Source organism: Marmota flaviventris, chromosome 14, assembly GCF_047511675.1.
Source record: "Marmota flaviventris isolate mMarFla1 chromosome 14, mMarFla1.hap1, whole genome shotgun sequence".
In the NCBI taxonomy this organism is placed as follows: domain Eukaryota; kingdom Metazoa; phylum Chordata; class Mammalia; order Rodentia; family Sciuridae; genus Marmota; species Marmota flaviventris.
The window spans coordinates 89,123,654-89,175,514 of record NC_092511.1 but is presented as its reverse complement, the minus strand read 5'-3'; the positions used below and the strand labels follow the sequence as shown (position 1 = coordinate 89,175,514).

Genomic DNA, 51,861 nt, shown 5'->3' with positions numbered 1-51,861 from the left:
CAAAATCGGTCTGGGGATGTGGCTCAGTGGTCGAGTGGCCCACATAATTTACAGAAGCACTAATTGTTACCAAAGGAGAAGAAAACCAATTTACTTCTAAGGCTGGCCTCGAACTTGCGATCCTCCTGCCTTGGCCTCCCGAGTCGCTGGGGTTACAGGCGAGCACCATCGCGCCTGATACCCAGTACCAAATTTTTTAAAAGTAATTTATAACACGATAAAGAGAGCTTCCATGTGACCGCTCCCAGGACCGACTGCAGGATTGCATCCCTAGGAACGTCTGCGAACGTCCCAACTGTGCAAAAAGTACTCTGCAATCCGTGCAAAGGAGTGGGACGCTGGCTCACGTTCTCACGCACCCGCTCACCCCTTTTGGGGAGGTCCGGAGCGTCTTGCAACCGGATCCGGATCTCTGCGAACCCCCAACTCGCTCGCGATGACTGACAAGTCCTGGCGGGGAGGAGGGGGGGCGGGGGGCCGGCCCCGCGGCGGAGCGCCTGCAGGTGGCGCGAAAAGCCGGAGGGAGGGTGAAGGTGGTGGGGACTGCGGGGACAGAGGTAGATCTGGGGCGAAGGGCCCAGAAAGCTAGTGGGAAGGAGCCCTTTCCCTCTGCGCGGACCGCTAAGGCGCCGCCCAGCACGAACCCTCACTGCGGTCCCGGGTAAACTTGCGGTTGAGGGCGCATCTGTTTTTTTGGAAAACACTTTTTTTGTGCTACAGCAGCGAAGTCGCTCGAGGGCTCTGGGTACATAGCCCATTCAGAAGCTGGACACTGAATGCTTATTTTTGTATGTGGAAAAAGGACCTACTGAGTGCTAAGCAGAAAGTTAAAAAAAAAAAAAAGACTAAAAACTTTAAAAGTCACTTGCAATCAACCCCACCCTCAGAATACCATTGAAACATTTTAGGGCCAACCCTTCAAAGCTTTTTTACCCAGGCATATAATGCGTGCACACAAATACACACACTAGATGAAGCATCTCCCTTCCTAACTTGCTTTCTTTCACACAGTAGGTTATGGTCTATATTCTAGGTTATGCCCTCTTTTCCCTGCCCTGTGCCTGAGGGCACCGACCCAGGAATTCTGCGTGGAGTGGCTCCACCTGGTTTTGACAACTGAGAGGCTCAGCAGGGCATAGGAGTCAGCTTGAGAGAACCCATTCTCTGCCTGTGGTCCTATGGGGTTGACCGGTGTTCTGGTCTTCCAACTGAAGACCACTTTTTCTTATTGCACACCCTGTCTAGGTAACTATGTTCTTCAAGTTCTGGTGATACATCACCCCCTCCCACTTACACCCCAGCCCAGGTGAGTCCCCCACTGGATGACGTCAAGACCTATGCCCACCCTGTTCAGTTTTCCCTAACCCTTGAAACTTTCATGTCTCTGATTAAACTCTCATCAATCACCTAGCTTGAGTATTCGTTCCAGGAGTCCTAACCCAAACCACTTGATTAAGGGTGATTTTTTTTGGGGGGGGGGTTACTGGAAATTGAACTCAGGGGCCCTCCACCACCCAGCCACATCCCCAGCCCTACTTTGTATTTTAATTAGAGTTAGGGTCTCACTGAGTTGCTGAGGGCCTTGCTAAGTAGCTAAGGCTGACTTTGAACTTGCAATCCTCCTGCCTCAGCCTCTGGAGTTTCTGGGATTACAGGCTTGCATCCCCGTGCCCAGTGCAAATTTCATTAAGTTCATTTGAACACTGGTGTTTCAATAGGGCACATTTCTGGAAATATGGCACAAAACACATCTAGAAGTTTTCCTCAAATTTCTAGTATGCATTTTTACAATACGTGTGTTTTTGCTGTTCTGGTGTGGTGGTGGCAGTAATCCTAGTGGCTCTGGAGGCTGAGGCAGGAGGATCACAAGTTCAACACCAGCCTCGGCAACCTGGCAGGTTGTAAGCAACTTACCAAGACCCTGTGTCAAAATAAAAAATAAAAAGGGCTGGGGATATAGCTCAGTGGTTAAGCAGCTTTGGATTTAATCTAAGTACCAAAAGTAAAAATAATTTTCTGGGACAAATGTGTACATTTTGATATTTAAAAAACCAAAGTAAGCTCACTTTTCCTATAAATGGCTGGAGAGTGAATGCTTTGGTGTTTATAAGTCTGGGAGAGAAGAGGGGTGACTCCTTTCTCCTCATTAAAGTTCAATGGCCTACGTGCCTCTAACAAAAGACAAGCTTACAAGAGAAAAGCATAAATTTATTTAGTTAATCATACCTTTACGAGATATGGGAGCCTTAGAATAAAGATCCAAAGACACAGGTGGAAAATGTCCACTTTATTTTTATGCCTAAATTCAATGAAGCAGTGCCTGATGTGTAGGCATTCCTACACATTCAACAAGAAGGATATAATTTAATAGTAACCAGCCAGGTGGGGAAACCTAGCAGAGCCTGTCTGTTCAGATTCTTCTTGGCTACTCAGTGGGAGACCTGCTATTGGACAAAGGTAGGTGAGGGAATTTTCTTATGGCCAGCTTGAGACAGAAAGACTAGAGAAAGTTAGAGTAAGCATTCCAGGTCTTATGGCTGACTTTAGAAACAGGCCTCTATAGTTTCTATGGCTCAAGTTGGAAAAGAGGAATTCTGGTTTCTATGACTTGCTTTAGGGGAGAGAATGACCGATGAGGGATGAGACAGGAGAGGTTATAGAGACCTTGGTTTTAAGGCTGCTTCAGAGGTCTTTCCATGTCCATTAGCTCAAACTACTCAGCATATCAAAGTTCCATATTTTGGGACATTTTTTTTCTGAGCCCCAATATAGACCAAGAGGCAGAATGAAGAATATTATGTAGGTATGTACCTAATGAGAAGAAAATTTGCACAATATTTTTATTATTAAAATTCAAAATACAATAATAAATTGAGCAATATTTTATCTGAGTCTCCAGATAAGAACAGAAATCTCTTTTTTGGAAATAACATGTCATTTAATTTAGGTTTGATGTGTGTGCTTCCTGTCATCCAAACTGATTGTAAATGTTCATCTGCTAATACTGATCTATAATGAGATTTGACTAAGCTTTGAAAATGTCTCTTCATACAGATAGGTACTGCCAAGAACTTATTTGTTTTTCACATACTGGGGATTAAACTCATGGCCTCACACATGCTAGGCAAGTACTCTACCTCGGAGCTACATCCTCAGCCCCCAAGTACTTACATTAATCCATAAGCATATGATTATGGTTTTCCACAAGCAATTAATTCAACATATTCATTGTTTGGATTTTTTTTTTTTTTTTTGGTACCAGGGAACTTAACCACTGAGTTACATACCCAGCCCCCACCCCGTCTTTTTAAAGATGAACACAATATCTTTATTTTATTTATTTTTATGTCGTGCTGAGGATCGAACCCAGTGCCTCCCCATGTGCAAGTCAAGCGCTCTACTGCTGAGCCATAACCCCAGCCCCCCAGCCCTTTTAAATTATATTTTGGGGGGTACAGGAGATTGAATTTAGGGGCACTCGGCCACTAAGCCACATCCCCAGCCCTATTTTGTATTTTATTTAGAGAGGAGACAGGGTCTCACTGAGTTGCTTAGCGCCTTGCTGTTGCTGAGACTGGCTTTGAACTCACGATCCTCCTGCCTCAGCCTTCTGAGCCTCTGGGATTACAGGCATGCACCACTGTGCCCAGATCCTTTTTTATTTTTTATTTTGAAACAGCATCTCTCTAAGTTGTTTAGAGCCTCCCTAAGTTGCTGAGGCTGGTTCTGAACTCACACTGTATGTCTCAGCCTCCAAAATCGCTAGGATTATAGGCATGTACCACTGTACTCAGCTTGGCAAACATTTTATCATTCGAGTTTCTCTCCATATTTGCCCTTTAGTATGTCTTTGCATTGTGGATTAAACATTTCTAATTGAAAGTTAGATGAAAGCTCCTCAAACACACAGAGATGAATTTTGAAATATGGAACTGTCCTTTCTACTTCTACTGATTTCTGATAAACTGTGCAATTTGAGCTCAGAAAATGTATCTGCTGCAGTTAACTGGGAATGGAGATCTCACTTCTTGTTTGCCAACATTGGAAGTGTTTTAAGTAGCTTGTCAGTTTGATGTTGCTTGTGCATAAAACATACTTAGTTGTTGAAGTGACTTCATCGTAGTATGCATTTCACACTTAAGCACCATTTTGCCTTGTAATCTTAGGTTGAATTCATTAAGAACCAGTAGCAGGTCTGCAAGAAAAACTAATTTCAAAGCCCTTTGGTGTTTGGTAACAGTGGTTGAGGGTAGTTCTTCTCATTTAGAAAACATTTAATCTCAGCCTAGAACTAAAAACACAAGACAAAACTAAATCAAAAAACAGGGCTGGGAGTACAACCCAGGAGTAGAGCGCTGGCTTAGCATGTGTGAGACCCTGCTTTAGTCCCCAGCGCCACCAGAAAATAAAACTTCAGGAATGCCAAACCAGGGAATTGATGTGGCATAGAGTAAGTCCAGATACTCTGTCTCACAGAACTGATGTGTTTCACCTCCTGAGTGTGAACAAAATTCACCACTGACACTAGTGCTTCACTGAACACATGGTGGATTCAGATAATTCCCACACAATGTCTGCTGATGAATAGCACAGGAAACCAGTAGGCTTTTGTTTGTTTTGTTTTGTTTTTCTTTGTACCAGGGATTGAACCCAGGGGCCTTAACCACTGAGCCACATCCCCGGCTAGTTTGGTCTTGCACACACACACACTCACACTTTCTCTCTCATATATATATATTTATATATATATATATATAATTTAAATTTAGAGACAGATGTCCCTAATATTTTAGGAGCTCATTAAGTTGCTGAGGCTGGCTTTGAACTTGTGATCCTCCTGCCTCAGCCTCATGAGCCTCGGAATTACAGTTTTGTGTGCCCAGCACACTGTAGGTTTTGAATGTCTTACATTTTCACAAGCTTTGTAAATTTGCCCATCTAATCCTTTTTCTGCTCCACATAAATTTTCAGTTGCATCACATGCAGTAGGTTCCACCTCAGGTCGTACTGAAGTGGTGTATTTTCAACCTCTTTGGAATATCCTAGCCTTAATCATTTCATCCACATTATTCGTGTCTAATTCTTTTTTCTTTTAAAAATGTGTCAAATTGTTTTCCAGTGTGATTATGTTACTCCCAGGGTTTTAGATCTCTAGTTTTCCACATCCTTTCAACACTTGGTGTGGTCAGTCTTTTTTTTTTTTTTAATTTTATTGTTTATTTTTTATTTGTTCTTATTAGTTATTATGAAAGTAGAAAGTATTTTGACATACTATACATATATGGAGTATAACTTCTCATTATTCTGGTTGTACATGACGTAGAATTACATTGATCGTTTAATCATATATGCACATAGGAAAGTTATGTCTGATTAATTCTACTGTTTTTCCTTCCACCCTTCCCTTCATTCTCCTTTGTCTAATCCACTGAACCTCTATTCTTCTCTACTCACCCCTATTGTGAGTCAGCATCTGCATTCTGCATACCAGAGAAAATATTAGGCCTTTGGTTTTTTGGGGGTTGGCTTATTTCACTTATCATGATAGTCTTTAGTTCCATCCATTTACCAGCAAATGCCATAATTTCTTTACAGCTGAGTAATATTTCATTGTGTAAATGTACCACATTTTCTTTATCCATTCATCTGGTGAAGGACACCCTAGGGTTCCCATAGTTCAACTATTGCAAATTGAGCTGTTATAAACATTGATGTGGCTACATCACTGTAGTATGCTGATTTTAAGTCCTTAGGTATAAGCTGAGGAGTGGGATAACTGGGCATGTCTGATTCTTCATTAACTGAAAACTCTGTACTGTCTCCTGGAATAAGTAGCAACAATTGAGCAGTATCTATAACATCTTTTCACTAATCAAGAGCTTAGGAAAATTATTAGCCCTCTGTTCTAAATTGATTTTTGATGTTCCAATATTATCTAGTATTTGAACAACTGTTCTTACTCAAAAAGACGTATAGTTTTCAAAAGTTTTAGATTTTGCAGGCAAATAGAAACAAGGCTATTACACAGGGACTTTCTGGGCACTCTTTAATGTTCTTACTTCTTTTTTGTAGTATTGGCTACTGAGCCCAGGATGCACACAAGGGAAGCACTCTACCATGAACTACACCTCAACTCTGCACTTACTTTTTAAAATGATGCAAATAAATTTATTTGGGGGAAAACTACCATATTTCCTTGCTTAACAAGGGTAGATAGCCACCACAGTGAGTGAAAGTGTTAGAATGACCATTGTCAAGGGTCACTCTCATGTGGCATGTGCATACAATCACCCATCAGCACACATGAGTCCAAATTATTCTATTATCTCACTGAGTAAGCCAACAGTTGCTTCACGTCAGGCTAAAGAAGAAAAAAACACCAAAGAACAAGATAAGAAATCTCTGTTGCTAGAGGGCTTTTTTTTTTTTAAATTTAAGTATGATATTTAAGTTAATTAGTTTTCTAGCTTAGAATCATTAATTCGGTATAGCAGCCAACTTATCTCTTCTCCCCTCCTCCCCTTTACCCCTGTATTGGGGATTGAACCCTGAGTGTTTTAACCATTGAGCTATATCCCCAGCCACTTTTTTTAATATTTATTTTTTGGTTGTAATTGGTCACAATATCTTTGTTTTATTTATTTTTATGTGGTGCTAAGGATCGAACCCAGGGCATCTCACATACTAGGCGAGCCCTCTACCACTGAGCCAAACCCCAGCCCTCCTCAGCCATTTTTATCTTTTCTTTCAAGAGGTCTTGCTAAGTTGCTGAGGCTGGCCTCAAACTTGTGATCGATCCTCTTGCCTCAGCTTCCCAAGTCACTGGAATTAAGGTGTGCACCAGTGTATCTGGCTGAACGCACATTTTTTATTTTTTTTTTGGATATTTTATTTTTTAGTTGTAGTTGGACATAATACCTTTATTTTATTTATTTTTCTGTGGTGCTGAGGATCGAACCCAGGGCCTCACATGTGCTAGGCAAGCGTGATACCGCTGAGCCACAACCCCAGCCCGAACACACATTTAAAAAAAAAATTTTTTTTAAATTGTCGATGTACTTTTACTTTATTAATTTATTTAAATGTGGTGCTGAGAATCGAACCCAGTGCCTCACACATGCTAGGCAAGCGCTCAACCACTGAGCCCCAGCCCCAGCCCACATTTTTAAACAATAATTTTAAAAATCATTGTTATTGACACTATGAAATGTGTCATCCCAACACTGTCATGTCATAATTGGAAATATAACAGAATTTCCACAGTACTGCTCAGTAATGACGTGTTAATCCATGCTTCATCATTCAAGTTTAGAAAAAAGTAAGCTTTGGAACTTCAGTCATGTCAAACATCAGGGTCTATCCTGATCCACAATTAGATAAGTCAGTAGTTCTGGAAATTCTATCCAAGTTGTGTGGAGGTTCCCTCTGCATTGCCCGGGATAACAAGACTTGGAACTTGACCTGTCTTTCAGCAGATTGGTTTCAGTTAGTATATAATGGTCATCATTTCCTTTGCTCCTCAGACAGCTGACAAAGGACAGGAAGACTGAGGGCTTTTTCTGATACTCTGCAAATCCATTTAAGGAAATTCATCATGGATCCCCCCTGCACACCCCTTTACTGGGTTTGCAAATCCAGGGCCTTGAGTATGCTGGGCAAGTGTTCTGTCACTACACAAGTCCCCAGCCCTGTTGCCCATGGGGGTTTCTTTTTTTCTTTCTTTCTGTATGTATGTATGTTTTTATGTATATATTTATTTTGGGTACCAGGGATTGAACCCAAGGGCATTTAACCACTGAGACACATCCTCCATCTTTAAAAAAAATTTTTTTTTAGTTGTGGATGGACACAGTACTTTCATTTTTATGTGGTGCTGAGGGTGGAACCTGGTGCCTTACTACTGCCAGGAAAGGGCTGTACCCCTAAGCCACAACCCCAGCCCCCACCCCTGCCTTTTTTGAGACATTCTCCTGCTTCAGCCTCCTGATCCATTGTGATTACAGGTGTGGGCCACCTGGAGCAGCCTGTTGGCATTTCTTAATGAGTGATACAGCGTGTCCAAGCCTCCATACTTTATTACATTCTTTTATATAATTGTGTCATCAGCAGAGCTGCCCCTAGGTTTAGGATTCTTTTTTCCTCTCTAGTGCTGGAGATTGAACCCAGGGCCTCACACATGCTAGGTAAATCCTCTGCAACTGAGCTACATCCCCTGTCCTTTTCATTTTTATTTTTTTTCCTTATTTTATTCGTGCATTTATAGTTATACATGATGGTGTAATTTGTACTACCTATTGTTACATGCGTACTATTTCTCTCTCCCTCCCCTCCCTCTCTCTCTCTTTCTTTCTTTCCTCCCCCAAGAGAGTGTCTCGCTAAGTTGCAGGCCTCAAACTTGTGATCTTCCTGCCTCAAATTTGTGATCCTCCTGCCTCAGCCTTCCAAGTATCTGGGATTACAGACGTGGGCCACTGCCCTGGCTTGGTTTAGGCTTCCTCCTCCAAGATGGCTAGAGTGGCAAGCTTCAAAGTGCCTCTCATGAAAGGACCAGACCAGGGCTCTCTAGTCCTTCCTTGAGAGTCACTTTGAAAGAGAAAGGGGCTGGGGAAAGACACCTGCGCCTGGGAGTGGGCTGGGAGTTGAAAACACCCCCCATCTCCCGTCCTGCTTTACTCAGAGCCTGGCCGGAGTGAGAATGGCTTTCCCCGTCAATCTGCAGCTTCGCCACCACCATCCTCACCCCTAACTCCCAGCGAGTTACACTCCACGAACTGAGCAGAGTGAGGCTGACTGCGGACCCGCCAGTGCCCGCTGGCCACCTAGGGAGGCCCAGCGGCAGCGGGCGGCGCTGCAGACCCTCTGCTGTCCCCGGAGCCGGCCGACTGAGCTCGTGTGCCGGCGGAGATCCCCGGGCACGGGCGCGGGCCTGGGCGGGGAGCAGCTCTCAGGGCTGGGCGGGGCGGAGCCGGCGGCGGGAGCGGCTGCGGCGGGCCGGCGCCCTCGGAGCCCGCTCGGCAGGGCTGGGGTGGCCCGCGCCCGCCGCGCGCAGACTCGCGGACGCTCGGACAGGCATGGTCAGTGCGCCGGGAGCGGGGAGCGGGACCTCTCCGGCATGTGGTCCGGGAGGTGAATCCGGAGCCCACACCCCGCCAGGAAGAAGGCAGGGGCGGTGGAGCCGCCCTGTCTCTTTAAGACTGTGTTCCTGCTGACACCGACGACGGTGAGCAACCTGGCCCCAGGTCCCGGCTGAAACCCAGGGAAGGGATGGGTCCTCGGTCTGATTCCGAGAGGTCGATCATACAATTCTCTGGGCGTGGATTTGGAGAAGTCATCAATGGTCGGAGGGCTCCACTTTGGGTCAGAGCCCCCAGATAACTTGTAAGTTTTTCAGGGTTCCTGGAGAGGGTGGTGAGAAAAGCGAGGCCAAGTGCCAAAGGGAAGAGGGCCCGCACCTGGCTTGTGCGTCCTAGGCACCTGGGAGGCACAGATCTTCATGAATCTGGTAAGTCCCTTAGCTCTTGGGCTTGGGCGTTGGGTGGGGAGGCAGGGGAACCTACCCTGGTTGGCTGTCAGGGCCTTGAGCCTGTTTCCTGGACTGAGCAGTGGAGCTGCACTGATGGGGCATCTGGCAGCCCCTCTGGGGACCTCAGAGGGCACAGCAGCAAAGAGCTGGTAGCATTGTGCCTCCAGGTGCCCAGTGGGTCAAAGGGTGAGGCTGAGTGGTCCGATGATACAGGGTGAGCAGCATGAGCATTGTGAAGTCACAGAGGAAGTGGGATGCTACAGCTGGGGCCTCAGGCTGCAGGAGGAAAGGTGTGGCCGGCCGACTCAGGGCCCTCTGTCTGTGGAAGGGAGCCTCTAGGATCAGCAGGGCATCTCTGGTGCCCAAGGTGGACTGATGAGTAGTTGGGTGAGGCCACCCCACCGCAAGGGTCCCCCTCCCCATCCTACATTGGAATGAAACAGTCCCTTGTCTGCCCACCGGAAGCCTAAATACCACCCACATCATGTGGAAGGAAAGCAGCAGAGAGACTGAATGGCACATCCTGCTGTCCTCCTTTCTCCCAAACCTCTTCCCAGGCAGGCCACCCTTGCTCTGTCCAAGCCTGGCTCTGTGAGCTTTCTGTTCCTCCTGAGTAGTTGACTTCCAGGATTTGGGGTTACCAGGGCTCTGGGGAGCATGCGCTGGAGAGAGATGCCTCTGGAAGATCATCACTGACTCCCATCCTCCCACTTCTCCAGATACAGAGGCCTCCATGGCTGTGATAAGCCTGCTGTTCTTGGCAGTGATGTATATTGTACACCACCCCCTGATGGTCAGTGACCGGATGGACCTGGACACACTTGCCAGGAGTCGGCAGATGGAAAAGCGAATGAGCGAGGAGATGCGGCAGTTAGAGACAGAGTTTGAAGACAGAAAGCGAGCGGCCGAGCAGAAGCAGAGGGCAGAGAGCTTTTGGAGAGGAGATACGTCCAGTGATCAGTTAGTGCTGGGGAAGAAAACAGCGGGGTGGCCATTCCAGGCCAATGGCCAGGAGGGTCCTTGGGGCTGGCTGCTGGGGAACCTGTGGAATGCTGGCCTCTTTTGCCTTTTTCTCATCTTTGAGTTCCTGCGACAGAACATGCAGCATGAACCGGCCTTTGAGTCCAGCAGCGATGAGGAGGAGGAAGTGCGTGTTGTGCCTGTCACTTCTTACAACTGGCTCACCGACTTCCCCTCCCAGGATACCCTGGAATCCTTTTACAAACACTATATCCAAAATGCTATCCGGGACCTGCCATCCACCTGCGAGTTCGTGGAGAGCTTTGTGGATGATCTCATTGAGGCCTGTCGGGCACTTAGCCGCCGGGAGGCTCACCCACAGTTGGAGGACTGCCTGGGCATTGGGGCTGCCTTTGAGAAGTGGGGAACCCTCCATGAAACCCAGAAATTTGATATACTTGTGCCCATCGTTCCCCCAGAGGGTACCATGTTTGTCCTGGAGATGAGGGATCCGGCGCTTGGCCGTCGCTGTGGCTGTGTATTGGTGGAATCCGAATGTGTGTGCAAGCGTGAGAAGCTCCTGGGAGACGTGCTGTGCCTTGTCCACCACCACAAGGATCACTCAGTGGCCTTGGGAAAGTGTAGCAGTTCCATCAAGGCAACTCTCTGCACCGGCAGGCACCTGGATGTGTGCAAGACTGTGCAGTGGTTCCGGAACATGGTGGGCAATGCCTGGGCCCTGGTGGCCCATAAGTATGACTTTAAACTCAGTCTGCCACCGTCTACCACCTCCTGTAAGATCAGGCTGGATTACCGCTCAGGCCGCTTTCTGTCAATCAGCTTGATCTTGGGGGTGCAGCGGGAAGATACCTTGGTCTACCTGGTGAGTCAAGCCTCTGAGCCGGAGCAGCTCACCAGTGTGGACTGGCCAGAGTCCTTTGCAGCCTGTGAGCACTTGTTCCTGAAGCTGGTAGGGCGCTTTGCCCCTGAGAACACCTGTCACCTCAAGTGCCTACAGATTATTTTGAGTCTCCAGGACCACCAGAGCTTGCCCCCTGGGGCATCCCACCCCATCCTAACCCCCTACCACTTCAAAACGGCACTCATGCACCTGTTGCTGCGGCTGCCCCTGACAGACTGGCAGCAGAGCATGCTTTCTCAGAGGCTGCAGGACCTCCTCTGGTTCTTGGGCCGTGGCCTCCAGCAAAGGTCCCTCAATCATTTCCTCATTGGTAACAACTTCCTGCCCCTGACCATCCCCATCCCGAAAACGTTTCGGAATGCTGAGCCTGTCAATCTCTTCCAGCACCTGGTGCTGAACCCCATGGCGCACAAGCAGGCGGTGGAAGAGTTCCACAACCTTCTGACCCAGGTGAAAACGCTGCCCTGTGCCCCATTGGCTGGGGCACCTTAATGTAAAGGCCATTAAAGAAAAAAAAAAACCCCACAAAAATGGAAGAAGGTATTTCTAATTCCTCAGGCTGCCAAAGAGTTTATCTTTCCACATATATCACTGGTGTATATGTATGTGACCTTCACCTTGCCAGTGGGGGCTGTGGATAGAGTAAGGCACCCTCCGAGAAGTGCCTGAGTCCCTGAGGATAGATGCAGCCTGCAGGGTCTAATCTAGGGGGGCTGAGGTCTTCTCCTGACTTAGCTTTCATCATGACCCAAAGAAGGTCCAGGGAACTGGATGTTATAGGAGGATCTTGTAGCTAAGGAGCTGAGATCCTGTGAAGTTGTGTTTCTATATCAACACTGGAAGCAAAAGAGAACCAGAGAATACCTCCATCCCAGCTTCCTCTTTTTGTGAATGGTTCCCACACGTTCCTTGTGAATTGGGTCCCTGTTGAACTGTTAGCTGGATTTCCCTCCCAGGGGACTCCACCTTATCCCAAATACTGTGATGGCAGCTTCTCATACTTTGCGATCTAATTTTTCAGACCTTTGCTGTGTTGAAAATATAATCAAAATGTTTTTTTCCATTTTCCTAATTAACCCTATTTTCATGACATTATATTTTGTTTTATGAACTGAGAGAAACTCTAGTACTGCCCAAATCATTTTAGCATTGACTCACAAATATTCAGTCAATGGTGATTTGTCCCATAACTGAGATAATGTATTTCCTATATTTAATTAAAGCGCCAACATTTTATGACCTCTCCTGGGCCTGGAAGCAACATTTTAAAACCCCTCAGGGACATTATAAAGGCTGAGGGCAATCTTTCTGGGGGCTCTGTAATTATCAATTTGTTTCTGAGGAGAAGCCACTTGTGTGTTATATGGAAAGGTTTAGCTACCATGTGTAGCTGGAATTTTCTGGTCATGCCTTTGTGTTTTCATCAAAGATGACAAAGGGATTACTTGAAGTATGTTTGTGGTTTTGAAAAGGGGGATATCACAATCCAGGCCCACTGCCAGGGCTAGACAGGAAGGGACTGTGAAGCAGTTCAACTCCAACAGAATCCTGATTCTAAGAGATATGGTTGGTGTATTTTCCCCTCCTTTCAAAACCTTGAGCACCCTGAGGAGGGGCGTTAAGAAGTAGTGGTGGGTGTGGTTGTTTTGGAAAGGTTAAACTGTTCCTACCCAGTACGGCCAGGGAAGATCTGTTGGGAAGAGGATCTGGCCCCACATTCAACTTGGCCTTGGTGGAGGTGAGATGCCGACTTTTAGGACTTGTGTTAAGACCTCCACACTTTCTTCCACTCCAGGAAAAATAAATTAAATATCCCAGAAACCAATATCAGTCAATATTTGGGACTCTTGCTGCATGAAGCTATTCTGCTCCCATGTCACCTGCTGGCATCTGCCAGGTACTGGTTTCAAGGTAAGAAGCAGTGATGGTTGATTCTGTCAGTGGGATCTTGGTATTTTTAAAACATCTGTATATTTTTTTGTTGAGAAAAATCTTTGTTGGTGTTTTAGTTCGAATCAATAAGGAAGCTATTTTCTGTATAAACTGGAATCTTCAATAATACATTCAGCAGATCAGCATCCTTACATGTCTGTTCCCAAGAAGTTCATGTTACTGACAGCTCCATCATACATCCTGGTATTTCTCAATGTACCTTAAACCAGTCTGCCCTGTGGTTTCTCAGTGGCATGGCCAGTAGCCAGGAAAGAGTAACTCAAACAGTAAGGAACATCTAGGTTATTAATTTTCATGGTGCCCAAACCAAAATATCAATGACATTAAAAGATCTTAGTGGCTACAAACAATGTAAGCACTAGAAGTCTACCTAGGTAGAAAGAAGGTGCGATCTTTAGGTCTACATGGCTGTTTCTAATCTAACAGGAGACAAGAAAATATGAATTTATGAGTGGGCAGGCAATTACAAAGGGATCAGTCAGCAAAACTTGGGTGGGGCAGAAGGTACAAGAAAGAGTACATGAAACAAAAAAAACAAAAAAACAAAAACAAGTAGTAATGAAAAGAACAGACCCGTAGTGCTCTGGGAATACTTTCACAATTAAAGGGGAAACCTCTGCAGATAGTTAGGAAGCTAAGCTTTATTCTAAAACAAAACCTGGCAAGCCCCAGGATACAACAGCATTTCTAGTTAATGGGACTGCTTGGCCCTGACCTAGTGGTCCGGGCACTGTTCTGCTTTACATCTGGTAATTCATTTAATCCTCACATTAGGACCCCACTAAGCAGGTCCTTTATCCCCTCTATTTTACATAGGATGAAACCGAGGCATGCAACTTTCCCATGGTCACATAGCTCAGGAGGTGGCAGAGTCTTGAAAGTACCTGTCCTCCCAAGCTTTCAGTGGTTTTGGAATGAAACAAGGTTTAGGGGTTAAAGTGATTTGAAAAGAAAAAAAAAAAGCGCCATGTTAACTTTAAGATAAAGAGAAGTATAGTTCTGTTTGGAAATTCTAGAAGACAGAAATTGTTGATTCTTAGCCCAGTCTTAGGAGGTCAGGAGTTTCATATGGCATACAAAAATTAAAGGCATTTGCATAGAGGCCAAAATGAATGCTAAGCCATTTCCACTATATGTATGTTCCAGTGCTTGATGGTTTAAATCAGGAACTACATTGTGATATAAGCAGCTACAGGATGGAAAGGCAGCACAAACTTCTTTTTAGTATGGGGGTATTGAACTCAGGGGCCCTCTACCCTGAATTACATCACTAGACCTTTTTACTTTTTTTTAATATTTATTTTTTAGGTGTAGAAGGACAAAACACAATGCCTTTATTTTTATGTGGTGCTGAGGATCAAACCCAGGTCCCGCCCGTGCTAGGCAAGCGCTCTACCGCTGAGCCACAATCCCAGCCCGACCTTTTTACTTTTTGAGACAGGGTCTCAGTAAGTTGCTGAGGCTGGCCTCAAACTTATGCTCCTCTTGCCTCAACCTCCCCAGTAGCTGGATTACAGGTCTGTGCCACAGGGCCCAGCTGGTTAGAGCAAATTTGAAGCCAAAAGGTAGCTTGTTCAGGTAGCCAGTTGATACTCCACTGTTCTTCACCTAAACTTAGGCTGCTGTCCATATATTTGGGGGAATCCCAGAGAGGAGCACAATGTGGGAGAGGGCTGGCGCCAGCATTGCTTTTCTGGCAGCTTGCGAGTGTGGGGAGGGGCCTGCCACTTTTATACAGAGGAACTGAGCTTTGCATACTGCTGATAAATCTTGCAATCTTTTGGCACCTTCAATAGCCCTAACTCCAAAACAAAGACAGCATTCAGAGCAGGAAGAAAGACCTGCTTGCATGGGGTGTGTCTGCCCCACAGAGACCTGGGATGAAGCTGGCTCTGCCCCCTGCACCCAGCCCCAAGCAGTCAGCTCCATTATCACCAAGAACAGCCTCAGCCTCACCTAGTGGGCTACCAAGAGCCTGCTCTGCCAGAACTCTAAGCTAGTTCCACAGTGCCTCCTATCACCCTCCCAACCCCACATCCTGAAGATCACAACTATTTCCTCAAGTGTGCTCAGCAGAGAGAACCAGTTAAGCAAAGGAGATAACAGGGACCCTAGTACATAATGAGCCCACATGCTCACAGAGTTGACTCTATTACCTAATTCTTCATAGTATCCAGTGAAGGGGAATCATCCCCATTTTGTAGACTGGGAAGAAAATGGTGTCCAGAGAGGTTCACATGCCCAACCCAGGATAGCACTCCATGCCCAGGGGGTAAACCCCAGGGCCTCAATCCAGGATTTAAACTTGTCCCACTAGGTTCATTCAATACCCATTTAAATACTTGCTGGGTTAGGTTAGCATCAAGCCCTGGGAAAACAATGGTGAACAAAGACTGATTTGTCCCCATGGAGTTGACAGTCTGGAGGGGACAGACAAGAAAGTCACCCAGCACATGGAAACTGCAATGTGGACTATTCTCTTGAAGCCTCCAGTAAGGAGATTTGAGTATTAGGGAAGGCCTCCATGAGAAAGTGACAGGAGCTGAAACCTAACAGCTAACTGGGTGAAGGTGAGGATGAGGTTCTTAAGTGGAGGAGAATGCACATACCGCGGCCCGAAGTGAGGCGGGCATGGGGAGGGCAAGTCTGAAAGAAGGCCCAGTTGGCTGGAGGGTAGGGACCAAGGAAGGCAAGGTTCAAGATGGGGCTGGGAGGCCACGGGGGCCAGACCCTGCAGGGCCTGGAGGCCCCTGCAGAAGTTCCCGGGACAATGGACCCTTTCAAGGGTTTTAGACTTCTGGAAGTGGTGGGGAATAAGTGGGAGTGACAGATCAGATTTATACTTGGCAAACACCACTCTGGGCCCAATGAGGAGGCCAGAGTAGGGCAGCAAGAAGGTCATGTGGATGAAAAGGAGAAAGGCCAATACTGAAAGAGATTTTTAGGAGACGAAAGCTGGATAATGGATTATGTGCAAAGAGGGCAACATCCAGGATGACTCTTGGGTGCTGACTCTGGCATCCACGAGGTGAAGAACACTGTCAACTTTTCTTTGCTTATCTCACACTGCCTAAATTTGAAAGTGGTCACTGGCATACAAAAACCAAATAGCTTTAAAAGTGACTTTTGACAAAGTGCAGCGTTTTTTGTTGTCGAAAGGATTGAGAGGCAAGATGGCATTTAGTGGGCAAATGGTGTCAGGGATGCTCAACAGTTCTACAATGAAGGCAAGGGGTGCCTGTGTCAAGAATTGTTGCACTCTGAATGCCACTAGCAGCCTTGAGGAGAAACATACTAAAAGACACCATATGTGTGATTCATAAGAAATTATAGTTTAGGTGTCCAGGTGTAATCCAGGGACTGAGGAGGTTGAGGCAGGAGGATGGCAAGTTCAAGTCCAGGTCAGCAACTTGGTAAAGCCCTGTGACTGGGGATGTAGCTTAGTGGTAAAGCACTCTTGGGTTCAATCCCCAGCACATTCCTCTCCCTGTTCCCCAAGAAAAGTTATAGGGTGTTCTATGGATATTTGAGGGAATTGTCCCATCTTTCCTCCTATAATACCATTCTTGGGTATTATTCTTGGGGTTCGATGAAACTCAATGGACACGTGGCATTTGTGGCATTTTATGCTAAGCTCCGTTAACTTTTCCAACTTTTTTTTCTTTCCCCGTTGCTGGGGATTGAACCCAGGGCCTTGATGCTAATTAAGCACAAGCTCTACCACTGAGCTACACTCCAGCTCTCCAACCTTTTTGTGTGTGTGTGGGGGGGGGGGGTAGAAGATGGTTTCCAGGAATTTTTTTCTTTTAAAATATTTTTTAGTTGTAGACGATACAATACCTTTTTATTTATTTATTTTTATGGGGTGCTGGGGATCGCACCCAGTGCCTCCTCACACGTGCTAGGCAAGCGCTCCACCACTGAGCCACAACCCCAGCCCTCCAGGAAGATTTAATCTGAATTAAAACGACGGCCTTCATTTTCTACACACACATTTTGCCTCCGTCCTTTCCCTGCTTGGAAAGCGCTTCATAGGGTCCCTCTCACTTCGGTCCCACAGCTGCTCTATCCCTTCTCTGCCTTTGCTGGTCTCAGCACAGGTCTCCAAGGAGACAGTCATCTCCCTCCCCATTACAAAGCCCTTGTCCGCCCTGCTCAACGCTGGCTCCTCGGTGCCCAGTTCGAACTAGCGCTGGGGAGGAGAAGGTTCTCATACAGACCGCCCGACGTCCACTCACAGGGCGCTGGCCACGGGCTGCCAACTCAGGTGGCCGTGATCGCGTATAGCCCGCGGACACCCTTTTTCGTGACGGACCAAAGCGGTGTGCGCAGGCGCAGGACAGGCCCCTCCCGTTGGTGACGTCATATGGCCGTTTGGGCGCTGGGCGTTTCTGCGCGCGCAATTTAAACCCAGTTCCGGAGACGCTGGAGGCGAGATGGGACCTCCAGGCCCAGGTGAGGCCTGGCGGACAAGGCCCGGCGCGGAGCGGCGGTTCGGGTGGGCAGGCGGCGGGCGGTTCCGAGAGGGAGTGTGGACCCGCTCAGCCCGGTTCTCGGTCCGCGGGCTCCGGGAGAGGCGGGCGCGGGGCGGGCGCGGGGCGGTGGGGAGGGGAAGGGAGGCCCGGGCGGGAGCGCTCAGCCAATCAGGACGCGAGTCGGCCGGCGTCGGAGGCGCGCGGGCCACCCAGCTGCTGGTTCCTGAGCTCCTGCACCACGCTCGGTGTGTTTCCTTTAAAAAGATTTCCTTGGATAGTTTCATGGAAGCGTTGGGAAGCTCTTGCTTAGCGCTAAGTTCATGCATTTGTTTTTGCATTCATTCAAAAGTATTGGTCGCTCCCTTTGCGCCAGACACAGCAGATCCCTGCCCTCTTGGATCTGTTTTCTAGTTTAGGAGACAAACAATACACTAAATAGTTAACAGATGAGGTTTAGTGCTGTGATTGAGACTAGAACAGTGTGGGGTTTCTGTAGATTAGGAAAATTTTGTTTTTGTTTTCTTCTATTTTGTGGTGCTGGGAATTGAACCTAGGACCTTATGGAAGCTAGGCAAGCAGGCAAGTACTATGCTACTGAGCTACATCCACAGCCCCTCAAGAAAGATTTTAAGTGTTCCAGGCAGAAGCATGTGCAAAATGAACAGGGAAGATTGATCCTGGCTTTCACTAGGACCTAACTAAAACATTGTGATTAAGCTTAGTGAATGAGGTTGGACAGGTGGGCAGGGCCTGGAAGGTCTTTGTAAGAAGATTGGGAATAAATTAATATTTTGGACATAGTAAGTGTGACTTACCCCAGAGACACTGAAGTCAAAGAATCCATAGTCACTTGGATAAGAATTTGGCATTCAGAGGTGAGACTGATGGACTGAGAAATAAATCCATACACGTATCATCATCACCGTCTAGATCATAAAACCATAGGGCAGGTGAGATCACTAGGAGAACCTTGTAGAGAGTACACCCAGTACCAGCATTCAGAAACTGCACAGGAGAAGTGCTGGAAAAACTCAAAAGGCAGTGGTATCATAGAAGCCAAGAGTGTTTAAAGAAAGGATCATCAGGTATTTCAAATGCTACTCAGTCTCAAGAGCCATGAGGCCTGAGAAGTGCCATAGTGTTTGACAGCATGGGTGTTGCAGCTGACCATGGCAAGACTGTTTTCATGAAGTGGTAAGGATGGAGTCTGACCAGGGGGGTTGAAAACAGATGAGGACGTAAACACAGGAAGTATGTGCACTTGGTAACGATGCGTTGAATGGATGGATGCATGTTAGAGGCAAAGAGAAATCAGGGAAAGAAGATTAGGAGAATTAAAGCATGTTTCTAATTTTCAAGTTTTCCTCTTTATTTCTGCTAAGATCTCTTCTCCCAAGGTCCAGTTCCCTTCCTTACTCTGCAGTGCCCACATGTAAACAGTCACAACTAAACAGTCACAAGAACTTTTTTTAAGTATTGGAGGTTGATCCCAGAGGCACTTAACCACTGAGCCACATCCCCAACCCTTTTAATTTTTAAATGGGAGACAGGGTCTCACTCAGTTGCTGAGGTTGGCTTTGAACTTGTAACACTCCTGCCTCAGTCTCCCAAGCCATGGGGATTATAGGCATGCACCACTGCTCCCAGCTCGTCACGAGTACTCTTGATTTTGTCCCTAAAAATGTTTCTTATCTCCTTTCTATTTTGACTTTTGTTTTGGACTCAGGTGATAGTTACATTAATTATACTCTCCAACTTGTGGGAAGCCATCAGGGGAGCATCTGAGATTCTTTTTTTTTTTTTTTTTAATATATTTTTTTTAGTTGTTGATGGGCCTTTATTTTATTTATACGTGGTGCTGAGAATCAAACCCAGGGCCTCACACATGCCAGGCAAGCACTCTACCACTGAGCCATGATCCCAGCCCAAGAGAATTTTTTTTTTCTTTTTTCTTTGTGGTGCTGGGGATTGAACCCAGGGTCTTGTGCATGCTAGGAAAGCACTCTCCCAACTGAGCTATATCCCCAGCCCGGGAGATTCTTGTATTTATTCCCTTTTATACCTACTCATCAATCCTATTCCCTCCCCCTCACATGGGCAGCCATTTCATGTTTATTGTATATCACTTTGGAATCACCAATTTTTAAAAATATTTTAAAAATATTTATTTTTCAGTTATAGGTGGATACAATATTTTATTTTCATGTAGTGCTGAGGATCGAATCCAATGCCTCACACATGCTAGGTGAGCACTTCACCTCTGAGCCACAACCCCAGCCCCGGAATCAGCAATTTTGAACCAGCTAAGATGGGTGTGTGTTGCTGGGGATGGAACCTTGGGCTTTTCACATGCTGGGCAAGTGTTCTATCCCTGAACTACACTCCCTGCCTGCTCTGTGTTCTTAGTCTTATTTGGGGAGGTGAACAAGCAAATTCTTGGAGCAATTGCTTGCTTAAAATTTCACCAACTAGTCAGTGATGAAGTGGGGATAAAGCAAGGCCTTCTGATTTTTAAATCTGGAAACTTCCCACCTAGAAACATCTTCTGAATTCCTTCATCTTTCTTTCATCCAGGGGTCATAAGCCTGCCCTAATACAGTAAGTCACAGCCACTCACTACCCTAGTCACACCCTAGATCTTGTCATTAACAATAACTTCACCAGCCCGTCACCTCAGTTTTAAGTACCTGGCTTTTTTTTTTTTGGCAGTACTGGGGGTTGAACTCAGGGACAGTCTATCACTAAACTGCATTCCCAGCCCTTTTTTGTTTTGAGACAGCATCTTTCCACCCTGGATCCAGGGTGGCCTTGAATTTGGCAATCCTCCTGCATCAGCTCCCCAGGTAGCTGGGATTACAGGCATGCCACTGTGTGGTACTGGGGTTTCAAACCCAGGGCTTTGTGTATCCTAAACAAAGGCTCCACTGCTGAGCTATGCCCACAGAAAGTACCCCACTTCTCAAGTACCACTCTGTCTTTTTAGCCTATGTTCTTTTATGCCCCTGACTCTAACCGTCTTTTAATCCAGTGGCCCTGTGTGCTTCTGCTGTTCACCATCCCTCAGCTTTGCCGCGCCATTGTTCCCCTCTTTTTTTTTTTAAATATTTATTTTTTAGTTTTCAGCGGACACAACATCTTTGTTTGTATGTGGTGCTGAGGATCGAACCCGGGCCGCAGACATGCCAGGCAAGCGCGCTACCGCTTGAGCCACATCCCCAGCCCCATTGTTCCCCTCTTTATCTTGGTTACCTCCCTGTCAGTCCATATAATCGGCACCTTCCCCTTGCCTTCCTCCTGCTTCTGTACACTGCTCTACAAGGTCACCCTGCTGATTAATTCAAGCTCGGCCTATTCTGCGCACCTGAGGATGGCACCAGCCTCCGCACACCAGGCAGTGGTGAGAGAACAGCAGGGCTATGACCTACTGAGTGGTCTCAAGGGGACCCTGAGCTGCCCAGCAGTCACGCTGTATTTCCTGGTTCATTCACTCTCCTACTCCTAGATGACTGACTACTCAGACCTTCCCTTCTCCTCAGATCTCCAGCACCCTGTTCCCGCCCTCCCCTTGGCTGCTAAATTTTTTGATTCCACTTATCCCTATTGTATAGGGAAGATAAGGGCGATCAAGATAGAATGAGGCAGGTCCACCACTGCTCCTGCTCTCCTGCATGCTCCTGCTCCCCTGCATGCTTCTGTGTACCCTGCATGCTCCTGTGTACCCTACATGCTCCTGTGTACCCTGCCATCCCTCCTATGATGGGGCTGGACTTGCTCTGCTCTTCACAAAGCCCACTCCTTTGTGTATTTGAGAATGTTGTTCAGTCATTTTGACCCTTCCTTTTGTGATATCCCTGTTGTAGGCTGTGTAATGCCCCCAAGGTTTCCAGACCCTGTGAATGTGTTATCGTCCACGTCTGTGGAAAGGAACTTTGAAGATGTGATGAAGTTAGAGGTCTTGAAGTGAGAGGACCCTGGGTCATCTAGGTGGACCTAGTGTAATCACACTGGTCCTTATAAGAGGAGGTAGAAGGGCCAGAGTCAGAGAAGATGTGATGATAGGAGCAAGGGATTGGAGTGATAAAAGGAAGGAACCAGGGACTGGGGTTGGGGCTCAGAGGTAAAGTGCTTGCCTAGCATGTGTGAGGCACTGGCTTTGATCCTCAGCACCACTTAAAAATAAAATAAGATATTGTGTCCACCTATAACTAAAAAATATTTTTTTAAAAAAGAAAGGGACCAGGAACCAAGGGATATAGGCAGATTCTAGAGGCTTCTTGAAAAATGAAAGAGAACAAATTCCTCATTAAAGCCTCCAGAAGGTGTGCCACCCTGCTAATACCTTGATTTTAGACTTCTGACCCCCAGACCTGAAGAATACATGGGCTTTTTTTTTGGGGGGGGGTGGTGCTAGGAGTTGAACTTACTGCACTTGACCATTGAGCCACATCCCCAGCCCTATTTTGTATTTTTCATTTAGAGACAGGGTCTCACTTAGTTGCTTAGTGCCTCGCTGTTGCTGAGGCTGGATTTAAACTCGTATCCTCCTGCCTCAGCCTCCTGAGCCGCTGGGATTACAGGTATGCACCACTGTGCCTGGCTATGTGTGGTGGTTTGTTCCAGGAGTGCTAGAAAACTGGTACTGTCTTTGCTTCATTCTTTCTACCTTGTTGAATTTGTTGGTGGTTTTTCATGTTGAAAATTGCTTTCTTGACCCCTTTTCTAACCTCCCTCCTTTGTTTTCCAGTCCTGAAAACCTCATCTGTTGGCTGCGTCAGGTTCCTCTTCTCTTACCCTCTCCTCTATCCACCCTAGCTTCTTCCCTTTTCTCTAGGAAAACTGCTCATGTCAAGATCTCTAGCCAGGTGTGATGGCGCATGCCTGTAATTCCAGTGGCTCAGGAGGCTGAGGCAGGAGGATCGCAAGTTCAAAGCCAGCCTCAGCAACTTAGCTAGGCCCTAAGCAACTTAGCAAGACCCTGTCTCAAAATTAAAAAAAGCACTGCTGGGTTCAGTCCAGTGACCTCTAGATTGCAGACACAGTGGCCATCTGAGTCCTCATCTAATCTGACCTGTCAGCCACAATCGACATAGCTCATAGCTCCTTCCTCTCCTTGACCTCTTCTCGCCTGGCGTTAGAAGGCTCCCTCCTCCTGCTCTCCTCCCTCCTCGTAGTTGCCCCTTCCCCGTCTCTTGCTGTTTTTTCTCAAGTCCATGCTGCCTTGGACGCTACTCGTCTTTCTCTTCTCTTACTTCTTCAGTGAGCATCTGGTTTCATGGCTTTGAATACCCTGTGTGTGCTCAGGACTCCCAAATTCACATATCTAACTGGGGACTTTTCCCTGGACTCTGGGTTAGTTGTCCAGCGTCTGGCCACTGGATGCCTCGTAAGCACGCCAGGCCTGGCGCCTCGGCCCCCCTCCCTGCCTGCAGTGTGCTTCTCTGTCTTCCCTCTCAGATCCTGGCAAGCTCCGTTTCATCAGTTGTTCAGAACAACATTGGAATTAGCCTTGGGTCTTCACGCCCCACACTTAATCCGTCAGGAAGTCATGCTGGCCCTGTCTGGACACGCTGTCCAGTGTCAGGACACTGCTTAGCTCACTGCCACCTCTGGTTGTTGGTAGTTGCCTCCTAGCTGGCCTTCCTTCCTGCTTGCCTGTTCTCACTCCCCGCTCAGTCTGTCCTCTGCATGGAGCCAGAATGCTCCCCTGGAAGCCCAGGTTAGGTCACTTTATTCTTCTCGTCGTCCCATCCCTTTCCACTTACTCCAGATGGCCTGTGAGTAATTGTCCTTCCCTTGTCCTGACTGGTGCTCCTGCTCCCCAGCCCTGGAGGGTCTGCCCCCGTTAACCTCTGGTGCTGCCCTGCGGCTCCCGCGACCACTGCTCCTCGCTGCTCACGCGGTGCCACCTTTGTGTTTGCTGTTCCCTCTGCTTTCATGAGCTTCCCCTAAATATCTGCATGGTCTTGGCTCAGCTTATTCCTCAACCTCTGTTTTCCTTATGAACTGGAAGTTAGATCTGAAATTTGGTTAGATTTAGGTTCAACAACTTTGGTTGGAGTGTTTCCCGAAGAGTCTCTGAATTTCATGTTGTACAGCATCAGGAGATGAATCAGCTTCAGAGTGTCAACGTGGTGACTGCTGATCGTTCACTGTAAAAGACTTCCTTTGCAGTTAGCAAGTGACCTGTGGGCCCTCCTTTGGAATGTTCTATTTGTTTTACATATTTGTGATATCCTCTGTCCCCCATCAGAACTTGGAGGAGCTGGGATTGGAACCCAGCCTGTCTGACAGTAGCCTGTATTTCAGCCTTGCTAGGCCCCTGTGTCTCCCTGAAGTCCTGCCTGTAGGCTGATCAGAAGCAGCAGCTTTGTCTTATCCACCTGCACCGGGCTGTGGACAGGCCTGGCAGCGCTCTGCCACCGTCCTGCCCCCAGTTCTGTCCCCTCTTTATTTGCTGTTCAGTACTTAGATTCACAATAGCTGCAGGGGATGTTTGTCCTCCCACCTCCATGCCCCACCTCTGAGGTCTGGCATCACAGACTGGAGGCAGAGTTCTTGGTGGGGTGTGGGGTGGGCCTCTGCCCTGAGCCAGATCAAGTCCCCCGAGGCCCAGACAGATTTTCGTTCCCTCACTGCCAACCACAGTGAACGGCTCTTCCTCAGAGACCCGTGGACACACCCACAGTGCCTCCTCACCTTTGGAACGGGCATGCCCCATGCCTCTGCCCAGGAAGGCTCCGCTCAGTACTCCTGTCACCCCGGTCCTTGAAGACTTCCCTCAGAATGATGATGAAAAGGAGCGGCTGCAGCGGAGGCGCTCCCGGGTCCTGGACCTGCAGTTCAGTACCGACTCGCCTCACCTGTTGGCCTCCCCCACCAGCAGGTGAGCAGTGCACATCTGAGCGGGCTCTCCTGGGTGGCCCTCGGCTTGTGGGTCCCAGCGTCTCCTTATGGGTTCTGGGTTGTGGGAACTCATGGTGTCATGAGTCCTTGCTAGAGTGTCTGGTTGTTTTCCCTTTAGGAGTGTTGATGCTTCCACTACAGTACCGAAATTCACAAACACACAGATCACAGAACATTACTCCACTTGTATCAAACTATCCACTGAGAACGTGAGTATTTTCTGGCTTATCATTGAACATTTTGCATTTTTTTTTTTTTTTTTTTTTTTTGTACTGGGGATTGAACTCGGGAGCATCAACCCCTAAGCCACATCCCCAGCCCTATTTTGTATTTTATTTAGAGACAGGGTCTCACTGAGTTGCTTAGCACCTCACTTTTACTGAGGCTGGCTTTGAACTTGGCAATCCTCCCGTCTCAGCCTCTCAAGCCACTGGGATTATAGGTGTGCCCCGTCATACTGGCAAGATTTTACATTTTGATCACAGCAGTCTAGCTCTCTTGATTGCATGGAGAATGCATGATAATTTAAAAAAAAAAAAATTTTTTTAGTTGTAGTTGGACACATACCTTTATTTTACTTATTTATTTTTTATGTGGTACTGAGGATTGCACCCTGTGCCCTGCACATACTAGGTAAATGCTCTGCCCCTGAGCCACAACACCAGCCAGTGATAATTCTTTTATTCTCCAGTGCTTTCCTAGTGCAGGCGTTTCTTGCTGTGGTTTTACTGTCTCCTGTGGGCCTTGGTGCTCTCTGGCAACTGGCCTGCTGCTGCAGTTCCTCTGGAGAGGCAGCTTGGCCTAAGGGTGAACGGGGAGCCCCCAGAGCTAACAGTGTGTCCTGGGGCCCCCACCACCCACTATTCATTGGAAATGAGGATGGTACCTGCCTCAGCTGAGTCCATCTGAGCATGACCTTGCCCCTTGTGTATAGGAGGAGGAGGGTATGTGTGGGCTTGGTTGTGTCATCAAATGTTTGTATAGTTGAGATCTGTGGCAAGATGTGGGTTTTCCTGTATGGAAACTTAGCTTCCTATGTTCAGAGTAGGATTATTTATATAAGCTAGTCTATGAATAACAAATCTTCCTACAATTTTCTGTTTTCAGAAAATCACTACCAAGAATGCTTTTGGCTTGCACTTGATTGATTTTATGTCAGAAATCCTTAAACAGAAAGACACGGAACCAACCAACTTTAAAGTAAGAAGGACATGTGCTTTTTCTCCTGTCTAGGTTAATGGTGGTCTTTTTTTTTTTTTTTTTTTTTTTTGGCACTCAACCACTGAGCCACATCCCCAGCCCATTTTTTATATTTAATTTAGAGACAAGATCTCCCTGAGTTGCTTAGTGCCTCACTAAGTTGCCTCCTGAGCTTCTGGGATTACAGGTGTGCGCCACCACGCCTGTGGTGGTCATTTCTAATGCTTATCATAACACAGTGTTTGCAGATACACAAGAGCCTCCTGATTAGACATGATAGTGGTTACTTTACCTTCTTTCCTCAACTGATGAAATGCAGAGAAGACAGATGTGTTTGGTCCTATCAGTGTTGGGGGCATCTCTGTCATTTTTTTTCCACAGCGCAAGTAAATATTTAAAGAAACTGTTCAGAATGCTTTTCTCTGCTTCTTCATGAACATAGCTCTGCTTACTTGGCTAGGTGGCTGCTGGCACCCTGGATGCCAGCACCAAGATCTATGCTGTGCGGGTGGATGCTGTCCATGCTGATGTGTACAGAGTCCTTGGGGGACTGGGCAAAGATGCACCTTCTCCGGAAGAAGTGGAGGGCCATGGTGCAGGTATGTGGGTTGGGATCTAGACTTAAGGTGCTTCTTTTAGGGTATACTAGATAGTTATTTGAGTGACATTGGAATGAAGTTGCAAGAAATTGGTTACCTCATTTTATTGAAGACATGGACATTTGCAGAAGAATATATATGGACTTTCATGAGAAGATCACAAAAAAACGTAGATAGTGCACCACCAGGGATAATTACTTTATTCGCTGGGAACTCTTCTTATTGCTGGTGTTTTTGGAATCATTTTGCTTTTTCTTTTTTGGGGAGGCAGGTACCAGGGATTGAACTGGGGGGCACTTGACACTGAGTCACATCTTCAGCCTTATTTTATATTTTACTTAGAGACAGAGTCTCACTGAGTTGCTAAGTGCCTCACCATTGCTGAGACTGGCTTTGAACTCTCAATCCTCCTGCCTCAGCCTCTCGAGCTGCTGGCATTACAGGTGTGCACCACCATACCCAGATCATTTCACTCTTTCTTATGGGCCTTTGGTGCTCCCCTTCCACTTGGCTGCTTTGGGCTGCAGAGGAGTTATTTTTCTTTGTAAAGGAGAAGGACCTTCTAAAAGCTTTTAGGTTTTCCTTAGGAAAGGTTAAGTAAATATCACCAGCTAGGAGCTTCTCATTGTGCGTCTTTGGAAGTCAACTTGTATACCTAAATCTGGTAATTCAGTTTTTCCATCAGCTACAGATTTAGATAAGTTGTTGCTTTGGGAGATTTTTATGTTTAAATATGAGCAATTGTTATGGTTTTGAAGAACTTGACTTCGTTAGTTTGGCCACATGCTACAAAGCAGTTCTTGCGGTACAGTCTTCTTCCTTCTTTCAGATGGAAGTGCTACTGAAATAGGAACAACTAAAAAAGCTTCAAAGCCAAAGAAGAAGCATTCGTACAAGACCATTGAGCAGAACATAGACAACCTCAATATCTCCGAAGCAGATCGAAAGTGTGAGGTAAGGAAGTGTCTGAGTGTGGTCTCTGACTCATTCAGTACCTCCGGCTGAGACTAGGCAGGGCCCAGCCTCCCTTGCTGGTCTATGCTGGCTTAAGCCTCCAGGGAGTAAAATATTTAGCTGGCATCTCTGCATTATTGTCCCTTAGCTTTATAATGCATACTGAAGGTGGCAAGCCTCAGTAGTTCAGAATTATTGAGTAGAAAGAGGATTCTGATAAAAAAAACTGAATTTTACTTCTAAGTATGTGCAGTGGCATTGACGATAGCTAACATTTACTGTACACACCCTGGGTGCCGTGTTCCTCCCTAGACCTGTCCTCACAACATCCACGTTCACTCTTAAAGAGGTGACTGAGGCACAGGGCTCTTTGGTAATGGGACTGAGAGGATACCTGTGGTGAGAGAGCTAGGCTTTGAAGCCAAGTGTCTCTAAATGGCCTTGCTGTTTAGCAAATCCTAAATAGTATGCTTAAAGAAATAGTTTTGGATGACATATTTGTGGTTAGAACCATTAATTTAAACAAATGGTGTTGCTCCAAAGAAATTGTTGTTGGAATGCTGCCGTTACCAGCGTTGTTCCAGGTCTGGGAGCATAGCCGAGCATGTGTGGCTCCCTGAGTTTTATCCCCAGCAAAACAAACAAAAACCTTTTTGTTTCAGCAACCATTTTTATTTTTGTTATCTTTGAACCTTTCTGGGAGTGTATCTATAAGAAAATTCTGAAACATCCAATTTCAATTGTCCTCAAGAATGGTTATAAGTTGGGGCTGGGGATGTGGCTCAAGTGGTAGCGCGCTCGCCTGGCATGCGTGCGGCCCGGGTTCGATCCTCAGCACCACATACAAAAAAACAAAGATGTTGTGTCCACCAATGACTAAAAAATAAATATTAAAATTCTCTCTCTCACTCTCTCTTTAAAAAAAAAAAAGAATGGTTATAAGTTTACTTTCCCACCAGCAGTGGCCTGGGCTTCTTCTGTCTCTACCTTTACAGCGCTCATAAATGGTAGTTAATGTTACAAGACGGGGAAGGGGCTGAGCTCTGGGCTACCCTGCTCTCAGGACTTCTGAGAGCTGAAGAAATACCCAGTAGGAGGACAATGGAGAGTGTGGTCTCCAAATGAGAAAGTGTTGCCCTTCAGGGAACAGCTCTGACCCAGCAGCAGCCTGAGCCCACTGGTGCGCTTGGAGGGGTCCTCCTGGAAGGGTGCTGTGGGGCCAGTCTCTGGGTTTGGAGGAGGAGCTGGGGCCCAGGACCCAGACCTCTGAGGAGGGCATTGCTGGCCCATGCTAGGAGCTCTGAGGGTATACAGTAGGCCCGCTCTCTGAGTCTGAGAGACTCCAGATTGGACTCAGCTGCTGCTGTGCCGAATAGCACTGCTGGCACATCAGGTGAACAGGGCTGTTCAAGCCCCGCAGGCTTCCTCTAGCGCCCCCTGTTGGCCGAGCCTGACAGCTGCTGGCAAAGCCAAAATGTTCCAGCCCTGCATGAAAGAGGAGAAAAGGAAGGTCTGTAATAGCTTAGTAACTGTACACAGGCCAGTGTCTTGTGAGCATTTGTGAAATGTTATCCATTGGGGAATTGAGGTGGAAGTGACACAGATTCGTGTTACTATTCTTTTAGTATTTGAGAAAAACAATTGGGGGAGGCGAAGGAAGATACTGAATACAGGTGGTAGTTTTGAAGAGTCTTGCTGCAAACTGGAGCAGAATAAGGGGTGGCAAATTGAAGGAAAAGTAGAGTTAAGAGGTTTGTTTTTAAATGGTTGAGTTAGGTGGGTGCAGTGGCTCAGGAGGTTGAGGCAGAGGATAGCAAGTTCAAAGCTAGCCTCAGCAACTTAGTGAGGCCCTAAGCAGTTTAGCAAGATTCTCTCTCTAAATAAAAAATAAAAGAGGACTGGGGATGTGGCTCAGTGGCTAAAGCACCCCTGGGTTCAATCTCCAAAAAAGAAGAAGAAGAAGAAATATTTCTGTTCAGAGCAGCAGTAGAACCTTGTGACCGGCTCTGTCACAGGGTTTTTGAACCAACAGAATTTGTTGGGATACTATTCTTTCGCACTGGGCATTTTAGAAGTAACTGTTGGGAGCGGTGGTGACTGGTAGTTACCTGTCCAGGTGTCCTGTGTATGAACAGGTGGACACATGTGCCTGTCACCACATGTGATCACCTGGAGCAGATTACATTTAGCCCTCTGACTACACAGAGCCCTTTCTGGGCAACTGGGACTTTAGCTGATCAGTTAGGGAGCCGCTGTACACTTTGATCCCCGTGCACCCTCCTGCAGATGAGCAGGTCCCATGCTGAGTCCTGCTGCTTCTGGCTGCACAGCTGATACTTGAGTGTCCATGTTCTTCCATTCAGGTCGATCCCATGTTTCAGAAGACCGCAGCCTCATTCGACGAGTGCAGCACTGCAGGGGTGTTCCTCTCCTCCCTCCACTGCTGCGACTACAGGAGCGAGCTGCTCTTTCCTTCTGACATCCAGAGCCTCTCCACTGCAGAGCCTCTTGAGTTGCCAGATTTAGGCTGGGTAGAAATGACAGACCTCAAAGGTAAGTCTGAGTTGTGCTTTTCCCCAGGGCCTTCAGCCTTCTCAGGAGCTTCTCCACAGCGGTGCTGAGAGCGCCCATGGCACTCTGATGTCACTTCCTTACGTTACCGTAAGGTGCCTCTGCAATGCCAAATTGGGTGTCCTTTGGGCGGTGCCTGGCGACCCACTCACTGTTCCCCTCCCAGCACGGAGTCTGAACAGTAGCCGTTGCCACTCTGCCCTGTGTGCCCGCACCTCAGGAGCCCACTGTTTGCAGCAAGCTCCCACAGTCACGGGCTCACCCTGGAGTGTGACAGAACGTGAGAAGGGGGCTTAACAGGTATTCTGTCTAGCCAGAGAGGCCCCGTCCTTGTTTATTACCAGTCCAGGGGGTCCCAAGGAGAAGAGGGCATTGGAAATCGTTTCCAGATCCTGTGGCAGTCTAAGAACTGACCTGCCCTGTTACACTGACTTGGCAAGTTTTAATGCCCTTCCCGCTCCCCCCATCCAGGGGTCTCCTGCAGACATAGTGGGGGAGCCGGCTGTGTGCAGGGCAGGCCTTTGCTGGTTTCTATGGGTTGAATGTGGTCGGTCCTCCCTGTTTGGGAAGGGCTTTGCGGCTGGCTCCCCTGTGCTTGTTCTTTCTGTTCTTTGCCTACATTTTACTTAGTTAGTATAACTGCTTTGGACTAACAATCTCTTTTCCTCCTTTATACTCTCAGCTGGGGCTGTGGTGCTCTGGGGTAGGTCATCTGTAACTAGTTTAGTTTGGGACTAAAAATAAGCACCATTACATGATTGTTCATGTACTTGGTGTGTTTTCAAGGGGAAGGGTGGGACTGGGGTTGTGCTCAAAGATAGCGTGCTTGCCTACCATGTGTGAGGCCCTGGGTTCGATCCTCAGCACCACGTAAAAATAAAATTAAGATGTCCACCTATAATTAAAAAATCAGTATTTAAAAAAAAAGAAAAGAGGAAGGGTGTTCGGTTTCCCAACTGAGCTCATTTCATAACCAGACATCTGTGCTTTGGGTTCTCTTCAGCGTTTGACTAACTCCTGGAAGGCAGCGTAGCCTGACCCTGGTCTGGGCATGCACCTGTGCACCTGCTTGCTCCATGGAGTGTGCACCCCCAGAGGCCAGCAGCCAGCCAGCACTGGCACTCCAGCCTCTGCTGGGCAGCAGTGAGGCGACCGCCTCATCCTGCTGTGCCACTCAATGTCATTCCAAAGGGACTGAAGAATGTGCTTGACCCCCTCTAATCCTGATCTCGGTGTCCTCCCCAGCGCCTCTGCAGCAGTGTGTGGAAAATGGCCAGCTCTGCCCTTCCCTGGCTGGGTTCCAGTTCACAAAGTGGGACAGCGAGACACATAATGAGGTATGGTCAGCTGTGGGGCTTCGAGGGCTCTGGGCGTGTCTCCAGCACTTGTGGTTTCAGTTAGATGGCCCAAGATTAGTTCTGCCCCGTGGGAACCAAAACTGTGGCATCATTTTTATTTAGCCAGGAGTACAGAAAATATTTCCTTTGGCACTTCTCTAGGGAAAAAAATTGGGGTGGGTCAGGGTGGGGCTGAGAACCCCATGGGACCCTGCTGCAGCTGGGTGAATTCTGGGATCCGCTATACGTTCCCTTGCTGCTCCCTGGAGTGGCCGCCCTGCCATTCATGAATGAGCACTCTTTACTTGATGTGCTCTTGAACGTGGTTGTTCTGTGGCCTCTGGGCTCTCAGGCAGCCGTCAACTCGAGGCATTTCCTGCTCTTTGGGGCTGAGTCCCTTGGCACGCAGTTTCCTGAGAAATGGTCATGTGTACAGCTTCCTCTGTGTATTTTTAGCACGGCTGCCTTTAGCCTACTTACTACAACTTCCAAAGTAAATGATCTCCATGGAAAACTGTTTTTCCAAACACGAGCTGATGGTTGCAGATTCTTGTTTCATGTTTTACAAAATGTGCCCGCAGCAGTACGGCTTTATCCTGCTGCACAGGCTAAACTTCCTCAGTGTTTCTCTCCTGTGAGGACGCTGGCCCCAGGAAGTGGGGTGGGGGCATGCTGGGGAGAAGGCTGGAAATGAGTTTGGGGGTGGGATATCTCCTTTTCCAGGGGTGAATTTGGGTAGCCAGAGGAATGAGGGGAGCTTGAGAGCCCACTTTTGTCCCTGCAGTCTGTGTCAGCCCTGGTAGACAAGTTTAAGAAGAATGACCAGGTATTTGATGTCAATGCTGAGATGGAGGAGAGTGGCTGCGGGGACTTCCTTGATGGGCCCCTGGAGGACAACTTTGATGCCAACGATGAGCCCGAGCACACCTCAACTGGGGACCACGAGGAGCTCCGGAGCTGGAAGGAGCCCTGCCAAGTCCAGAGCTGCCAGTAAGGTCACACCTGGCATTGTGTGTTGGCTAAGCCACTTTGGTTACAAAATCGATGTGCAGGAGTTTGTAAGGATTGGAACGGACAGTGCCCCCTGGCTCTGGGAGCTACTGCCTTGTGTCTGTTGTCACCACCTACATTTTGGGAGCAGATGGGGCACTTCCTTTCTCGTTGCACCTAGGCCAGCTTTTGGCCATGTCACTGTGGATCAGTGACAGGCAGAAGCAGGTATATGTGTTGCTTATGGAAAAAGGCACGCAGAGAGGGATGGGTAGTCACCTTCCAGGTAGGCGACTGGCTGGGCAAGGGAAGGACAGAATAAATACAGCCGTGCCCGTGTGCGAGGGCAGAGGCGAGGAGGAGAGTTGTTGGTAATTTGGACTTGTGATTACCTGAATAAGCATCCTAAGATAAGCCTGTCACGGCGGAGGGCTGTTGGAGGTCCCAGAAGAGCCTGGAGAGACCCCAGGATTAGTGGGAATGGTCCCTCTACTAATTCCTGTGCCTACAACCACATCTTGCCAGCCTGGGGTTGGGGACAGCCAGGTGGAGTATTTGGATGACACCTCAGGGTCCTTCAGTGTGATTCTCTCCGGGGCAAGCATCCCTTTGGGAGCTCTGCTTGCCTGACTGAAGGGTGAGATTTTCCTTGAGTTTGGTTTGTCAATCACAAATAGTTATATTGATAATGTCTCTCAGAACCTGAGTAGAAGTCTGGGGGCTCAACATGTGGCACCTTGAGGCAGAACCACCATCTCCGTCTGTTAGCCTGCTCTTCTGAATTGTGGGGTTGACTCGGCTGAGGCTTGCACTGTTCCTACCCTGTCTTCCCCAAAGTGAGAAGTGATCCACAGGTCAGTGGGATGAGCTCTCAATGTCATTGTCATATGTCAGAGAAAAGCTGTCTCGTTTTCTGAACAGTGAGGTGACATCTGAGGGCCTGAGGGTGATGGGGGCTGCCTGACTCCACTTGGTTTTGGAAGGTGTTTCCTGCTGTATTTGGAACAGCTCTGTTTCTCACATGGTGTCAACAGCACCGAACCTTAGACTGTCCTGCTGAGTGAATGGGGGCAGGAGGCTGTAGCTCTGGTCTGGGTTTTTTCTGTCCTTCAGTCCCCTCCCCTCGGCATGAGGCTGGCCTTTCCCAGGAGCTCATCAGTGTTTGACTGGACTAAATCTGGGCCTGCCATGGAGAGCTGTGTCACGTGGCAACGTCATTGCCTTCTGGAGCTTTTTACTTTTTATCCATAAAATGAAGGGCTGGGACTGGGTGATAATAGTCATATTGGGCATGCCAGTGCCTCACGTGCGTTATTTCATACCATTTATACGATAAATAAAGTGAAGTCCTTCTCAGCCCTGTCACTAGGTCCTGCTGTGCCCATGTTACAGATGAGGACACAGACTCTGAGGTGACATAATGGGGTGGAGCTGGTCACCAGCCGTGCATTTGTCCCATCCTGCTGTACACAGTGAGCTCTGGGTGGCAGGCTCCACTGCAGACCACCTAACAGGGAATCACTGCATCAGACACCTCTCCAGGTGACTTTTGTGCACTCAGGGTGCTGCAGTGTGCCCGGAGGTCTTCAAAGGCCTCCAGTTCAAGCGGCGGGGGCGGGGCTGAATGGTAAACACCTTGTCAGGTGGGATGCCCATGGGTGGCGTGGGTGGCAATAGCTGTGCCCGGAATCAGAAGCAGAGCTTTCTGCACAGCCACTGCCGAGAACTCACCTGTGAAAGCACTGGGTGCCTGTGAGCAGCTCGGTGACCCCTCCTTCTGCACAGTAGGGCTGCGTGCTCTCCAGCTGTCCCCTTTAGGGCGGTGTGCTTGTAGAATGTGTCGACAGTGGCCGCAGACCTAGCCGGTGCTGATCCAGAGCGCGCGTACTGTGTGTGGAAGAGTGAGGCACAGCCAGGCTGGCCCGTGCGCTCCTTCCCAGTGGGAGGAGCCCTTCAGCCTGCTGCTGGTAGGACCGACCAGGGCTGCAGGGAAGGAGACCCAGATGTTGGAGGAGGAGCCAGAAGAGAGTCTTCCTGGAGGGGCTGGAGAAGTTCAGAGGGGCAGGCCTTGAGAAATGGGCAGACCATGGGCTTGGTGGTCAATTGCTGCATGATGAGACCGGGCAGCAGGATGAAGGAATTTTTGAGTGAGTGAGCTCAGGGAACCCTCGGGTCTCTGTGCAGCCGTGGTCCAGACTCTCTGGAAGGGAGCCAAGCTCCCCATAACCTTTGTCTGTAAATATCCAACACCAAAACTAGCAGCAGAATGTCCAGGAGATGCTCCTGAAGCACTTTCTGCCTAGAGTTGATCACACAGCACATTCGTTACTTGATGGCATAAGTGAGGCAGCAGGTTTGTGCAGCACAAACTTATAACTAGACACACTAGACATGTAATTTTTTTAATTTAATTTTTTTTGGGGGGGTACTAGGGCCTGAACCCAGGGCACTTTACCATTGAGCCATATCTGATAACCCTGCCCCCCCTTTTAATATTTATTTTTTAGTTGTGGTTGGACAAAATACCTTTATTTCACATTTTATTTTTACGTGGTGGTAAGGATCAAACCCACGGTCTCGCATATGTGAGGCGAGTGCTCTACTGCTGAGCCACAACCGCAGCCCTCCCTGGCCCTTTTAAATTATTGATTTTTGAGGTAGGGGCTCACTAAGTTACTTAGGGTCTTGCTAAATTGCTGAGGCTAGCCTTGAACTTGCAATCCTCCTGCCTCAGCCTGGGATTACAGGTATGGCCACTGCACCCAGCAAGTTTATTTTAATTTTTTAAATTAAGTTTTAAATACGTGATAAATATGTGAATACAGTTTTCTATATTTTTTAAAGATTATTAATATAAGCTAATGTCCACTTAAAGCTTTTATTCACGTACTCTTCAGGGCTTATTTTAAAAGAGAATGGTTCGATACTAGTGTAAAGCCAGGTCTGAAGCCTCCTGGCTGCCTTTACTGTTAGAGGGCAGTGCGGCAGCACTGAATGCTTCCCGGCCCTACGGAGCCCTGAGAAAGCTCTCTCACATATTTAGTCCTCTTCCAAAGGTGAAAAACCAAACCAGCCCACACTGCCATGTTGGCAGGACACATAGACCCACCCCATACAGCCAAGAGTAAAGCTGTGTGAACTAACAGGTTATGAAGGGGGTCGCCAAAGCTTTTGTGGGGCTAAAAGTAAATTGGAATAACATTTCTTTCATTGTGAGTAGGAGCACAGCAGTGTCTCCTGAACGCTGGTTAATGGTGAAGAATTAACAAACACTGGTCATCTTGCACGGCAGGAAGCCTTGTGTGTGCAAAGACCCCAAGGCAGGTTCAGCGGGCAGATCGGCTCCCTGCTCTGGCATTATGCCAGCTGCATTGTCGTGTATAGAAACTTGATTTCTCTGTACTTCTGTGTGATGGTCTCTCAAAGGAGTAGATTAGCATTTATGAAACTCTTATATAGATACAAATATTAAAAATATGTATATATTATCAAAGTAAGAGAAGCAGAAGCGCTTGAAATAAAACTAAGGGATTGTTAATGATGAAGTGTTTATATTGGACTTAGCCCTAGAAACGCTCATTTGCAGAAAAGTGTGTCTCCAAGGACCTGCTTTGTATGTAAATACAGCATTGTACTGCATGTACTTTTGTTGTGCAAATAGGATTTCATGTGTATTACAGGGAAGAAATGATTTCCCTTGGGGACGGAGACATCCAGACCATGTGCCCTCTTCTCTCCATGAAACCTGGAGAATATTCCTATTTTAGTCCCCGGACCATGAAGATGTGGGCTGGCCCAGATCACTGGCGCTTTAGACCTCGACACAAACGTGCGTACTCCTAGGTGGAACTTCAAGACAAGATGCATAGTAGATGGCAGCCGCTCAGCACTAGCCAAGGAAAGGAAATGTCAAGCACTGTCTTCATTGCCTCCCAACGAGCTGTAGAAATGCACAGAGGAGCCAGCCTCCTGGTTGCAGGCAGCTGGCCTGGCCTGGGATGAAGGGTTCACAGAAAGGGCTGGAGGGAGAGGAGGTGGCTTATGGCCAATTCCTGCACGAGGAACTGGGACTCCATGGGGAGAGTGATTACCATGTCAGGAAAGCTGGGCTTGGGATGTCACTCTGTCTGCTAGTGTTGGCATGACTGCACATAGCAGAATAACCACCAGGCCCTGTGCAGCCCTCAAAGCGCCTGCCAGCCTTCTGTGTTTGGCCTTGTGGATTGGAAGGAACTTAGCATACATTTTGGATGTGTTAACCAAAACATAAATTCTAAGTTTAGGATAGAAATGAGCTGTGTGAGTGAGTATTCTGACTGCAGTTGCAATGTCATTTGCAGATACGATGTCATTTGCAGATGCCATAAGGCTATCTATAGAGTTTGTAAGATGAAATGATTTGGCCACAGGTGACATTGACATCTGTGTTTTCTATAGAAGATGCTGTTTCCCAATCAGAGAACAAGAAGAGGAATTCAAAGAAAGATTTTGAAATGGACTTTGATGATGATATTGATTTTGATGTATACTTTCGAAAAACAAAGGTTTGTGCTGGATTTGCTGGCGTTGTGTTTTCTTAAATTATTATTTGCACTCCTCTTTCTGTTTTTGATGTGATTTTGAAAACTTATTATAAATTTAACTGTTAAATAGTTTCATTCTTCTTTGTTCCTTGAAGGGACTGTTGAGAAATAGACCCAAACTCAGTGGCAGAAAGAATTGAGTTTAGAGTAAAGAGAATAATGTCTATCAAAAACCACTCTTTATACAGAACCAGGGGCTCTGTGATGGTAGATTAATGCTGCCCAGCCCTTCCTAAGCTCCTTTCAAGAAAACCAAAAAGAAACTGGTGTGGTAGTGCACGCCTATAATCCCAGCAATTCCAGAGGCTGAGACAGGAGGATGGCAAGTTCCAGGCCAGCCTCAGCAACTTAGTAAGACCTTGTCTCAAAATGAAAAAAGGGCTGGAGATGTAGTTCAAGGGTAAAAGCATCCCTGGATTCAATCCCCAGTGCCAAAAACCCAAACAAAACAATCACAAAGATATTTGACTGTTATTAAAAATGCCTAAAAACAAGATTTATATATTTTTTAAATTAATAGGCTGCGACTGTTCTGACCAAGTCCACTTTGGAGAACCAGAACTGGAGAGCCACCACTCTTCCTGCAGATTTCCACTACAAGATCGACACGCTGGTCCAGCTGCACCTCAAACCAGGCTTAAGGGTAAGACCACCGTCAGCAGCCTGCAGCCACGGTCAGCATCAAGCCTCCTGAGGGCCCTCAGTGGCCAGTGATGGCTGGGGCAGTTGGCAGTGCCTCAGAGACTGGTGGGTGAGGGGCCTGTGAGGGAGATGCACACCAAAGTCTGGAGATGCCTGCTTAGCTCGAGCGCAGAACAGCGCGTGGGGCGAGCAATGGGGAGTTGTGGCAGGGTTCAGAAATTCTTGTTTCTCGATGCTCTCGTGCTCTTGTTGGAGTTCGGATCTACCCTGCAGGTACTCTGTGCAGTCCACGTTGCCTTGCTCATGGTCCAGGTGTAGCAGCACAGCCATGATGCCACCTGGGGCCACATCCCTAGGAAGTTCCCTGGGGCTACACATTCTGCCCTGACTGTTCCCAGCACCTCTGGACCACCTGGGTTGTGCTTGGCTTTCTCTCCACATTATTTACCTATGGCTTTTCTCACGGTGCTAGTGACAAATGCATGCCCTTGTGGTCAGGGGAACCCAGCAGTGGCCATGTGAAGCTTCATTTCATTTGCCCCTCTGCCCACCTGCATTCCTAATTGTCCTTCTCTAGTGATGTCAGTAGTAGGAGCAGTTTCCTCTCTTTCTTTTGCCTGTTTCTCTACAACCTCAGTGTTACGTATACATGTACGTGTATTTCCCTGAATCCACTGATGTCTCACATTCTGCTTTTATAGACCAGCCATGATGTATTTTTCTTTCTGGTCACTATTGTCCACTCAGCAGAAATGTTCTTACACACACAGAAAGGAGCAGAGTGGTGACAGTGGGGAGGCTGGGGGCGGGGGTTAGCATGCCTCAGGTCCCAGAAGCAACTGGGGTTGAGGTTCAGCAAGGCCCTGTGGACTAGAGGGGTTTGAGGCTGAGCCAAGGTGGGTGCAGTACAGGTCCACCACTGGACGGGACCTCGTGAAGGAACTGGCCATAAGCCACCTCCTCTCCCTCCAGACCTTTTTGTGAAACCTTTTGATAATGGACTAGGCAAGATTTGCTTAAGAAGAAGCATCTAGCTCTTTCCCTGACTGCATCCACTTCCCTGACTGACTCCACTCAGTGGGAAGAGTGGAGAAGAGTGAAGAAGGAAGTCACCATGCTTGAGGACTGTTTGCTGTTTTGTTTTTCTCCATAATTGTTCCTTGTAGAGGAAAGAGCCTGTTCCTGCCCATCCTCAGGAATCTATTCCCTGGTGCAGAGCGACAGGCGATGAAGATCTCCCCTCTTCCCAGCAGAGCCCCCCAGGAAAAGGACTCTTAAGCCCTGGAAGCTTGGCAGGGACAGGCCAGCTGTGCCCAAAGGGGGGTGTTCCAAGTGGAGAAGGACGTAGCAGTTGTGTCATGTGAGGGACAGTGCAAGAAAGTGGGCATTTCTTAACTCAGTAAATATTTTGTCATTTAATATAATTTTTGGATTGTGTAGCAAAAACACTTGAGTTTTTGTGGATGTTTTCAAAGTATAGAATTATACTAAAATATTCAGTGTGCTTTTGTAAACTGAACACACCTCCCCCAGCATTTTTCTCACCTGAGAGACATATATCCCAGCTGAAAACCACTGGTGTAAAGACCAGTGGTTGGGAAGGCTGTAGTCCACTGGTATTTCCAACAAAGGAGGCCCCGTTCTGTGAAGCTCCGGAAGGCTGAGCAAGATCCTGTGGATGCAGTCAGGGAAAGAGCTAGATGCTTCTCGCTGTTGCTGTCTAGGGAGCAGGGTTGCCCTCCGGGGTGGGTCAGGCTGCCTGTGAATTATGATCATATGTTTTCTCTCAGAATTATTCTTTTTTTTTTTTTTTTAATTTGTTCAACTTAGTTGTATATGACACAGAATACATTTCACTTCATCGTACATAAATGGAGTGCAGCATTTAAGTTCTCAGGTTGTGCACGGTGTAGATGCACCATTCATGCAGCCATACCAGGATTATTCTTTCGGAAATCTGCAGGCAGCGTTTCCAACTTTTGTTTTTAGTGAAGAACCTTTTTTTTTTTTTTTTAATAAAATTGTGCAGAAGACATAATTGCAGACCAGAAATGGAGTTCCTCCGATTGGATTGGAGGCTCTGAGCCCTGTGCCCCAGGCTGGCTGTGGCAGTTGAGAGTTGCTGGACTAGGGGACCTGTCAGGGCCCTTCTAGCTCTAGAACCGGGGAATTATAGGAGATGGAGCATGGGATGCAAACTTTATTTCTCCAACCTGGTGCATTAGCTGCCTTTCTAGGACTTGATTTTGAATTTGTTCTTTTTTTAATTTTAGTTACTAAAGATGGCCCCAGGCCAGAAGGCAGAGACTGAGCATTATGAAGAAATTGAAGACTATGATTACAACAACCCTAATGACACCTCCAACTTTTGTCCTGGACTACAGGTAAAGGTGGGGACAGCTCTGTCCTTGCTTCTAAGTGGAGGGTGCTTTCTTCCCATCTCATCACCCGCCACTGTTGTTTGTTTTTTGTTTTGGGCGTTGCTGGGGATGAGACCCAGGGGCTCGTCCATGCTAGGTGGTCCCTCTGCCCCTGAGCTACTCCCTGTCCCCCTCCCTATGTTATATTGGTGAGGGTTACAGATCATGCCTTCAGCGTTCCAGGGTGCTTTCTGTAAAATGAGGTCCTATGTTGGCTGGATGCTACAGGGGCACCGCCGCCATGTGATATTGAACTCTTGCTCTGGGGGTCTTAGGCTGATAAGAGACATGTCCCTAGCAGGGTTTGTGTGAAACAGGAAGGAGCTAGAGGTCTGTCCTGACGTGACCTGCTTCACCACTTCTCGACTAGTTCTTGCCTCCCTCATGAGGAATCTGTTTCAGGGCTGTTTCTATGCCCCAGACATTTCCCCTAAACTTGAAGAGCTTTTTCCTTGTCCAGGCTGCTGACAGTGATTACGAAGAGTCAGATGACTTATGTTCAGGAGACGTTGGGACCTTTGACCACACATCGGATCCCTGCCACACACCTAAGACATCACAAGAAAACGAAGACACTTCTGAAGGCCATGAAGCAGATATCACAACGTATGGGGAGTCCAACCTGGTGGCTGAGCCTCAGAAGGTGAGGCGAAGCAGTTGAGAAGTACATTGTATGTCTGAAATCTACTTAATTTGCTGCTGCTGCTGCTTTTTTTTTTAAGTTGTACATGGACATAATACCTTATTTTATTTTTGGTTTTTTTTGGTGGTGCTGGAGATTGAACCCAGGGCCTTGTGCATGCAAGGCAAACACTCTACCAACTGAGCTGTATCCCCACCATCTTTTATATATATATATATATGTTGTAGATGAACACAATACTTTTATTTATTTTTTTAATAGTGCTGAGGATCGAACCCAGTGCTCTACCACTGAGCAACACCCCCATCTCCTAATTTGCTTCTTTACGTGAATCACATCAGCCTGAGCTTGATTTTTTTTTTTTTTTTTTTTCCCCATTTTCATTTACAACCTGTGACTCTCTGAATAACAGAGTCTTTAAGGTCCTAAGGAGTAAGCTGGTGCCAAATAGGTTTCTCCAACGTTCTTTTCTCTAAAATCCTTTTATTTAATTGATTTCTAATATTTATTTACTTTTACTTTGTTGTTGTTTGTGTCTGTGGTACTGGGGTGGGACCCGGGGCCAATGCCCTGCCATTGAGCCATGCCCCAGTTTCTCAAGTCTAGTAAGCTGATCACCCAGTGGAGCATGTGAGTGAAGGCTGCAGACTGCACATGCAGGGGGATAGTTGTGTGGACCCTAAAGTCTTGTCACCTCTTGTCACATTAAATTAAATCACCCCATGCTGTGCTCTTATCTGGGGGAGGGGGGGGCTGGCTTGTGTATCTGTTAATTCCTGACCCACGTGTCTCTGAACTGGAATTACAGGTTAGTGGTAATGTAGATTAGTCTTTTTTAATTTTTTTAATGCTTTGAGATTGACTGTTTTTATTTTTTGGCGGGGATGGGTATCTGGGATTGAACTCAGGGGCACTTGGCCACTGGGCCACATCTTCAGCCCTACTTTTTATTTTATTTAGAGATAGGTTCTCACTGAGTTGCTTAGCACCTTGCCTTGCTGAGGCTGGCTTTGAACTTGTGATCCTCCTGCCTCAGCTTCCTGAGCCGCTGGGATTATAGGCGTGCCCCACTGCACCCTGCTCTTTTTTTTCTTTTTCTATCAGAGCCGTATAGTTACACATAGTGTTGGGTTCATCCCTACAAAATTATATGTGCATGATAATGGATTTTAATTCGTGATCCTTCCCTTTTCCTTCCCCCAATGTAGATTAGCCTTTTGTTTATTTGTTTTTCTTTTATTGGGGTAAAATTGAAGAACAATAAATGCACATATTTAAAGTATGCAGTTTGATCAGTTTTGACATGTATATAACCAATATAATCAATATAAAAAGCATTTCCATTATTTTTTTAAAATTTGAAATCATGTGGACTGTTTCTTGCATGATTTATTACATTAAAAATCAATCACTTTAGGATCTATAGTACCCCACCCCCACATGTCAACTATTTCAAAATTAAATGGCACACTTATATATATATCTAAGAGGTCAAGGAAGAAAACGTAAGAAAAGTCAATAAAAAGTGCTTTGAAGTAAGTGATAATTAAGGCTTAAAATATAAGTATTTCTGGGATGAAACGGTACTCAGATGAACATTTGTAATTTAAAGTACTTGTATAAAAAGCTAGAATAACAGTCAAATTATTTTCAAATTATGTAATAGAAAGGAAAAAATAAGAATAGGAACTGGGGCTGAAACTCAGTGGCAGAGTGCTTGCCCAGCACATGTGAGGCACTGGGTTCCATCCTCAGCACCACATAGAAATAAATGAGTAAAACTAAGTATTTAAAAAGAAAAAAGAATAGGAACAGAAATATAAGGAATAGAGAAGAAATAATACAGCTAAAATTTGATAAAAATCAAACAAGTCTAATTAAGAAAAAAGCAAAAACATAAAAATTTATACCAACGGAAAGGGAGCTTTCAAAATAACCTATAGATGCTAAAAATATGTTAAGGTAATATTACTATTGCATGCCAGCATATGTGATAGCTTAGGTAACATGGTCTGTGTTAGAGAGGGATCCGTGTGCTGCTGAGAAGAAAGTGTATTTAGTCATTGATGGATGAAATAGTCCACATATCTGTTAAGTCTAAATTATCAATTGTATTTTTTACTTATATAACTTCTTTATTTAGTTTTTGGAGGATCTATCCAGTGGTGACAGAGGCATGTTAAAGTCACCCAGTATTATTGTTTTGTGGTCCATTTGATTCTTGAGATTGAGAAGGGTTTGTGTTTATATGTATGTAGATGCTCCATTGTTTGGGGCATAAATATTTACAATTGTTATGTCTTGTTGATGTATAATTCCCGTAAGCAGTATGAAATGTCCTTCTTTGTCCCCTCTGGTTAAATTTGGCTTGAAGTCCACTTATGTGATGTGAGGATAGAGACCCTGCCTGTTTACGAAGTCCATGTGAGTGATAGGGTTTTTCCCTTCTTTCACCTTTAGTTTTTGCCTATGAGGGGAGTCTCTTGAAGACAGCATATTGTTGGGTCTTTTTTTTTTTTTCCTAAACCTAACTCTAACAAGGTTATACTCTTTAAATATTTTTTAGTTGTAAATGGACACAATACATTGTTAGTTTTATGTGGTGGAGAGGATCAAACCCAGTGCCTCACAAGTACCAGGCAAGTGCCCTACCACTGAGCTGCAGCCCCAGTCCTGGATCTTTTTTTAATCCAATCTTCCAGTCTGTGTCTTTCGATGGATGAGTTTGGGCCATTAAAATTTAAGGTTATGGGCTGGGGTGGTGGCTCAGCGGTAGAGTGCTCGCCTAGTATGCATGAGGCACTGGGTTCTATCCTCGGCACCACATAAAAACAAACTAATGTATCCACCTAAAAACTAAAGATACATAAATAAATAAATATTTTTTAAAAATTTAAGGTTATGATTGCAATATGATTTATATTCCTGGTCATTGGGTTTATTTCTAGTTTTTGTTTTTAATTAGTTTCTCCTGTGGTTGATTGTTTCTTTAGTGTAGTTCTTCCCTTTGCTGGTTTTCACTGTTTTTTTTTTTACTTCATCTTCATGAAATATTTTGTTGAGAATGTTATGTAGTGCAGGCTTCTTAGTTGCAAATTCTTTTGATTTTTGTTTACCATGGAAAGTTTTAGTTCATCTTTAAATCTGAAGCCTTATTTTGCTGGATATAGAATTCCTAGTTGGCATTCATTTTCTTTCAGAGCTTGGTATATGTTATTCCAGGACCTCCTAGCTTTGAGGGTCTGGGTTGAGAATCAGCTGAGATATGAATTGGTTCCCCCATTGTAAAGGGTTTCCCCCATTGTAGGATTGTACATTTCCTTTGGTTTGTGTCTCCACGTCTTCATCTATCCCCATAAATCTTAAATTTGGTCTTTTCATGTTATCCCATAGTTCTTGGAAGTTCTGTTCATGGTTTCTTAACATCTTCTCTCTGTGGTCAATTCTGTTTTCAAGATTACATATTTTGTCTTCATTGCCTGAGGTTCTGTCTTCCAGTGGTCTAGTCTGTTGGTAATGCTCTCTATTGAATTTTTAATTTGGCTTATGGTTTTCTTCATTTCAAGGATTTCTGCCTTTTTTGTTTTTTGGGGATTTTTTTTTTTTTTTTTTTCACAATCTTTGCCTTTTTACTGAAGTGATCTTTCTCTTCCTGTATTTTCTCTCTGATTTCATTTCTTATACCATCCTTTACCTTGCGGACCAGTTTAACTCTATACATTGTAAACTCCTTCCCTGACATTTCTTCCACAGTGATGTCAATGGATTTTGTTATTGGAGTATCTTGGTTTGTTTGAGGTGATTTGTTCCCTTGCTTTATCATGTTGTTTATGTGTCTACCCATGTAGATTAGTCTTGATTGAAAAGAATTTGGCTTTGACTTGAGGGACTGGGTCTTACCGTGTCCAAAGAGGACTCTATAACTAGGCAAAACTGGATTCCTGCTTTATTTGAACACCAGACTTGGTGGGTTTTTTTTTTTTTTTTTTTTCTTGGCTGGGGGTGGGTGGGGTGGTACCAGGGATTGAATTCAGGGGCACTCGACCACTGAGCCACATCCCCAGCCCTATTTTGTATTTTATTTAGAGACAGGGTCTTGCTGAGTTGCTTAGCACCTCGCTTTTGCTGTGGCTGGTTTTGAACTCATGATCCTCCTGTCTCAGCCTCCCGAGCCGCTGGAATTACAGGTGTACACCACCATGCCTGGCTATAAGACTTATTTTTGCAGTAAACTGATAGTAAATTTGTCCCCCCACATTCCCTGCAGTAGTAGGGATTGAGCCCAGGGGTGCTCTGCCACAGAGCTACACCCTCAGCCCTTTTTATTTTTTGAGATAGGGTTTCACTAAATTGACCAGGTTTGGCCTAGTATTTATTTGCAATCCTGCCTCAGCCTCCCAAGAAACTGGGATTACAGGCATATTCTACTGTGCCCAGCTTATAAATGTGTTTACCTTCTGCTTAGTTTTACTTTGTCATGTGCTTATTTCAGGTAAATAAAATTGAAATTCATTATGCCAAGACTGCCAAAAAGATGGACATGAAGAAGTTGAAGCAGAACATGTGGCGTTTGCTGACAGAGTTCTCCAGTAAGGAGGCAGACGCAGAGGTAACAGTGCTCCGTGGCTCTCTAGGAGCCCAGCCTATGGGCAGGAGGGCTGACATCTGTGGCTCCAGGATGCTTGGGAGTGGTCAGTGGTTTCACGGCAGAGATGCACTGAGAGCACAGGGAAGACGTCACACCTGTGAATAAAGTGGACCCACAAAAGACAGTTCAGAGGGCAAGCTGGCCCCTGGGATGTGGCTGTCACATAGCAGCTGTGTAGCCATTGACCAGTGCTGCCAAGATGAGCAAATGAGCATCCATTCACTGCTGGCAGCAATTTAGGTTAAAATGTGACCTTTTGGGAGGATAAATCATAACCATATTTCAGGTGCTATTCAATATTTTGATCTAATACTTTTTTAAGTTGCAGATGGACATAATACCCTTATTTTATTTATTTATTTTTTTAATGTGGTGCTGAAGATCAAACCCAGTGCCTCACAAATGATAGGCAAGAGCTCTACCACTGAGCCACAGCCCCATCCCTGATCTTATACTTCTGATTTAGGGAATGTATTCTTGGTGGGAAAGTAGTAGAAAAATAATTATGTTGTCAGATTCTGTTTCTCCTTGAGACCAAGTTGAAGCCTTGATTAACTTGGTCCAGGTCAGTTTAACTCTCAGCTGGACTGCTTTCCTCCGCTTCTGGATCTTGCTTGCTCAGGTAATATTCTGAACCCTACGAATTCAGCCTCCTTTTCATACCTTCTCCTTGCTGAGAAGTGAAAAATGTATGTAGTTGTGAATATATCCAAAAGTTTCACTGTGTTAGTCAGTTTTTCACCATTGTAACAGATGCCTGAGATGATCAACTTGTGAAGACACAGGTTTTCTTTTGACTCACAGTTTTAGAGGTTCTGTCCATGGTGGGTTGGCCCCATTGCTTTGGGCCATGGTGGTGTATCAGGGCCAGACACATGGTGGAGCAGACCTCTCATTTTGTGGCTGGAATGTGAACAAGAGAAAGAATAGGGCTTAGGATTCCAGTGTCCTTCAAAGGCATGTCCTAAAGTCCTGAAGGTCTCCCACTAGCCCCCCTCTGAAAGTCTCCACCATCTCCAGTAGACTGAACCTGGGAATATTAACATTTTGACCTTGGGTGAACATTAAGATCCAAACTATGGCTGGGCACGGTGGTGCACACCTGTAATCCCAGCAACTTGGGAGGCTGAGGCAGGAGGATCTTCAAGGCAGCCTGGGCAACTTAGAGAGACCCTGTCTGAAAATGAGAAATAAAAAGGGCTGGGGATGTGGCTCAGTGATAGAGTATGAGTTCTTGGACTCCATACCCCACCGTATCACAAAAATTAAAAAAAAAAAAAGAAAGTGAGCCAGCCTTCAACGCCTGATCTCTAAATATGCTTCTTCTGTCAGGCAAACCATAGTGAAACCAGAAAGGAAGAGGCCTTAGTAGAAGTGGCTAACAAGAAGATGCTGAGCGGGCTCACAAGGGACCTGCAGAAAAGGTGTGTGCTGGCAAACTTGGGGGTCCACAGGGGCTGAGTGCTTGGTGGAGCAGTTTGTGGAAGGCCCTCTGCTCACAGCCTGCCGTGGGTGTTTCTCCATAGCAGCTGCTGCGTCCGCTCCACGTTGGAAACCAACATTAAAAGCCCCTTCTCCTTGCCAGTGGCTGGAGTGCGACAGAAGATATTTTATTTCCAAATACAAAACTAGAAAACCTGCTTCTACGATGCAGTTGACATGTTTCTGGGTCTCGGTAGTGTTGTCATCGTATCTGTCTGTCGTTCCTACCCACAGAGAGCAGGGACCAACTAAACACTGCCCCTCTTTTCCAGCCTGCCTCCCCTCATGGCCCAGAACCTCTCTATACCTCTGGCCTTTGCCTGCCTCCTGCACTTAGCCAATGAGAAGGTAGGTCACCCGGCGCAGTACGGAGAGCCTGAGTGTGCTGTTTCTGTGACGCGGAGGCGGGGTGGGGGGCTGTTCGTGAGCTCTCCCATGAGCAACGGTCGGGGATCCTGATTACACCGCACCTTCAATTCAGAGGATTAACCAGACACCTGAATCCACACAAAAGACCATCGGATTTGACCTGCAGTGGAAACAGTGCTGAGGGCACAAATGGGGAAGTCTTGTGATGAAATCATGACCAGTCCCTGTCCCCGGGAACATGAACGCTTTGTCCTTCACTGGGCGTTAAACACTTCAAAAGCCAGCCCCTCTCAAAACCAGAGTCAGGACATGTGAAAGACATAGCAGGAACACGGTGATAGTGACAGGAAGCCACCACAGGAAGGGGCAAACATGGGGGAATGGCCAGGAGAGTGGAGCCGAGAACAGCGAGGAGGCCTGGGAAGGAGCTCTCTGTCACGAGCAGGGGGTTCTCGGGTGCCCCTGGCTCAGCGTGGCAGGCTCCTGGTTGTGCCACACTGGCTGCAGCTAGACAGCTGGGGAGTCGAGAGCAGAGGGTGCCATCTTCTCAAGCCCACAGCTTGGGCACTGCTGGACCCTTGGCATCCTGGTCCCCTGCCAGCTGGTCCACACCCATGAATTTTGGCATGGCCAGGGCTATAGGCTGGGCCATGGCATGTGGGGTGACACCACTCCTGGGCTGGGGTGCCACGGGTGTCCTCATGTCCCACCACCTCAGCCTCTAAACCTCCTTTAGGATAGTGCCCTGCCCAAGGGAGTGGTGGACCCTGGAGGGTGATGCTGGTCAGAACACTGAAGTGTGATTGGGAGGGGCCGTTAGAGTTTAGTGGAATGACAGCACAAGTGGGGTGTAGAGGAGGCACCCAAGCTATCCTGCATGCCACCATGTGACCTTTGGCCTCGTGAAATGAGCCTCAAGGATTGGCTCCAAGCCCAGGCCGGAGAGAGCTCCCCTTTAGGGTCAGGGTGCCTGGTAGTGCAGCTGCCCCCACCCCAGGTGCACCGCCACTGGGAGTCTGGGCCTGTTTTTCTCTTGCCCATTCCTAAGCTCACGACCTCACTGAAGAGGACACTATCCAGCTGACAGAGCTAGTTGTGGTTTCAAGTGGAGAACCGGAAAAGCTCAGGAGAGCCTGCGCTAGATCTGAGCCCCACTTGTCTCCAGGGCTGACCAGCAGCGCTGCCTGATGCTCCATAGCCACTGAGCTGGGTGCAGGGTACACACCCATGAATGATCTTAGAGACTTGGGAGGCTGAAGTGGGTGGATCTTCAAGGCCAGGCTAGGCAACTTGGTGAGACCCTGACTCAAACCACAGAAAGGGCTGGGGATGTAGCTCAGTGGTAGAACACCCCTGGGTTCAGTCTCCCACACTTCAGAAACAAAACAAAACTGAGGCCTGAACAGAAGAACCCAGCTTAGCTCCCAAGAGGGACTGGTGACGCACCCAGCCCCTGTGGATGGCCATCACCCAGGGAGCATTGCACTCCCATGGCTGCTGGGTGGGAATACAGCAGATGGCAACTGGTTCTGTGGAGAGGTGCTGTGTCCTCTTCAGAAGCCTGTGAAGGGAAGGGTGGCAGTCACACTGGACCTGCCCCAGATTGTGGGAGGTGCTCTGGGAAGTTCTCCTTGTGGTCCTGATACATTCTGAGCTATCTAATGTCAGATGGATGCTTGTGAAGTAAACAACAGATACACAGTTACCATTTCCCTAGTAAGAAATCTGCATGTGGCTCTGAGGAGGATTCCCCATCTGAGGGCAGCAAGCCACTTGTCTGACATTGAAAAGCATCATGGCTGGGCTGGGCTGGTCAGGCGGGGCTAGAGTCTCATCCTGCCTATCTCTTTGGAGGGAAGCACCTGCGGATCTACTGGATGTGTCCTTCCAGCACCCAGGATCCTAGAGCAGAGGGTGCCTCCCAGGCCCAGAAACCCTTCTGAGTCCCATTAAAAAGCTTAGCAGCCTCCAGTCCCCACTGCTCAGGAGGCTGAGCGGGGAGGCTAGCTTGAGCTCAGGAGTTTGAGGCCAATTGGGCAACATAGTGAGACTCCATCTCAAAAACACAAGAGTGTTACTGATTTCACCCAATTGCCCCAGTCCAAGGATCAGTCCTAGGCTGAGCGTCTGCCCAGAAATCTGCCCTTCCCTGGAGAGCAGCTTTACGGCAGGCAGCACTTCTGACTGGGTCGCTGCAGCCCCCCACTGCTCTGCCCCCAGCTCTGCTCCCTCCCCAGGCTTTGTGCAGTGTGCTGTGGCCAAGTCTCCAGGGCCCCAGTGCGCTCAGCATTTGAAATTTGGCTGTGACCTGAGGCTCTTGCTGGGGCCTGGCTTTGGACTTTTGAGATTAAGTTTGTAACATTGGCGGTGACATTTACGACGGTAGTCCGTAGGGTCTGTGATAACTCAGAGCTTAGAGATACCAGAGGAACATTCTCAAAACCCTTCACAGCAGAAGGGTTTTTCACCTTGGCTGTTCTCTAGCCTTTCTGCCTCTGGACTCTTCATCCACCACCCTGGTAAAGCCTCCCCTCAGACACACAGTGTGGTGGGGCTCGGGGTGCGGGGATGGACTGGGCCCTCTGCCTCCAGGGCTGGCTGGTGGGCTTAACCTGAGTGACTTGCAGATGCTGAGCTGAGATCCTGCAAGGTGTGATCTAAGCTCCGCATCTTAGTGCACAGGGGCAGGGATGTTAGTGACATTAGGTAGGAAAGGCTTTGGACAGTTATTTAGGCCTGAGGGAAAAGCTATCTGGGATGCAGGTGAGAGAAGGTAGGTGATGGGTGGGAGGAGAGTTGGGGTGGCCTGTGCAGACGGGAGCAGGATGGCTGCCACGACTGAGGCAGAGACGGATTATGCGGCAGTGGGTGCTGGAGGAGGTGCAGGTGGCATGTCATGTATCCTGGTGGCCTCCCTTCTGCTTCCCTCGGCTCCTTCAAGGTGCGTAGCCCAGATCATGGGCCCTTTGCAGTGATGGTGTTGCAGGAACCAGAGCCAGAGAAGGCTGGCTTTCTGCTTTATCCCCTGCAGGTGGTAAGGACCAAGAACCAACTTGATCATGCAAGTTACACTTGCCGTGGTTTAATTGTCCTCTGAATGTGGGACAGACCTTGTTCTTTGTAATCACTATCTTGTCACTGCAATTAGAATTTATTTCATGATTCTTTATTCTCAGTATACCAACATCTGGCTTGATCTTCCCTCAGAACCTGAAGCTAGAAGGAACAGAGGATCTTTCTGATGTTCTTGTGAGGCAAGGAGACTAAGTGCCCTGTGGAGGTGGCAGCTGGAGGCCCATCAACCCCTCGGTGGCCAGGACATCTCCACTCCAGTGGAGGAAGATGCCAGGGTTTGTACCAAGCTGGAGCCAAATCTGCTCTTTATGTCCGTGTGTAGTTTTAGTCTCCTAAATTGGTCTGTGATCTTCCACACTTTACTCTTGTAGAAAATTATTTTCCAGTAGGCACTCAATGTTGTCCCTGAAGAGCTGCCTAATCTGTGTACATAGAACACATCAGATATACACTTATAAATGTATATACGATGTTTAAAAATAAAATCATTCTCGCAAAATGTGCCCTAGATATTTGACATCAGCATGGGACCTGGCATTACCCACGGGGGATGCTCCCGGTGGTCCAGCCACCCACATTTTGGTGTGAGGCAGGAGCGCTGAAGGACAGGCCAGGTGGCCTGGAGGAAAGATGAGGTTGATGTTTAAAATCATGACTCTACTAAAAGATGGTGGCAGTGGTTGATGACAGCTGGGTGCCCACTGACCCCTTCTGTGGACCCCTCACTTGGCTTCTCTGCATCCCTGTGGGAAAGAGACTGTCATCATCCGGGTGTACCCAGGAGGAACAGGGAACACAGGGGCGGCCCGCTACCTGTCAGAGCTTGGCCTCGACTGGAGTGTGGCTGCAGAGTCCTCGTTCCTGGGCTCGTGCTCAGCTGTGGATGAAGATCAGTGCCAGAGTTGAGCGCCCAGCTTCCCCAGAGTCCACGTGCCCACCAATGCAAAATTTCTTCCCCTACTCTTGGGGACTTCTTTTGCAATTTGGAACAAGACTGGTATTGATCCCAGTAACCTCGACCGGGTCAGGCCCAGGTATGCCCCAGTACCCGTCACCACTCACTAGCAGAGCCTAGATCTCGGACTCCAGGCCAGGAGCGATGGAGTGTGTAACTTGCGATTATTCCTGATAATAGCTTGCTCCTCTGCCAAAGCCACATCACAGTCCCCTTGCCTCAGGAATGTGCTATCCAGATCGTATTTGAGCTCTTGCCCACTCAGCTCCACTGAGTTGGCTAGGGGCTTGGGAACGTGCTACATAGAAAAGGCCACCGTGCCATGGGGGCAAAGACCCACTGGACCTGTGGGGTTGGGGACTCCAGCACATTGCCCTGCCAGGTGAGTCTTGAACTGCTCACTTGCTTTGTAATTCTGGGAGTAGAACTAATGTCCTCCCCCGCCACACACACCCTCAGAGTAGCTGCTGGGCTGGGCCTGAGCTGCCTGTGTCTGTCTATCTGTCTGTCTGTCTGTCTCTCTCTCTCTCCCTCTCCCCCCTCCCTCTCTTCCTCCCTCTCTCTCTCCCCTGCCCCACTGCCAGCTTCTTTCATGACTCCCCTTTCTTTTCCCTCCACCTGCTTCTCCCAAGCTTCCCTCATTTACATGCTTGCTGC

The 51,861-nt window shown here is 47.2% G+C and overlaps 2 protein-coding genes across 10 annotated transcripts; both read left to right on the top strand.

Moving 5' to 3' along the window:
* The first annotated feature begins 8,970 nt into the window (after window positions 1-8,970).
* On the top strand, window positions 8,971-13,240 carry Itpripl1 (ITPRIP like 1). Of its 4 annotated transcripts, XM_027919771.2 has the most exons (3): window positions 8,971-9,220; window positions 9,392-9,502; window positions 10,243-13,240. In XM_027919771.2, the coding sequence occupies exon 3, from the start codon at window positions 10,257-10,259 to the stop codon at window positions 11,895-11,897; it is 1,641 nt and encodes a 546-aa protein (XP_027775572.1). In that variant the 5' UTR covers window positions 8,971-9,220; window positions 9,392-9,502; window positions 10,243-10,256; the 3' UTR covers window positions 11,898-13,240. The 4 variants fall into 4 exon arrangements, with proteins under 4 accessions (XP_027775572.1, XP_071457996.1, XP_071457995.1 ...); XM_071601895.1 differs by lacking the exon at window positions 9,392-9,502; XM_071601894.1 differs by lacking the exon at window positions 9,392-9,502 and having other exon boundaries at window positions 8,971-9,378.
* On the top strand, window positions 13,176-50,748 carry Ncaph (non-SMC condensin I complex subunit H). Of its 6 annotated transcripts, none has more exons than XM_071601891.1 (18): window positions 13,176-13,316; window positions 24,479-24,716; window positions 24,855-24,945; window positions 25,844-25,936; window positions 26,397-26,535; window positions 27,365-27,489; window positions 29,853-30,042; window positions 31,306-31,397; window positions 32,182-32,387; window positions 36,068-36,216; window positions 36,825-36,931; window positions 37,491-37,613; window positions 39,886-39,996; window positions 40,493-40,675; window positions 45,168-45,284; window positions 46,656-46,747; window positions 47,078-47,153; window positions 50,351-50,748. In XM_071601891.1, the coding sequence occupies exons 2-18, from the start codon at window positions 24,550-24,552 to the stop codon at window positions 50,414-50,416; spliced, it is 2,127 nt and encodes a 708-aa protein (XP_071457992.1). In that variant the 5' UTR covers window positions 13,176-13,316; window positions 24,479-24,549; the 3' UTR covers window positions 50,417-50,748. The 6 variants fall into 6 exon arrangements, with proteins under 6 accessions (XP_071457992.1, XP_071457988.1, XP_071457991.1 ...); XM_071601887.1 differs by having other exon boundaries at window positions 13,201-13,316; window positions 50,382-50,748; XM_071601890.1 differs by having other exon boundaries at window positions 13,243-13,316; window positions 24,497-24,716.
* The last annotated feature ends 1,113 nt before the right edge of the window (window positions 50,749-51,861 follow it).

Coding starts and splice junctions, on each gene's coding strand:
- Itpripl1 (XM_071601895.1), top strand. CDS start 10,257: ATGGCTGTGATAAGCCTGCTGTTCTTGGCAGTGATGTATATTGTACAC.
- Ncaph (XM_071601888.1), top strand. Junction 24,717..24,854: donor TTGGCCTCCCCCACCAGCAG/GTGAGCAGTGCA, acceptor TTTTCCCTTTAG/GAGTGTTGATGCTTCCACTA. Junction 45,285..46,655: donor GTAAGGAGGCAGACGCAGAG/GTAACAGTGCTC, acceptor TTCTTCTGTCAG/GCAAACCATAGTGAAACCAG.